The 72,089-nt window shown below is 42.9% G+C and overlaps 1 long non-coding RNA gene across 2 annotated transcripts; it reads right to left on the reverse strand.

Moving 5' to 3' along the window:
• Nucleotides 1–18,881: 18,881 nt before the first annotated feature.
• On the reverse strand, nucleotides 18,882–52,758 carry LOC110359245 (uncharacterized). 2 transcript variants are annotated; one of them, XR_010467369.1, is made up of 5 exons: nucleotides 52,565–52,758; nucleotides 35,889–35,939; nucleotides 32,156–32,257; nucleotides 30,617–30,735; nucleotides 18,882–21,009 (listed from the first exon to the last, which is right to left on the reverse strand). It is a non-coding gene; the product is annotated as an uncharacterized LOC110359245 (long non-coding RNA). The 2 variants fall into 2 exon arrangements; XR_010467368.1 differs by having other exon boundaries at nucleotides 32,156–32,250; nucleotides 52,565–52,757.
• Between the last annotated feature and the right edge of the window lie 19,331 nt (nucleotides 52,759–72,089).

The following is a 72,089-nucleotide window of genomic DNA, read 5'->3' on the forward strand; positions in this document are numbered from 1 at the left end:
TACACTGACAAAAGCCAAAGTTTAGAGGATAAAGGCTGTGTTTTGCCTCTCAATATGTTCTTCTTCCCCGCAAAGCCCACTGTATGCACAAGACAAGTTCTGTACTTATCTCTAATCAACTAAAACAAAAAAGGGACAAAACTTCGCTAGGATGATTTGTGATGATCCTCTTCCACTGAAGGACTTCTAAATTAATATTTTAAAGCTCAGAATAAAAGCTTTCCAATATATCCAAGTGCTTTGAACTTCTAAGTCCCAAACCTAAGCTGGAAAATAAGTGATTTTAAAAATTAGGTTCTTCCCATTAATGAGTCCAAAATTTCAGTCTCCTGGGCCTGGATTTTTTTGTTTTTCAGGAAAAGCAGTGCTTCATTACATCATTTTGGAAAGTGTAGCACAAAACATTAAAGGACTAAAAACTGCAGCATAGCAACAGCAAAACAACCTTGCCTATATCTTCATCTATCTCTGACAGGGTTCCCATATCCTGCAAGTCAATCCCAAGGAACCATCACATCTACCCAGGTGAGCAGGTCAGGGACACAAAGAGCCTGTGTCGGGGCAGGTCCCACCTGAGCTGCCTCATCAGAGCTGCCCAGGGCTCTGACAGCCCCAGAAACACCAGGGATGGTCTTTGTGAGACAGTCCCATGCCACGGAAAACTTATTTCTCCCATGGGAGAGGACACTCCTGCTGCACGCTCTTGTTTAGGAGTCCATTTCAGAGCTGCAGCTTACAGGATAAACCATTCAACCTACAAGGAATTGTCAAAAAATGCAGCTAAATGGCAAACACATGTACATCCCAGGCATTTCCCTGAGCCACACTTGTTCTTTTTTTAGCCTCAGGAGAAAAGCACATTCTTCTGCATAATTTATTTCTTCAACAGAATTATGCAGAAAACTGCAACTAAATTGCTTTTCCTGATTAAAACCAGAGTATTTTATATCCTTCCCTCCCCGCCCTTTCTGAATTACTTGCTTTTTATCCTAGAGCCTCTTCTCCCTAGATGTAACTCTTTTATATTGCCTGGAAATAAAGCAAAGCCCCATCTGTTCCTACCTTTCCGAGCACATCCCCAGGTGTCGGCAGGGAGATGATGTCCCTGCTGCTGTCCCAGCCCCACTGCTGTAAATAGGGGCCATGGAACCCCAGGGGCTGATGCTCCTGTGCGTCTCTGTGGTCTGGGGCTGGGTTTGCTCAGGTGAAGGAGGTTTGTGATGGAAAGATGGAGGCATTTCATCTCAGACAGTGAATCAGCTTGCTAAAAGGGTTTGTGCTGTTGGAATGGCATTGGGAGGTCTATGGGTAGGTGTTTACAGGGCTGAAAAACCCCCGTTCTGTAGCAGGAGCTGAGCAGCACAGGCACTTGTGCCGCAGCAGAGCCAGGTTCAGCTGCTCACAAATCACCAGGCCCAAAATCAGTGCAAGAACAACCTGCATTGGGATCAAGTTACTTGCTGTTGTTCAGGTTTACGGCCTGGGAGTGTGCGATACTAATTTTAGCAAACCTGGAGAAGGGGTTGGGGCTCAGTGGTTTTTGGGAGAGCAGGTTCACCTCCCTGTGAACTCATTCCCTTGTGCAGAAGTGATGTAGTGCATCTATTTGCATCTGGATGAACATACTGGCTCAGCTCTTCAAAACCCCTCCTTTAGAGACGAGTTCCAGTCCAGGGGCTGGTTGTAAACCTTTGTGTGCCCACTGCCATGCTCTTAGCAGAAATAAAAAATGCATGGATTTTCACTTTCATTTAATGTCTTTGCCTGGTACAAGGAGTCCTGTGTGATGAGTCAGTGCTGAGCCATGCTTTCTGGTGTCTGCCTGCATCGAAGAAATTTGGGCTATGGCAGTTAAACACCGGCATGCTCAGTGCTATTTGACAGGCTTTACTTTCAGAACGACAGGGCTGCAGTTTTCTGCTTGTCTGTGCTTCTTGCACTGTGGTGTTTAGAGCACCAGTGGAAATGAAAACACAATTGGTGCAGCTCTGTGGGGATCTCTGAGTTTTCATTATAGTAATAGGGCCGAATCCCTCCTCGTGCTTGTCTTTATTAATCATGAGCGTAGTAAGTGATAACACACTCTGGGTTGCACTCCCAGATGAAGAAGCCCAGAAGACATGGGATGGGGGGCATGTGCAGGCTGTTGCTCGGCCATTAAATCCTCCTTGTAAGCTGGTATAGGTTGTTTGGGGTTTTTTTAATTAGTGGGAAAAGATATCCCTACTGGTCTCCTCTGCATCTTCATCCAAGCCCATCCTCTCCCATAAACCAGGGAAAGCAGCCCGCATAGCCGCAGTGTCTGTATTGTTCACTGGTTTAATCCAGACTTACAGAGTATCATTCATTTTGGGGTTATGGAATTATAATACCAAACAAAATGTCTAAAAAAAGCACTCAAAGGGTGCTGTGAATCCCCTTCCTATAAGGCAACAAGGTGCTGGTAAATGCAAAACTAGACAGTGAGTTCAAGCAAGTAGCAAATCTTAAACAATCCTTGTGTAAATACAGAAATACACTCTGCAACCATTTAACACTCAGTCCAGCTTCTCCCAACAGGTCTGGGAGAAAAGACCTTCTTCTGGTGAAGGGAAAAAGTCCTACAGCCAGGAACCTATGGAAAACACAGGTCCAGGGGTCACTTTTGGATATACCCACTCCACTGGCACTGCAGAACAGAGCTGACCTCCCGTGTGTCTCCATCTCTCCTACAAATGGGCTCATACCCCTCTACAGCAACTTCGGCTTATGGATATGCTCCTGGGGCTTGTTCCTCTGCTTTGCGCTGACTGTGACCAAGTCCCTGGATAAATGTGCCAAGGAGCACAATCCATGCGGAATAGTTGGGTCTAACCATTGGAATTGTGTCTATTGCTGTCTGCACACAGGCAAGTACAACTTCTCAGATTTCTGTATATTCAGGTTGTGCTAATTTTATCAGTGCCGGCTGAACTATGCACTCGGTATCATTCTGTTTATCATTCATGTCTCTACTAATAGGATACATCAGCTATTACAGCCCCACCACTGCGGAGGCTATTGACACATCTAACGTGTCAGAAACATACATCTCTTTCTGAGTAACAGATCATTAGAGCACTGATGCTGTCTTTCATGCTTGAATCCATTAATCATTTATCTTCAGCTTAAAACTTCAAATGAACTCTAATTTGGCCTGGTTTTTGCTCACTATTAACTTGGGTCATGGTAACATAATGTGGTCTTCTAGAGTTGATGGAAGATCCCGGTAGCAGGGGAGTTCCTTTAACAGGAGAAAAGTATATTAATGGAGCAATTTTTGACTGATACATTGAATGAATTATACACGGAGCAAGAATTTTCAAATTTCTCCAAATAAGTGACATTTTTTTGTTAAGTTCCTAAGTAAATACATACGATAGTTCCCAAATAGCAACCAAAACAGTAACTACGGATAAACAGTACTTAGTGCTTTTATGTGCAAATTAGTCTGTACTATTAGGCCAGCTTTATTTCTGATGACAACTCGGCAAGATTTTCTCTGAAAACAGGGAACCAAAATCATCTAAGGAGCTTCTGCACTGTTCCCTTGTGAAATGGTGTTTTTGTTTCCCACTTCAGACTCGGCATTACATTATTGCAGGTAATAGCCTTTCGAGAGCGGTGATTAAATGCACAGGTTGAACAAGGCTGTACATATTGTGCTTTACATTCCAGCTGATTACATTAAATATTCCAGATTCACAGGGTCCTCTCAGTGTATGCAATGCTCCGCTAAGCAGACTCATCATCAATATTTAAACGTTCTTTCACATCAAGCTGCTAACAGCCCTATTTCATACGTAGCGATGGAAATGATGTATCAGATTGCAATAGGTTTTACCCTTTCACCAACATCTTCCCTAACTACAATCCCATCTTTTCTCTTCCTGAGACCACATCACTAAGGAACCTGGTGTCCCAGTCCACACACCTACCCTAATTCCAGAGACCTGCTGTCCTGCTGGAGAAGGCAAGCAAGCCTTTGTTGTGATATCAAAAAACTACCCATCCATTTGTCCCCTTGCCTTAGGGATTTTCTACTTTGATCACATCACATTCCAAAGCTCCTCCTGGGTGAAGTGCCTCCTGGAGAACTTCTCCTTCCTGCTGGAGGAGATGTGAAGCTTTGGGTCTCATGTCTTCTAAGCTCTACGCAGGCTGATGGGGAATAGGCAACCCAGACCCACTTTTCCAAGCATGTTTTCCAGAATCTTTTAAACGGAGAGGCTGCACAGCCTGTGCTGGATGGTACATTCCACAAGAGCCCATGGGCTCCAGTGCTGCAGCTTGAATGGAGTCAGAGAAGGACGCCTCTCCACAGATACTAATAACTGAATTTACAGCAATAATAAAACATGATATGCTCCATTAGATCTTTCATTTGAAATAAAATCCTGTGACACTGAGATATCATTATCATTTTTATCTCATCACAAGTAAATATCACATTTGTGGGTAAATATGATAGATCAAAATGGATGCTTCTTAGCAAAGGAGTCTGTATAAATACAAACGGTGGAGATTAAAGGGCTAACAACAATGGTCTTTGCTGCTGAGGCTCCAGCAGCACCCTGTGTGCATCGCCAGCAATACATTCACAAGGAAAATTTTAAAACTAAATTTATGATATTACTTCTTTTCCCCTGTCAATAATCTGGTAGCCCAAGGCACACATGCCAATGGAAAAGCAGGCTGGAGTTCAAAGATGTGGCACACGAGAAAGTAGCAGGGATAATTTTCACCTGATATCACATCATCAGAAACTGCTACACAAAATTATTGTGAATTATGGGGGCCTGCTGTGCATTTGATTTCCCACAGCTGCTACCACAGCAGTCACTTTCCTGAAAATTAAGTGCATGTTTCATCTGTTCACAGGAAGGGAAGAGGGGAAAAAGGTAAAGAAAGGAAAATTCGTGATGGAAAACCCACTGGAAGCTCCTGTGCCACACCGCGAAGCCGCAGCCCGTTTCACGGCTGTACTCTGCGACACGCAGAGCAGCGAGCAGGACGGGCTCAGTCTGAGCCAGCGCAGCCCCACCAGAGCTGTGTCCAGCAACTGCAGTATGTTCATTCAATTTACATTTCCTGCACCTCACTTCTGTCTCTTAGCTCCAACAAGAGACACTACACAAAGCAGATTATTCTGGTTTCTCCGCTCCAAAGCAGGCGGCAGCATTAAAAGCCCTTGCAATAGCCAGGAGTTGCGCAATAGTGTAATTAGAGCCGACAAGCCTGTTGGAAATGAGAGGCCATGGAGTGAGGGTGTTTCTTACATTCCAAATGTGAAACTGCACCACAAAGCTCCTTCCTAAGCACTTACTGTGTGACCAATGCACCTGATCTGAATGTCCCTGCTTGTGGGGTTGGTACCGATTCCCTGTTGTGAAGCAGACAGGGCTCAGCGCTGGACCATCAGCCCTGAGAATGAGCAGAAAGCAGATGGCACAAACGTGGCTCCCTCCTCCACCCATTACCATTCTGCTCCAACAAACGCTGACCAGCAAAGCCACGTGGTTATTTCATTCTCAGGCAGATCTTACCAGTGTGGAAACAAAAATACTTCAATCGCACTTTTGTGTCCCAAGATCGACAAGTGCTTCTTGGAGTGCTAATTACATCTCACAACCTCCTCAAACAGCAGGTCAATCCAATCCGACATTGCTGTAGCTTTGTTTCCTATGGAAATGAGGCAGAGATGCCCATGCTGCCTGGCTGGGTGCGCATCTGCATGCTCTCCCCCTAACATGTGTTGGGACTGCTGGCCTACTTTAAAACATCTGACAGAGGGCTAGAACTTCCACAGAAAATTAATCTCCCGAATTTTTGTGGCCCTGACCAACAATGCTTCAAGGTGCAGAAGGGAAAGGCTGTTCTGTGAGTTCATCGAGCAATGCAGGCTGAGAACGCCTCAGCCATAGAAACACTTCAACCAAAGCTCGTACTTCCTTGGGCAGTGAACTGAGAGCTATCCAGAGGAAACTGGACTTGGGACATTCTGGCTCACAAAACCAAGTGTTCATGGAGCGGAGGAAGGTGGACTATGTTAGCAAAGGGGCTTCCCCCTGCTTATGTGAACCAAGCCCCGATGCAGGAGCCCAGCCCAGAAGCCCTGCTGTGTCCTTGGGCAGAGTGATGCCTTGAACTTCACTCCTTGTGATGCTCACATAGATGATCACTACTTGAATTCTTGCTCCCAGCACCATAGGATTGACCACATGTAAAATCAGGAGCAATAAAAAGGTCTTCACTGGGCTTCTTTCTGTGTGGGGACATTTTCTTTTAGGAAGCTGATTTTAACCCTAGGCATTGAATTTTTAGCCTTTTTTGAAAAGGAGGTTGGTAAGGCCCTTAGAGTAAAAGTGATTGTGTAACAGTCAGAGTCAAAGAGGACTTTTTATGAGGCAGAATTAATATCGATCCTGAGGAAAAGTGAAGAAAAGTCACTGTGACTCTTGGGGCAACTTCATCCGCACAGGTGGCCTTCTCCAGATCTTCCCAGGAATTCCTCTGGGGTTTTGGGGTCTTTATCTACATACAGAAGGCCTCAGAGGACAGGGTTCATCTGATGTAAGACAGAAGACTTACAGCTGCCACCCGATTTCTACCAGCACTTGTTTCGCAAAGAGCCAGGTCCTCCTTCACTGGGATGCTCAGGCAAAGAAGAAATTACTGGAACTCATTTTAAAGGAAAATTTACTTTGGTATTTAAGACAGATACAAAGTCATTCTGTGGGAGTCAACTGAACAGTAATTGGATTCTTATAAAATATGGAAAAGGATTGAAATCTGGAGTTAACTACAAGTATTAAGTACAATTAGAGAAACATGGAAGAACAGAAAAGTGCAAACACATGGTAGTACCTCTTCAATATAGTGTGCAGTCAAGCGTGACATTTTTTGCCTATCTGAAAGAAAAAAACTAGTTGGAGAGGCAGTGGTGGGCATTTCTGTGACCTGGATTGTGACTGAGAGGAGAGATGGAGAAAGGAGAAAGGAGAAAGAAAAGGAGAAAGAAAAGGAGAAGGAGAAGGAGAAGGAGAAGGAGAAGGAGAAGGAGAAGGAGAAGGAGAAGGAGAAGGAGAAGGAGAAGGAGAAGGAGAAGGAGAAGGAGAAGGAGAAGGAGAAGGAGAAGGAGAAGGAGAAGGAAAAGGAGAAGGAAAAGGAAAAGGAAAAGGAAAAGGAAAAGGAAAAGGAAAAGGAAAAGGAAAAGGAAAAGGAAAAGGAAAAGGAAAAGGAAAAGGAAAAGGAAAAGGAAAAGGAAAAGGAAAAGGAAAAGGAAAAGGAAAAGGAAAAGGGGTTTGCTCTAATTCAAACCACCTTGAGCTGTTAGAATTTTGGCCCTGCCTAGATAATAATCATAATGGAAGAATAATGGTGATAAGTATTCTCTTTTCTTTAGAAACTTCCATTCCAAAAATCCATTTTCATCACTAATAAGTCTGACCACTAATAAAATAAAAATAAATACACCCCAACAGCTTTTGCTACTTGCTTTGTTCACTGTAACCTGCTGGTTAAGTTTCTGTCCCCAGAAGTGGTTGTCATTGCTCATTTGTGCATAGAGGAAGATCTCTGGGCAAGACACCACCTTCCATCAGCTGGAACCATCCAGTGGGAACAGCCATATCACTCCCAGCATTATTCAAAATGCAGCAGAAGCAAACACAGCAATAACACTGAGTAGAAAAGCACAGGATCATTGAGGGGTGGGGGGGGGGGGCTGCATTTTTCCAGCTTCTAAGACAGTATTGCCAACAACAGAGGAAAAGGGATTATCTTTTTTCTTCCAAGGCTGGGAGTCCTGTTTCAGGTTTCATATAATAAGATGGTACAGCACAGACAGCAATAATAACCTGCTCTGAAAGCTGCTCGCTGCACAATGGCAAATTGCTCATGGGCAGTGATGGCAAAATTTAATCCCTGCTCTGCTTAGAATGCAACCCACATAGCCACTCAAGACAACATAATAGCACTTTTGTAGCTCTCTGCTACAAACACCACTTTGAAAAGGATACAGCTGTGGAGGGGGGTCTCCACATGCGTCATTTTTGGCCAGTTCCCAAGCCAGCAGAGCTGCTCCCTCCAACAGCTCTGCCAGCTACTGCACAGTCACGCTTGGGAAGGGAGAGGAAACGGATGGAGCCGTGCGAGCAGGACATTCAAGATCAGAATTAACTTTCCAGGCCACACAAACAGGTTAGGAATTCATTTGCTGGAGAACTGGGGTGTGAGAAAACTGGTAGACAGCTGCGGTCCGGGATTTCATTTACAATCTATGAGGCTCTGTAAGGACTCACCTCAGGCTCTAGAGCTGCCGTTCCTTCACCAAACGCTGACCCCTGTGGTATCACCATGCACAGAGGAACCCTGACAAAACTACAGGCAGCACCAGCTATTTCTCTCCCCACCTTCCCTCCACCATTTTTTGGACCACAAGGAGCAAAAATCCCCACCAGAACTGACCACCAGAATCTCCACCAACCTGCCGTCAACTGTTTCCGAAAGTGCTGAGAAGCATCAGACAGAATTAGTTTACGTGTAACAAATCCAAGAAAACTCTAAGCTTCTTATGGATCACTTGAAGAGAGATAATGTGACAGTGTTTGTCATATGATACCACTCGAGCCTCTGCATCCAAATAATAGTAGAGAGAATTTCCTTAGCATGGTCGGTTTCTCGCTGCAAACCTTTGGGGTCTACTCTCCCTTCCTGGCATTAATAAAGATACAGGATTTTGAGTGAATTGCCTAGTAATTCTGTCATGAACTGAACTGCTTTCTCCTTCCTCCCCACCTCACCGTATTACTGATGATAACAAGGGAGTTATTATCAATCAAGGCAAGCTACACTGTGATCTGTGCCACTGAAACCCATTTCAGATCAGAGGATAAAACGTGATTATATTTACACTTCCTTGACACAATTCAGGCAGCAAAATAACAGCCTTCTACAGACATTTTTCTTCTTCATATTTAGATATGTCAGTATTGCGGAGTTGTGTGAGAAGGGAGGGAATTATTACAGCAGCTGGGATTCAGTGATATGTTCTAGTTGCCTTACGAATGAAGATGTTTGGTTTATTGTGTTGTCTTCCCATCTTTTTCATCTCCAAGTTCCTTGAATACTGTCCAGAACATCCTCCAGATTGATGAGATTGCATTTCAATCAATAAAGCTCTATGTAAATCTATTTTTGCTTTTGACACATCCCATAAATTATTTCTACTTATAACCTTAATTGGTCTGTATTCATCACAGGAGATGGAATTTCTAACTCATGCAGCTGTTTATAAATTAAATTTGCAATTAATGAAGAAAGTATGAGATTAAGCACTTCATACTTCCCTGATCTGAATTTGAAAAGGATATAATCATGTTTTACACGGTCAGACTGCACTTGGACATTTTTATGTTAAAGATGTAAGCTCAAAAAAAATCCTAGAAATGCAGAAACTGGCTTGACCAATGTGGTCTTAGCCTAAGGTTGGGCTTCACCTGCTGGTGAGAAAACATGCTATTCCTCATAACCGAAGTCTTGTTTCCAGTAGACAAGCAGATGTTCTCTTCTTCCCTTGCCAGGACTGAATTTGAGCCCATCCATCGTACCCAGGACCCTTCTCAATTTACAGTACTGCCTGCCACCGAGCGTTAACAGTCAGAAAACCCCCCAAAGCTTTGCTCTAGAGGGAAAACCAACCTACTCGCAGATTTTTACATCTTTCTCTTCTTTTTAGGAGTTCTATTACAACTTCTAATGTATTTCCTGGGTCTCTGCGATGTATTTCTGAGAAGTGTCATCTTTTGTCATCTCTTCAGATTCAGAGACAGTTTCCAAATCAGTGGCCAAGTCAAGAACAATTCATTATTCTCCTCACTGCCACACACCACATAGCAGGAGAGGTGTGACAAGGTGAGTTAAACAAAAGCATCAATAGCAATTTTTAAGGAACAATCATGTAGAATTACCGTTCAAACTTCATAATATACCATAATATACAGAGTTTGTGTGCAGGATAGAATGGAAGAAATGGAAAAATGGGAAAGAATGGAAGTTCCTTCCTTTTTTTCAGAACTGGACTACAAGACCTCTTCATTGGCCAATTTTCTAATACCTGTGATTTTTATTTTCTCTTATTCAAGTGTCTTGTTCTTTCCCCATCTTCAGCAGTTATTAGAGATGCTGTAAATTCCTCTATGTATCCCCCCAGTAATAGATGAGATATATTGCTGGAAGCTTCCTCAAGTAACGCAGCTAATACAATTCAAGCATGACTATGTGTGTTATCTTGCATTTCAAAAGGGCTCCCTGGCTGATAATAGACTGGAAAGTAGTTGAACAAGGGTCTTGGGAATCACACCAACAGCTCTAGAAATCTGTCCTTATACAAACAGAAACCTGCTCAACCGAGCAACTGCTCTTTGCTTTTGGGAAGGAAGGGGGTTCTGGCGCAGGAAGAAGAAAAGTTTAATAAAGAGCAGCGATTGCTGAAGGGAACACCGAGGACGAGAAGCCAGGAGTCGGTAAACAAGCAGATGGGTAAAGATGAAGGTTAAGTGGAGGTTAAATAAAACATTAGAAAGGAGGTGAACCGGAGGCTGAATCCTGAAGGAAACAGAAGTGTTGAACAGTAACAGTGTGTGGACGCAGGTGTGTGTCTAGAGGAAGCCTCTCCACCGTATTCTTTCCCCCTTTCTTCCTTTTACACCCACAAAAAGACCCTCCACGCTTCTTAATGCTACACATGTCCATGGAAAAGCACTGCAGGCTTTGGCAAATGCACGAGAGAGAAAATACCAGGGCAGGCCTATGGGAGAGGTGAAAAGAAGCTGAAAAAAAGCTGAGAAGCTTCTTGTCCTGGAGAGGTGAACTAAAAGGTTGGCTCTGTGATGACAAGCGCTCTCTTGCTGGATCAGCTCAAGCCAAGGGATGCTCCTGACAGCCCAGGGAAGGGAGATGAAGCTTTTTCAGCTTATCCGCTCCAACCAACGCTCCCTGCTCAGGGCAGCTCACCAGTGACCCCTTCTCTACCTTTGTCAAGCCATCTGATGGAACAACTATTTCCTCCCCGAGGTCAGTCCTGGAGCCGTGCTTTGGAAGAGCAGTAATGTTGGTGATGAGACACTTGGCAAGGCAGAGCATGCTCACTCCGTGCTTCACCACCATACGGTTAAATTTTCCCCTCCATCAGATTTAATAAATAGTGTTTACAAATTCTTAGGCATGTCTCCCTAGTAAAATCCACTAAACCCACAACAAATATACTTATCATGGCATTAATTTGGTTAGAGATTTTCGCAGAGTATTGACAGCCATATCTAATTTCTAAGGATTTAGTTTTATTTCAAAATATATTAGATATTTTTTCTTTACCCATTACAACGCCTTTGTAATCATGTTTCTTCTGAAGGCACAGGGCAGCTGCTTTACAACTATCCACTGTTATCCACTGTATCCACTATCCCCTCAAAAATATCCTTCAATAATTAATATTTTATATTTATTCACAAGTAAGAATGTAAACTTTCCAACACAGATCTGCAAAGCCCCAAGTTCATTCTTCCTACAGATGAACACTGACATTTCACGGTTCAAACACCACTCCCTGCTGGGAGACTATCTGATACCATGGTCTAGTTATTAATATCTGCAGTCTGTAAGGTAGGCTTTAATAATCTTAAATATAAATTTTAATATAAATTCTCTCACTCATACTTATTCCTTCTCAAAACTGAATGCAAGCAGATAACTAGAAAGCAGGGACTTCAATTTATATTCAGTACCAGTTCTTGATGCATCTCCTTTCTTGATCAATGAATTGGCCTCTGTTAAAAACAAACTTTCTGAACTAGTAGTGAACTGCTGGCAGATTCAGATGCCTACACTTGAAATACGGATGTTATCTACCATGTATATATGAGACCCTCTTCCACCACAAGAGTTTTTGCACACCAGTACAGACACACCATGGCAAATGAATGTTAACGTGGCAAGGACTGACCCACTGCAAGTACCAGCACCGCTTTGTGTTCCCTTAGAGCCATGGATTCATCTCTCTTTTTTTAACGGAGAAATACTGCAGTAAAAGCCTGCGATCAGTGAGCAGCTGCTCGGTTCCACAACAGAAACAACCGCATGGCAGGAACAAGCAAAAGATTCCTATCACATTTTTACTGTTACAGAGCTCCGAGAGCTCAGGGAAGTGTGAAGTGTTTATGATGACAAGCGAACTCAGGAATGGAGTTTCCTTCTGTTTGTGTTGCTCTAGAAGGGACTTATTTCCTCGGTTATGACAAACTCCATTCTGAAGATGTGTGAATTGCTACAATCGAGTTTAAAATGTGTGCAGCACCAAGGGGGAGAGATAACTAACCCAGAAACCAAGCACCCTCTGACATCTGGTCTTACCCAAGGTGCTCTCAGGCTGCACTGTGCTTCTCCATCAGATCCTGTCCTTGTCCCACAGACACATCATTAAACTTCAGAGGAGAGAGAATCTCATTCCCTGATTGCAATGGCATGCTCTATCAGATAAAACAAAACAGCACCTGAATTCATCCCCACATACCTTTGACCCTCCTCTAACAACATGACAGCAAACTGAGAAAAATAAATCTTCCACTAATAAACCTGACTATCTCCGTGGTAGGAATTTTCCTGAAAAGGATAACAGAGGTTTCATCTGAGCAAATGAAGAGCTCCTGGTCATCTGCTCAGCCCATTAGCAGCCAGACTGTGCCGCATTAGGGAGCTGACCCAGCTGCATGCCTGGAATATTATCAAAAATAGATGTCTATCCAAAGGTGACGTCAAATATTTCTAAGCACTGGGAGGAGTCTCAGCAGAAGAGTTTGAGCAGAGAGCCGCTAATTTTTCATACGCTCCTCATGATGAAAACTTTCCTTCACTTCCGATATTCAATCATTAAGTTTCCAAGGCCAAATACTCATGACCAAAAATTGCAGCTCACGTAAAAGATCATTGCTGTATTGGTTTAAACCACTTCAAAATTACAGCCTTAGGCTTGATTTTTCCAAAGTCATGATGACTTTCCAGTTGCTTTGGACAAGGTTCTCCCATAGAACCAGTGACAGGAAATGCCTTAGGCGTGGTTATAAAGCTTGGCACTCCAAATACATTATTAACCAACCTCAGAACAACCGGGATAACCTTTTCTGTGTTTGCACGACACCCAGCGCTGTGGACGCTGGTCTGTGCCACAGCCCACGCGACATTCCTGAAATAATAATTCACAACAGCTCAGCAAACAAGAAGAACTGTTCAACCAGTGGCACTTGGAATCTGGTGACAACATTCCTCTGAATGTCCCCAAACCACAGCACAGCTACTCCACAGGCTCTGCTCTATATCCTGCACTGTTTGGTCTCCAAGGGACCACTGATGTAACATATTCAATATTGTTCTATATTTTGCTAATGTAATAATCAGTAAATGTGACACATCCTTCACTAATGTGCTCAGTGCTTTCTTGGAAAAGGAGAAGTCAGTGAAATATCCTGGCTATAAACATGCTATCTTCCCAATCACGGAAATGTATTTATTTCTTCCCTTACATTCTCTGTGTGGCTTATCTATTCGCATTTGCTAAATACAACATACCCTTGATTCAGTCCACAGCCTCAAAGCTTTTATGTGGCTTCTGCTCCACTCCAGGAATTTTGCAAATAAATTGCTGTACTGAATTTGTTTTAAAGAAAGCATTTATTTGTTTTCAAACCATACACTTGGCCAAATGAAAAGAATCTAGCTCTATCTTCTCCCAGGCTGTTTGGTCTCCACTAACTGTTTGCTGCTGTATATTTGAAGGAGATGAGGGGGACAAGGGCCAGGGCAGAGCTGCTCCCAGTTCTGCGTGAGCTGTGTCTATGGCCAACGCTCAGTGCAGGGCAGACAGAGGCTCCCTCCTCCAACACGTCCACATCTCCCCCCGGTTCCAGCCCCAGCAGACGCACACACACTGCTCGGGCAGCTCGTCTGGGCTGCTCTTAGACACCCACTTCACAAGAGGAATCCAATTTTCTCTATGGGCTTCAATGGGAATCTGAACAGTTAGCTCACATGTAGTTATTTTGGACTGCTTAACTGTTTTCCTAGGATTTTCCTTTATTATTTTAGTCTGGATAAATAACGGGGATCTTATTTGTATCTGGTAGATAAATACCCATCCAGCCCAAAATCTCCAAGACCGGCAATTACTGAAGAGCCTATCAGAAAGGCACCCAGACCTTTCAGTTCTCTTTAAAAAGTATCTATGCCATAGGTGCCCATTAATATCTTAAGCAAGTTTTTTCTTTATATCTCAGTTTACTGAATACAAAATGGAGATAAAGATACTGAACCTGATGCCTGACTCAAAGACCTTGCACTCCACAAGAGCCAAGGGCTATTAGGAGCAGCAACATAATGGGCACAAGTAGCAGAAATCAATTATTTCAAGTGACTGATCAGAAGTTGTTGTTCAGCCAGTTGATGAGAAAGAATGAGAGCTTCTAAACTATGAAAGCTCAGACCTCAGGACCTTTGAGGACAAAGGTACTGGCTGATACAGGGAAGAAAGTCACATGAAGAATAACCTTATAAATAGCACTATCATAATCAAAGAGATGTTTGTGAAAAGACACAGAACAAATCTGCCGGAGTCAATGGATACGGGCCGCATTTGGTGACAGGGAAATTTGCTTCTGTAACCTGTCAAGGTCAGGGAATAAAGTTCACAGTCTGAGCACACTCTGGTTGTATCACGTCTCGGTCACACTCGGGGGAAGCTGCTCCAGAAAGGAAGCACAGTTTTGTTTTATGCTGTGATAACAGTAACCAGCACAACTCATCATTTCAGCAATGGAACTGTCTCCCTCCAGGTGAACAGCAGGGCAACAACTATTTTTAGTGGCTAAAAAATTCATCTGATGCTCTATGCTTGATGTTGTCCCATCTATCTCAGAGTTAGCCAGCATCAGGGCTACAACTTCTGCTTCCCTGGAATATCTCTAGAATAAGGCAGTTTCATTCTGACACAAAGACGCTCACCGGGAACATCCTTAAAATAGTATTTACTTTTATCATTAGGCTGACAAAATCAAGGTGACAGACAGCCCAAGCTCAGTAGAAAATGATGCTGGTACTTCATAACCTCAACTAACACTGCTACAATAGCAATAAGATGTGTACATTATGGATTATCAATCCTAGAACAGCAGAACTGGCATCTCTCTTAATCAGCTGCTAAATTATTCTTAGCTAGTCCCTAAATTAAACATTTAAACAGACAACCCTATGGAGAATGCTTCCGAAGTGGTTTTATGAGATCTTAAGAGCCTGATGTGCAGCACTCGGGAGAACTGAGGGTTTCTGCTCAGCTTTGGCTACGAGTGGGCAGCTCAGGGCTTCTGGAGGTTGATGCTGAGCAGACACCTCAAATGGTGCAGCTCCCCCTGTCCGAGACAAATGCTGTCTGTCCCAGGAGAGAAGGGAAGAAACACTGCTGATTGGCTGGATGTCACCAGGAAAAAAAACCTGACCCTTTTTGGCCATATGTGTTTAAGGCAGGGCTGAGAACTAATAAGGATGCCAGTCTGAAGATGTTCACTTAACCACTTAACTTCATGACCTTGTGCAAATTGCCTGACTAAGCACCACCTATAGCTATAGAAGTGGATGCACAACACAGCCTGCATGATATATTTGAAAGCATTATGCATGATGGGTGTCTGAAAGCTGCTCCTAAGCTATTTCAATCCAGAAGGAAGCCATACGGTATAAAAACCTGCTAGTGGCAGCCAGAGTAATTCTCAGAAGTTTGCAAAGGCACCTCATATCAACCTACAATACACTGTTCTCCAAAGAATAAACACACAGCCAAATAAGAAGAAAAATTCACAGATACTGAGGTATATAAATCTCTTTTGGAGGACTCCGTATAGTGACCTTTTACTGAACCACGCTCTGCTATATTACTCAGATGCCTTGAGTGAATCCCCTTCCGGAAGATCACTGCATATAAAATAAATAAAAGTGGAGATATTCAGCTGTTGGAACATTACTTCACCTGTCCCAGAATTATTCAGCAAACATCAAAATGTACCAGAGTGTATTGAAAAGATATGATCTCACCTTATCCCTTTTTTGCTGCTGTCAAGGTATTTTTAATTACTTGTCCAGCATTATTAGCCTCTGTATTTTCTCTTGTAAGCCCCATTCAAATATGAGGTTTCCCTGTGTATGAGCGGGCCAGTTTCCTCACTCTGCGCACGGCACAGGAAGATGGGAGGTGAACCCAGATATGAATCCTACCTGAGACACTTTGAAAATAAAAATATACACTTTCAAATAAAACTTAAACGAATTATTAATATATTGCCTGCATCTGTCCCTCCCACACACAGGAATTCCCTGTCTCACAGTGATCACTGCATCTAGTGTCACAGATAAATCAAGTATTGTCAGCAAATGCTTCGAAAGGACAATGTGACTTCATAAAATCTTTATACTATCAATAAAGAAAAAGCTTTCCTTAAAAAACCAAACCAAAACACAAACCTAACTCAATCCCTTAGTGCTCACGCACCTGTGGAGTGGAAAGTTTTCTGGCTTGCTCTCAACCGCCAGGAAGTTTTCTACCCACTTATGTTTTGGTGCCTTTCATCTCAACTTCTTTCTGAAGCTGATCATCCCTGTGGTGCCTAAATGAGAGATGACAGTGAACCCATGGGGAAAATAAGGCTGATGAAATGCAAAGTAGCATTACTTATGCTGAGTCTGCGTGCAAAGTGCATTTCAAACTTCCTTGATTTTTCATTAATAACCAATGTTGGGGGGGATGGGGCGAGCCAATATTTGCATTTGATATTTCTGAATATCTCATATTTTTCTTTCTCCCTTGGCTTGGTGAATAACTTTTTTTTGTAGCTTTACTTGAAGAACTGAGTGATGACTAAAGCTCTGTAGGAATCTATAGCATCTTTGGGGTACACAGATGAGAGAGGAAAACAGGCTGCAGAGGGTGTGTTTGGGCAACCTCTCCTTTCAGCCCACAGGAGAGGAACATCAGCTGCTCAGATTTTGAGGAATATTGCTGTGGTTGTTGCAGGAGCCTCACATTGATGCTGTAAGTGTCATACTCCTGTTCCCCATTGAAATTAATTACTTGACTTGCAAGTATTCTCGTGGTTGCTCCTCTTTAAATAAATATCGTGTCTTGCTGAACAGAAGCCATGAGCTGTAAAGTGCTGCTCCAGGGTTGGCCACCTCCACCAGCAAACCCCTCTGCTGTACGCTGAGTCCAGCATGCGCTTGGCCAGGATCCTGACAGCAAAGAGCCGAACAGTGATTTGTCTGGAGCACCTGCCGTCCCTGAGACTTCGCTGGACTGAATCAGCACTATGTAAAAAATTATCCAAAGGAGACACTATCAATAAAATCCACAGATATGTCATTCAATATTTCACCTTGGAAGGATGACTGGAGGACGCATCTACAAACCCAAACAGATCAAACCCTCTCAGATATAAATCTGTGACATCAGTGAAATGCATTGAGTCAGGCAGCAAAGCACAAGAAAACCCTCTCCTGTTGATAATCTGACATTCTGCCTTTGCTCCTCATCCTGCATAAATCAGGAGGGGCAGACTTCCTCCCACTGTTTGCGTGAAGGGAGTCTTGCTAATTTTTCACATCTAGCATTACAAACACAGCAGTAAGAGAGAGGGTGAGACAAGCCCCAGGCACATCCAGTAACAGATTTGCAGCTCTCAGGCTCAAGGTTTCCCCACAGCGGTGGCTCCACGCTCATGAATACTTTGAAGTGCATCTCTAATGCTCTCACCCAGCCGTAGCAGCCAGGCGGGGGTTTGCTGCTGGTTATCAGGCACCACGGTGGATTAGCTGCCCCGCTGTGAAGCTGAGAATTGCCAGAAACTTGTGAATGGAGCCTCTGTTTGGGATATTCATTGTCTTCACCATGATTACTAATACCTTTGTAATAAGCAGAAAGAAATCCAAAGGACAAGTCTGCAGCTTCTTTGGTCACAGGAGCAGAGAGAAATTAAATCCCATGTGTCCCAGTGCCCCCGCGGCTCTGTGTCTGCTCCCACTCAGGCTCCCCTGTCCTGTGTTTAACACCCTGCAGACAACAGGGTCCCCAAACAGGCAGAACTGGCAAAATGAAACAGGCAGTTCCAAATTTAGAAGGCAGCTCTGTCTCCTTGGAGTGTTTTTTTTCTGGTTCCTAGCGGCACAGCAAGACATTTCTTTTTCTTCCCAAGCTAGGCTAAGCAACCAGTCCTCACTGAGATCTGCTTCCATATTGATTCTGTTTGTGTCACAGCCAGGTGCTATAAGGATGTGTATATGAGCACAGTAGATCCAGGCTCCCTGGTGTCTTGATATCCCAAGGAAATGAGCCCAGCAATGTGAACAGGACTGAATTCAAGCCCAGTACTAGAAAAACTGACACAGCACCCCAGGCTGTGTAGTGCAGACAACTACACTCACATACAGCCAAGAAAAGTAGTATAGCCATAGCCTAATCATCATATTTGCACAAAGCTGAAAAAGTACACTACATTAATATCCTGGTGCACTTTGCTAGTTAAAGTCCCATCCAAAAATAAGGGCCCCATTTTGCTTCAAACCACACAGGCAATTATTTGCTTGCAATGCAAACTAAAGATTTTGCTTCAACTTTCCAAATTAACAACTCGTTAATCATCAACCACCACAAGAATATCAGCTCAAACTATAAATGCTTGTGAAATTTATGAGCACAGAACGGTACAAAGAAAACCTTCCCTTGAGGGTTCGTGTATCGCCAACTCCTCCAGCACAGACCTCTGCTCCCCGACCGAAAACACAACCCTGCTCGCTGGCCTAGGCTGTCTTATGCCACTGCAACAGGCACCGGAACACCACACTTCCTCAGTTTGTTGCACTGACTTTGAAATACATAACTGTAAAAACAAACTACGACTCTAAAATTTTGTGTGAATGACTGTAAATCATTACTTCAAGCATGGCAACAGCAAACCTGCTCATAAGATTTATTATTGTCAAGCTGGGCAATTACAGCATCAAGTGAAGTTTATGTTTTAATAAATGAAGAACCAAGGCTCTTGCCAAAAAAAGAGGAAAAAAAGAATAAAGTCAAACTTAATCTGATCCAGATGGGCTGCACCAGGTTTTACCCAGCATGGCACTGGTTTGATAAGGCAGCCGGGTCTTGCACCCCAAACCGGGACAGGCTGCCCCCCGGCCTAAGGAAATGACACACTTTAGAGTCCAACTGCAAGAAGATGCAATGTACTTTCAAACGACACAAATTAAAAATTAATTAGCTCTGAGTTTTTTGTCACGTGATTCATTTTGTGCTCAGGCGATTAACTGCCAGCAGGGTGGCAACCAGCAGAAATAAGCTCTGCTGCAGCCCCATGAAATGGCAGCGGTGGGTAACAATACAGAAACAGCTGGTGGCAAGAGGCTCCAGCACAGTTTAAAGAAAGGTGAGAATATCCTCCCTGAACAGCTTCCTTTGTAAAAGAAAACCAGTGAGACCTTCTGCCAAAGTAACCGAACTGTGAGAGAGAGATGTACAATGTTCTATACTCTTTCTCCCTTCCAAACAAGTGCACGAGCACCTTTATCTATCAAACACTGCCCACAGAGGAACACAGCTAAGTTTGCTTGATTTCACTGCTTCACCTGCACAGACATACACAGCCTGGCCCTGACAATAAAGTGCTGCTAAATGCTGTTCCAGTCCTTTGCCTGCTCCCACAGATCTGGTATCTCTGCAGCCTTCCCCAGATCAGGCAGATGCTGCTGTCTAACTGCTCACAAACAGACAGCCTGAGCCAAGGTCAGAGATCCAACATCTGGGTTATTCTGTTCCTGCATTTGCTTTGTGTTTTGTGGTACAAGGATGGTGTGGACTGAACCTGCCAGAAACACAGGTATGGTGCAGCTCTGTCCCAGATTAAATCACCATCTTGCACCTCAGTGTCTAATGAAGCTGCTCTTACTCTCTCCTTCTGCTCTTCTTTGTGAGAATCTTTTTCTTAGGGGCAGCGAGTTCATTTTCTCATTCTCACACCCTGATCTCACTGCCATAATACTGCTAAAAAGACCAACATGGGAGCTGGGACTTCCCCATGCTGCCAAGGCCACTCAGCTCTGTCACACTTTGTGCTGGGCCAGAGGATGGGGTTGAATAGTACCCAAAACCTGACAATTATTTGCCCATTATCACCACTGAAAATCTCTTTTCTAAGGATCTAATAAACAGGCAAATGATGTCTCTGACTTGGCAACTTTGAGTTCTACAACTGCCTTCATTTTTTTTCTCCAAGTGCCTCATATCTTACCATCATTTTCTTGCTTTGCTACTAGTCTCAGTGTTCAGGGTCACAACTAAATGAGACACATCTGTTTTCTATTTAAACCAGCAAGAAAATATTTATACTGCAGGAGAACCTGTGGTTTTGCTTGTGGTGTCAGAGGAGGCCATTCAACAGACAGCAGGAGGTTCCAGGGCACCTGCAGATAGCTAGCTGGGCTAGATCAACTTCTTTGTATTTATGTGGCTGGCAGCAAGCCACTAATTGTGTCTTGAGTTTTTGCCTTCAGTAGGTGGTTTGACTCCGCTGGAGCACAGCATCATGGGGGGGAAAGGGAAGGAAAACAGAAAAGCATCACCAGTGTATACCCAGTGTTCTGACATGCTAGTTAAGCTCTAAATTATGTTTTTAATTACTTGGCATGATTTATTGAGACAGTGTCTCAAGGTCATAAAGCACCACAAAGTGACATAACTTGCCTGCCAGCTTGAATCTCTGCCACTGAAGTGCTGCCTTCACTTCTGCTCTGTCATGTTCCATGTGCCTCCTCCCACAGTATCCAGTGTCGCTGTGGTTGGACAGGATCAGACTTAACACCGTAGGTACCTCCAGGGGTTAATTCAGTAGCTCCAAGCCCAGGCTGGAAAGGAAAAGGTTTAGGGATAGTAAAGCTGGACTAAAGGGGTGGTTTCCAAGTCATATGTAAAACAGGTCTGCCAAAGGAGTAGTTAAAAAAACAACAGTTCCATTGCTGACCCCGTGATAAATAAACAAGAAACCTAGAAAGCAAACCAATGAGTAAAAAGGGGAGAAAAATAATGCTGCTGTAATGCGTCTCATGCAGCCAGTTCACACAGCGTGACATAGTCTGGGCAGATGAGAGAACAGATCTGTAACCCACTGAACTTGTCCTGCACCTGCCTAAAACAAGAAAGAGGAAGGTCAAGGCCCTGCCCAGTGCTATTTGGCCCCAGAGAGCTGTAAAGCAAGACTCTCTCATCTTAAGTGTACAGCAGGAACTCCCTTGCTTTGCACCCAGTGCATAACGATGTGCTACTGCACCGCCAATTAAAGCTCTTCATGCCTTTGGGAAGGAATTTGTGCCCTTCCTGTGGCAAAACAGTGCGGTGTGGCAAGGAAGAGACTGTGGAATCCAACCCTGATGCATCTTAAGGCTTCTATAAATAATTAAAAAGCTCATTAATTAATAAAAAGCGAGCAAAATTGAAAAAGCAGGAGAAGAGGGGCAATGAATACCCACTGGGGGATAATAAGATTGTCCTACACTGCAGCTTACACAGACTGAAGTCTTTTAGGGAGAGTTAAAGTGGCTTTGTGGTTTGAGCTAGAGAAACAAGTCTTAGCTGGAAGAAAAACCTTCTGGGAATAACAGAACTACTTCCTAAATCCAAGTAACACTTGGGAAGATTTTTCAAGATTTACACACTCAAGTGAGAACAACACAGGATATATACAGATGTATCTGTGTATTTCTGAAATATATGAGAAAAAAAAGATCTAGCTGGTGCCTGAGGTTGACTTGCACCAACAAGTCTTTGGGGAAGAGATAAAATACAGCAATGCAGAGAAAAACATCTTTCATTAATTAGATCATTATTAGTCTCCTCTGGCTCAAACATAGGCAGCTTTGAAACCCTAGCTGCTTATCAAAGAAAAGATTTACAGAAGTTCCACAAAGGCAGAAAGAAACAAAGTCTGGTAATATCCCAGTGGGCTAAGAATTGGTAGAGTACACTGACTGCAAGTTACTAATTAAAGCAGCTTGGAAATCAGAAGCTTAAATCTGTGCTAAACAGCAACACTGTGCTTTGGGCCACGGTTTCAAGAACTGAGAAGAAATGCGCCAAACACACATGTCCAGGCACAGACACGTCATTCCAAAAAGAAACCAGGAAACTGCAGGTGCAGCTGGATGCCTGTGAGTGCACAATTACCTAGTGGGTGTTTGCAACTGCATATTTCATATGCACAATTACCTCTTTGCACCCGACTGCATATTTTTGTATGCGATTTAAGTGCCTGCCTTAAGAATATGACCTCGGTATCTGGAAACACAAAACTTGCCCAAAGTGCTGATCTGAATGTCTAGTAGGCATCAGGGTTTTAAAGAGGTGAAAGGGTCGTTTTATGTCCTATTACTGACACGCTGCCTGACATGAAATTGGTACTTTGCTGTTGATGACTTCTCATCTCCTGAATATTTCCCTGGGAAGTTTTGGCATGCAGCTGGTGAGCCGTGCGGCGCAAGCGAAGGGAGAGGAGATGTATGTCTACCCTACAGGAAGGAAATGCAGAGAAAAGGTATTAAAGGAGGTTGAAGCCTGTGATCTTGCCAAATAAAGAAAATGGAAAGTAATACAGTTGACTGTGCTAAAGGGCTATCTTTTGCTGTCAAGCAGCCTGACATTTGCTCTGGTTTCAAACACGTATAATCTGTTTTGAAATATCCTTTGGATTTTCCTGTCAGCGGCTCTGCGGAGATGCGGGATCGGTGGCTGGGTGGGCGGGAGGGGGATGGACCAGAACATTCATCCTCTGCTGCCCCCGCCTGCTGCCTGTCCCACAGCCCCAGGCTCTGGTGTGCAGCCTCCATGGGAAAGAAGCCCCATTTGTTTCAGATTCTGCTAGAAAAGCCTTCATCATGAAAGAAACGCGATGCACGTTTGAGGCAAAATGTATTTAAGTGAAGGAAAATGCAGACAAACAAGGCAGTATCCTAAGTAAAACTTTTACCTCCTACTTTAGAACCTGCATGGCTCTACATCACGATAGAAGTTTAGTAACACCCAACAAGCTACATACCAGTAGGAAACAAGTCTCTCCCAGTGCAGGGCCAGCACAACCCTTATTTCTCAATTTTCCTCCTCCAGCGTAACAAACTCAAAGCTAGGGTGATCTTCAAATTAGCTTTTAGTGCTCTAACTCCACTGTACTGCCATCCCGTGCTCCCAGAAAATGATACTAGCCCTAAAATACATGTCAGATGTAACTGTTGGGGCTTATTTGTATTACCTCACTTGTACGGCCAGCCGCCTGCCGTGCCCTTCTAAGAAAGAGTGAGAGAAGGGAGCAAAACTTGAAGAAATCGTGATAAAGAATGGATATTGGTTGCAGAAAAGTTACATAGTTATTTATTACTACTCCAGAGAGGTTTTAAAAGACTGCATAAATATAAAGATTGATGGATAAAATAATAATAATAAAAAGATATTGCCAACTGATAGGGGAAAAAAAACAACCTGTCCAAGGTGGCAATGATTTATTAATATAAGTAATCAATAGCGATAGGTCTGTATCAGTTTTATATCTAATTTAAACTTTCAGATCTCAATGTACTCATTAAATAATATAATAGATTTACATATTTTAATTGTATTTTATGGATTCTGAACATAATGTAATTAAAAGAGCTTTTCAGCAGAGATGATTAATGAGCAGAACAGTCAGACGTTCTGTACAGCCATCGTGTGTGAAGGACTTCAGTGTGGTGTGAGCTCAGCCCTGGTCTGAGCAGCAGTGGATTCACCTACATGTATAATCATGTGCAAACAACTTAATGCCTTGAAACGAGGCAACCAGAGCCCAGGGTGGAGGTGCAAACCCTTCTGGCTTTTCGCTCCTCCCTTAGCAACCAGTTACACCAGGAAAAGAACAAGACGTGCTTAGAAAAGCACGGCCCAGATCACACCACTGACCCTTCAAACCACAGAGCATTTGTCCCGCTGAGCACGACTGTGTAAAATACAGAAAAGATATTTCAGGTCTTGAGCCAAGGACCTATCAAGGTGATATTCCTTAGACCAAGCACCGCTCCCGCACACGGTCAGCTGTGTTATGTGTTTTACAAGTGGGAAACTGAACCCTGGAAGAGGCGGAAGGAATGTGACCCTGGACCCACAGCTGGCAGGGATGGAGCTCCCTACGTCCACCCTTCTCATCCAGCCATTAACGCTGAAAGAAGTGATCTGACAAAAGGCTGGTGTGTCCAGAACCGCTTCTCCAACTATGTCAGATCAACTAATAAAAGATAGTAAAGTTTCTTGCAAACCTCGCACCTCTCATATCCTTAAATAGTCACAACTATAATGCCATCACTCTCGTTTCTACATCCAAGTATTACCTATCAGTGAAACGCAGCTCCCTTGAACCAAGGTCAAAAACCTACTGAACTACATCCCCAAGAGCTTCAGCAACCAAAGCAACTGCTGAACACAGGAAGAAATAAAAACTGAAATGAAAACACAGAGGAAAGGAGGTCAGCATTGCCAGCTCTCCTGACTCCACTAAAGGTCTTTGATACTTCATGTTTCCTCTACAGCTTCAGCTATTTGGTCTTGTGAGCACAGAAATAAAGTTTCTAGTCCTCAAAAGTCAGGGCAGAGGAAGCTGAAAATGCACCTTCAGGGCAATCAAACAAGAAAACCTAGAAGGCAAAGATCCCCAAATTCATACTTAATACAGACCAAGAAGGTTCTAGCCTTAGCTGAAGCCTCCTGGTATCAAATACTACTACAGTGTGTAACAGTCACTTGTCTCATGATTTGTTGGCCCCTAGCATTAGAAAGCCTCTGTATGTTGATTTAGTAGTCAATCCTCAATTACTCTCCAGCTTTCTTTTCTCCTTGTATAAAACAATTCTCTAAGCATCTGTGCCAATAATACATCAATACTGCTCTATAGCAGCTGTAAAACCCATGATGTTTTGAGATCCCTTCCCTGATTTGAGGAAATAATTCAGTGTTCTCTTTTCCTTTCCACTTCATTTAAAACCACTGTGCCCTGCGTGCCCTTGGCTGCTGTGAACTGCCCCATCTTCCTGCCTCGGTTACGCTCTTCCCTTTGCAGCAGCTCACACGCAGGAGCTGGTTCACACACGACTGCAACATCTGGGGAGGGCAAAATCTGGGTTACAGGTCGAGTTTGACTTTTACATTGTGGGGGGGAGACAGATGGAGTAGCCAAAGCATTTCTCTGGCTGTCAGCAATATTTGGGAGACCTAGTAAGGAAAGAACATTCCCCCAGTTACATATTCAGGGGTTATCCAGAACACTCACTGTTTCTTGCAAGAAATTCCCCTCTTCAGGACAAATCTGCATTTCCTAATTTGCCCCACTTACAATGGCTTCCACATTTTTCTTCCCCATTGTATTTTTTCCTTGCTGTGAACTTTAGAGCCTTCTGACATACGAGTTGGGGACAATTTTGGCACAGGGGAAGAAAGACAGCAGCAGTAAAAACACCCCTGGTATTTCATCTGAGCCTGCTTCAGTGTTTGGAATTTGATTCAGTTTTGTGGTGCACGCGCGTCCAGGGAGACTCCCAATGTGTGTTATATCTTAACAATCCCCAGACCTTTCCAAGTTGAGGCTGAGTTTAAACAAATCTGAGCTGGGCTTTAGACAACCCAACTGGGACAACTGGGCGAGCTATAAACCATGAATCGCATCTGCTGCCTGCTTTGCACTGCTTCATAGCAAATGTTCACATACAGTGAGATGTTTTCCTACTATTACTCAAGTTGAATTAGATCTTATTCTGCAGAAAACATCCCTGTAATAAGCTGTACAACTTGAAGCTTGCAGATTTTGTAGATGTTTCCTTTGATTTTCATGTACTCTCAGATCCCTGTACAGTATGCTGGCCTTTTAGCCATGGAATGGTGTTTGGAGAGTAGCAAGTAATGATTTAATTCATCTCTCTTAACTTCTACCCTTATGAACTCTATCACATAACAAGTTTATTTTCATGTTTAATTAATTCCATGTTATTAGTCCTAATAACACTTCCCCCGAATATGCACACAGATGACATTTTAATTTCACTTATTTTCCTGAGAAAAAAAGGATTTTAAATGAAGTGAAAAATACAAATAATGACAAGGTTAGGAATTCCCTAAAGTATCAACCTTTAATGCAGAAACATATATCTGCTATGAGATATTCTGTAAGGGGCACTTCCTAAGAGAACAGCACAAAATCTGTACAGATTTACTTGGTGCTCGAGTTCCAGCTCTCTGCTTTAGCAACCTCAATTCTACACAGTTTCCACTACAAGAGAAAACATTAATGCCTTCTGTCACACATGTTAATTAATTAATCAACCCTGGTTGGTCCCAGGGTTAAGACTCTACCCACAAGCAGATCAGCCACACTTAAACACCCTATAGTTGAGACTGTACCAGCCTTGACCTCCAGACAAGGTCCTTCCTCTTCTTGCTCAGGTCTACCTTCAAATCCCAAACGAAGTTTCATTATATTCTCTGAAGAACCCGAATGCATCACTTTCTCATTATTACCCATGTTGTTACCATCAGAAACTTGTCCCCAAGGTCTCATCTCTGATGCCATCCCCGTTCCCTTCAGCCTTGGCTCCAGTTCCAGCTCTCGCTGATGGTTCTGCATTTGCTCAGTAAACACACCGTGTTCTGTATAATGTAAAACACGAGCATCTCATAGACTGATAAAATTACTTCTGTGCTTACACAGCTACTTAATTCCATTTTGCCATTGATTTGTCATTTTAAAGTTAAATAATAAACATGGATGGTAGCCAGGACACTGAGTGCTGCTTCCTCTCCCTCTAGTTTTTGATTTATGGGTTTATTTACTGATATATTTAACTACTCCCTATTGCATTTCACACATAATCTGGCAAATCCTGAGGATTTACTTTCACAATTGATTAGAAAAGTCAACGTTTTACAGACAGGATTAAAATGGAAAAGATCTAGAAGCTTTGACGGAATCTACTTATGACAACTATTATCTCCAATATGCTCTCTAGCCCTTAAAAATCTACATTGTCTATTGTGAAGTGTTGTGAAGATATAACTATTTCCTTTTACAGGTATTATGGCAATTAAAGAAACGCACGTGTTTGTTTGTCCACTGTGGGAGTGCCTTCTAGGTTTTTCATTTAATCAGCACATGGGGACAGATCAGAGAATCACAGAATGGTTGGGGTCAGAAGGGACCTCTAGAGATCATCCAGTCCAAGACCATTGTTTCCTACTTAGAGATAGTCATCTGCTCTTCAAAATTAAATCAGGCTAGTAGGCAATGCTGTGGCAAGCAATGTCACTTCAGTAATCTAAATTTTAAAATTCTAAAAATATCGACATGCGACTTTTTTCCTTTTTTTTTTTTTGTGCTCCAAACCATGTATGAATTCTTTAGTTTTACTTATTTTTAAAATCAGTATTTAGAATTTTTTTAATGCTTTATGACAGAGCAAACTGCTTTTCAGTTTTTTGACTCTCTGTCAAATGGGGAACCCGGTTTCCTTTTGCTCCACTCTCACAGTCAAAACCAAGTCAGTTGTTTGCACACAGCTCGCTCCACAGTGGAATCACTCTCCAGATCATGAAGTTTCACTGCAGAGTCCTAAAAAGATTAGGCTGATGGCAGAGACCAGATTACAGGGCAGCCTGGAGAAAAGAATTAGATCTTCACCTAATCCCATTCTTTTGAGGCTCGGGTCCTCTCCCTGGCCTTCACTGGTGCTACTAGATGGCGAGATTCAATTCTGTTGCCATCAGTGGTTTGAATTTGTAGACAGGCTCTGTTTTGCTGTTCTTAGTGAATTTTATGACAAAATGTGGGGGAAAAGGAAGGAGGTTGTTTGCTGGGGCTGCGAAATACCTAAAGAGAGTGGGGCATAGCTACATTATTAGCTGACCCCTGGAATTTACAGAAGAACAGTCAATATTGATTGACCTTGCCTGTTAGAGAAAGGTCAAGTAAGCAGACAGGATAAGGTGATAGGGAAGCACTGTTTGTGTGTCTTGGTGCTAAAAAGTCACATAAAGCCAGACTAGGCACAGAGACATAAGGCAAGTCTAGGGCACTGGAAAACACCCCAATTAAGTGAATATTACCAACCCCATTAAGTGGCAGCCATCATTGCTTAATTGCTACCCAGGGAGGTATCCTGATTAAGAGCAGATAAAGTTTAGCACATCTTGCACAGTGTTTTTTTGTTCAGATACGAAGGAAACAGAAGAAAAGGAAAATGAGAAAAGACTAAGGCACTTGGGTCTAAAGCTGAAAGTGGTCAGTTTTGCTGGATAAAAGCAGAGCTGGGCTGCGACCCACTGAACTGGGCTGTCTCTTCTTGTGCATTAGGTCAAGGTCTGCAGGAACTGGGGCTGACACATCCCTGTTTTTCCTCTCGTTTGCTCCCAATGGAGAAGGACCTGGAGGAGAGTCCACTTGCTCCAGCTGGACACTTAACCCAGCATGGGCTGGGCTGCCATCCTGTACCATCACGCTCTGGTTCTGCTTCCTCCGCAGAGCTGAGAGCAGCTCAGAAGCACCTTTTATTCAGCTAGAACCAGGCCCACAATTCTCACTCTCAATCCCCTGGCCTCGGTGCAGAGCATGCCTTTCACAAAATAATGTGACCACTGTTTTTTTTTTTTTCTCCTTTCTTTTTTTCTAACCCAGCAATTCCTCTTTCTTTGGAAGAGCTTTGACCTTTAAATGAAGGTGCACGCCAAGAAAAATCCAGAGCTTGTTATCAAGACAATCTGTGGCACAGGCTGTGTGGTAATGTCCTCCTGAGGTGATGAATCAGATCTATCAGTGTCTAGATACTAAGGCCTTTTTTATCCTTGCAAACTCAGGGCTTTCCAAATCTTTAAGCCTGATCAGAGATAGAGCACTACAAGAGCTTACTTAAATCCCAGCAAGCAGAAAAGAGGGCAAGGAGGAGAGAGCTCACATAAAATAAAGAACACCACTTTTTAAAGATAAAACATAACTCCAGGTACAATAAAAGCCTTTAGAGAACAGAAGAGATCTTTGTCAGGAATGTATCTCATTTAGTCCCATTGTTTCACTCCGTGCTTTTCAGAAAGCCAGCCATCTATCTTGCCTTTCCCCCCCCCCTTTTTTTTTTTTCTCCTTTCCTGATGCCAGTTTCCATTTCATTAGGAAATGAATCACTGATGAAGTGCTAGTCCTGTCTCCCTGCAAGCAGACCTCAAAACCAGGGTAGTCAGGAAAAAGAACATATACAGTCTTATGACCCGAAACCTGAATGTTTTTTACAAGCACAGTTTTATTTATGTTATGGACAGCTGTTTAGTGTTTATGGCATGCAGACTAATATTTCCAAGTCAGAGCACCTATGGTTAGACACTTATAACGTGTTGAGGATCCAAAGGAAGAAATTTTCAAAGAGAAAAGCAAAGGGCAGAAGAATACCTAGATTTCCACACCATTTCCCCTGTCAGTGCTGTGAGCCGAACCCGCCTGGTGCATAGCACATTGCTGGAACGCTGTACCCGTGTCCCTGGAAGCCGCAGCGGGATCTCTCATTTTCACAGTTGTTGTACTGCGCACACATTTGTTCATGGAGTTATACGCCCAGACAAGAAGACAATCACATTTCTGTAGCCTGAGTACCCCTGTGATGAGGCATAATGCTGGTGTGGTTTTTGCACAGAGAAGCAAACTCCCAGAAAAGCCATGTCAGCTTGAGTTTGACCTTCCATTCAACAACACTGCAGATCAGGATGTTTTCCATGTAACACGGCTGCACACCGAGCACGCACAAGTTGTCACATATGGTACAGCCCACACCCAAACATCCTTAATCTGATGGTCCCCAAAAAGCCAAGTCCTGACCCACACAGCAGTTCCCTGGGGCTACTTCAGGTGTGTCACAGTGAGAGGAGGGGAGGGCTCATTGCTTTCTTCTGCGGGAACTCAGCCCCCACTCCGACTGAATTGGTACAACACACAAACCAAACTGCTGCTAGAAAAGCCCATCTTGGATATTGAAAAATGGGCTTGTTCTTTCCAGCAACAGTCTAATAAAACACACTTCTCCCTACTATCTTAGTCTCTCTCATACCCTCTGACAATATTCCTACGTGACTATCATGATGCTGCGTGAGTCTTCACAGCTTCCAGCTCAATTTTTGTTAAATTTCAGTGAGATGGAAAACAAATGCACTTAGTACTTGCAGAACCTTGTCCCTCAGCTTCATAAGGTGAAGATAAGGCACACATTCATTTTATACAGTTTCTAAGTGACTAAGCTAATGTGTCTGCCATTTAGAGAGCATGTAGCATTTTTCAAGAATGCACTGGATTGACCCACCTGTAAGATGTGCATGAGTAGGACACACCGCTCTCAGGCATGTCATCAAAAAGCTTTGTGAACTGTTGTACTGGGAGGCTGATCAAACTCAATAACAACAATTCCCACAAGGACTTACTTTGAAAATCCAGATTTCTCCAAGCGCCTCCAAGCTCACCACCCCCAGGAGAAAGCCTTCTTTGTGTCACATAGGTAAAAAGCCCAAGGTCATGGTGCAATCTTGAATTTCCATATAGCCTATCAAAGAGCAAAAGAAAACCCACCAAGTCACCCTTAAAACTAAATGCTATCCCACCTTGTACTTCTCCTGAAAGTGCCTTAGCTTTTCAAATTGTTTTGCTTTCTTGCTTGTTCCACAGTGCATGGGTTTCTATCTCAAATCTACTTGTAACTAAGAAAACCCATTATACTGGTTTTAATGTTGCACTGTTTCTTTGCACTCCTATCTCTCTCCATCTTCCTGCTGTTTTCTGTTCTTATTAAAGCATTTTCAGGTCAGAGACTGTCCTTTTGGTATTCTTTGTGGTCTTGGTTTTTTGTTTTGTTTTTCCCCCTTTTTCCCCCTTTTCCCCCCTGTATTTTCTGTATTTCTGCATTTGTACAGCTCATAGTGCAAAGAACGCTCAGTAATTAGTTTGAATGTTTTTACTCATGGCCAGTTTTGTTTCCTCTGCTTCTGTTTTCTCTCCTCTATGCTGGAGCAAAGGAGGAAATCTCAAATGAGCTGTGCATCAGCCCATTGATTAAGTGGAGTACCTTTCCATGCAGTAATTACCATTGCCTAAGCTATACCCAGGCACAGCAAATCATTTTTATTTCTGTACGCTCTGCGACTCAGAGAAAGAAGCCATAGTCACAGATAGACAGCATATGAATTGCCAGAAAAATCCCAGGTTGTGTACAGATCATTTATAACCTCTGCAAACACTGGGCTGGCTAGGTTTTTGCCCACTAAACATCTCATAAATCACTGACTTCCTTTAAAAAGATAACAATAATTTCAAAGAGGTAACTGGGATTGGTCTGGATCATTATGTTCTCCCTCAAGGGCAGGGAGCTGAAAGTTTTAATTCTCTTTCATCAATCTAAGTCATCACCCAAGGCTGGACTGTGATGTTTGACTTCACTACTGGAAGCCTCAGGTAAGATGAGATCTGAACACTCTCCACAGAGGTCTCGAGTGATCCTACTGCACTTGTTCAGAAATTTGTATCTTAAGACAACTGCCTATGAGCAGAGTATTGTAATGCTGTGCCAAGCCCACTGTGGGATCAAGGCCTAAAGTCACCAGCAGCAAAACTCACTACCTGTCTTCGTGTCATGGGTTTACAAGTGAAGAGAAGGGGGCAGGGAGATGCCATGTTTGTGACCAGGACTTCCCGAACAGGCCTGTGTGGACAGGCATTATACAGCACAGCCACAACGAGTTCAGTGTGGGTTTGGTAGCATTTAATTCACTGCACATGTTCCACAGAGTTGATTTGTGTAGGGAACATATCTGGAGTTTCCATACATCTGGCAACCCAAGCTGTATCTCTAAATGAGCTCACTGACATTCAGGAGTCTGAATAATTGTTCTAAATCCTTACATCTAGGCAGAAAAAGAAAGTATGGCCCCATAAACTCAGATGTACAGTAGTCAAGGTGGGAGGATTACCTGAGTGTTTTAGAGGAAGGTCAGCACAGTCACACATGGGATGCTCCAAGCCTGAAGTACATCAGTGTTGACCTTTCTCACTGTATGCTTTGCATCTTAAACCTGGAAAAGAAGATGCCATATTAATATATCAACGAATGAAGCAACTCAGGGCAAATAACATTAGAAACCTATTTATAACTTATTTCTATTCTGGTAACAGCCTGTTGATGGCACATTGTGCCAGCTATGCAAAGAATCACTTCTGCAGGCAAGAGGAAAATCAGGGCACTGAGTTCATTGCTTTCTTAATCCATCTACTGACACTGCCAACAACACAGTCCTGCTTTTAGTACTAGATTTAGTGAGGTTTCCAGACAACATATTTCCTACGGGCCGCAGAACGCAGCTGGAGCGATGGACTACAGACAAGCGCACACCATGAGCAAATCAGGTCCAAATCACCTTTCCCAGCCTCAAAACAAGATCCACCTTTTCTGGATCCTTGCAGATCAGGTGGGAATGTGCCTGAGAATGCACATACAGATGGAACAAAAGGAGCTGAGCTGCAGAATCACAAGCACGCACTGATGCCTGCAGGGACACAGGGCTTAGAGAGGGAAACTAATCATCCCCAGCTCCTGCGTATTTAAAATTTTCAGCACCCTATGCAGGATTCAGAATTGAGTTACAGTTCAATAGGAGTATCACGCCGTATTTAAATAAAATTTATTTCAATAAAGGGAAAGTCCACCTAAATAAGAAATTTTTAAATGTATGCATGTGTTTCTCAGAACTATTGTTTCTACCCTTACAAACCAATGATGTGCTCTCTGAAATCTAATACCAACCTATAATGTTTTAAGAGGAGCATATTGTATTTAGCTGCTTACCTAGATTTCCTTGCAAATTAAACTGAGGCCCTCAGCGATACTTATCTCCCTTTTGTTCTTTCCTCTCTAATTATACTGTGGCACTAATTATCTCCTGGGCAGAAACAGTCTATAGATTGCTGCTGCTTTTAAAACTCAACCACTGTTCCTGCTACTGGCTCATACCTTATAAATATTTTCATTCAGTCAAAAAAACCCAAACAAACAAACCACAAAACCAAACGAAACTGCAACAAAACCAAAGCAAGACCCTGCCCCAAGTTTTATCTTTTTCTACAAGTTGTGTCTCCCTGGTTCTTACCCACTTGCTGTCACTACTGATTCCCAAAGTCTGATTCATGCTTATCCTTGATCTACAGCACTTCTCTAGACCATAAATGGCACCTGTGCTCTCAAAAGCATGACTGTTTCCTGAGTAACATGACTAAAATTGTTAAGATCTTTTCCTGTAGCATTTATGCGAATGAGTAGTCTACCTCTACCGTAATCCCATCTGGAGCAATTTAACAGCAGCTGTCAATAGTGTAACCATGAATTTTTTCATCTGAGAAAACGATTGCAAAATTGGATCATCATAGAGCACATTTCAGTGAAAACATCAGGTTTTTTTTAAAGTATAAGCTCAATAAATGATGTTTCTAATGTTAAATCATGCAATGTTAACTTATTACTAATGGCACGAACGTATGCTCACTTCACAAAACCTACCACATTAAGACCCTCTAAAGAGAGACAGAAAGGGATCTTAACAAGTATTTCAACTCATCAACTCACCATGGAGTCATATTAAAGCATTGATTAATAGGACCCTTGCTATCCCAGCTGAACCCGTAAGTAGCTTAATAAGACATAAAATATTCTACTCAGGGTTTTTAGTTTAATACTTTTTTATTGATTTTTTACAAGAAAATACAATAACATTGTGCATATAAAGCAGTCTGCACAAGGCCTTAATTTTGCACAGGCACATCAGAGGTAACACTCCTTCATTTTGCATGTGTCACCGAATCCACACGACCTTTAAACTGTTATTCAGCAACAAAATTAAATATCTAGCAGAAAGCTTTGAAAGAACAATTCATTAGAGAGTACCAAGCCTGCACTATGCATTGCATCTAGTCACACACACATCTAATGGCAAAGTGTTGACATATTTTATGCCAGTGATGGGTATGACAGACTTTTGCAGTGAGAGGGTTATCTTGCTGTACATACGTAAGATGTAACTGGGCATTTATGAGCCTCATGCAAAGCAAAGAAGTCAAGTGACTCCATCAAGGTCATCCACTCCTTTTAACCACCTATATGACATACAGCTGTGGCACCTCCATACTCTGTACAGATTTCATTCCTCATTGCACTGCAGCTGTGTCACCCTGCAAAGCCACCACAGCTGTCACCCTGCCCAGACCTCTTCGGAGCTCCATTTCCTCAACAGGCACAAGGAAATAGCTGTGTGTTTTCCCCAGCTCAAACCAAAGTGTTCAAGTGCTCCTGTTTGCTTGATTTTTGTGGGCAAGGACAAACCGCTCCATGCACCTCCAAGCCAACAGTCACCCCTGACTGTCCTCAAAGCAAGCAGCGAGGGGCGTTTCTACCTCCTTCGCTCATGGTGCCCATGCTAGTGGCTCTGAAGTCATTACAGAGGGCAAAAGAGGCAGCTGCCAAGAGCCCAGGGCTGCTTAATGGGCAACCAGGTTATTTTTGTTCTCTGTTTTATCTCACTTTATCTACAAATGTCTTGCCTAGAGCAAAAGGCCTAGAGTCACCACCACTGGGAAGCCCCACCATCACACAGGGATCTCCTCCATGACAGGTTTCAGACATGCTGACAACATCCTGAACAGAACTGTCTTCCCCCTGTCCAACAGTGACCCCTTTGTGACATTGCTCAATAACAAGCATAGACTTTAGGGGGAGGGGGATTGTAATCATTAAATTGTAAATCCCTTTAAATGCAAAGATCAAAGGGAAAGTTTCAATCCAATGACACATAATTAAAAATGCAGACACGAACGGCTTTGATTCATGAATGCTTATGCACTTTTAAATTGTTGCCAGGGAGATTAGGGCATGAGAAAATTAAAAACCATTACGCTTCAAAAGGATAAATGATTTTCACAGCTTTCTAACATTATTTCCTGTTGCGCAGATTTTTGTGTGTTTTAACGTTTCCCCCGCCCTGCCTTGGCAGATTAGTTCTGAAAAATGTTTTCCAGAAAATGTTGAGGACTCAATGAGATTAAAAGGAGAATAGTGAACTTATTGGATGGAGAGTTCCCATTGGTACTTAATGGTAAACGTTCAGGGCAGTTACAAGAGGAATCGCACCACACACATTTTACCCTTTTACCTGTGTTTTAATTTAAAGAGCTATGGCCTTTTAATTCATTATTCTTTTCCTAACTGAGCCAGTATAATACAATATGGTATAGGCTATAAACCAAATCTCCTTGAAGTTAAAGGAAATATTCCCATGACTGTAGTGGTTTCAATCTGTTTGTTTAGCATTTGTCACTCGCAAAAGTCAAAGCACTTAACTGAAAGGAAAAGGCTGTTTCCTATTTCACAAATAAAAAATTGAGACATACAAAGCGGGCAGGATTCTCAGCTGTCAGATCACAGATGCTAGTCCAAGTCTAGAGTGATCAAGCTACAGCAAATGGTTTCCCTTCTGACCCATGGTGTCTCTGATCTGCCCTGCTTCAACACGAGATTTCAACAATCCCAACTGCTACGTGAAACATCCTTTGAAGTGCTTTAAAATAATCCCAGTCTTACCAGAGTCAAACAGTGTGGCCTCATATTTGTAAGCGTCTAGAAGTTAATTTCTTAGATACAAATACATTGCTGAAATATACCTGTGAGTTGAGGGTTGCAATGAACTCAGGAGCAGCATTTTCATCAGTGGCCTGAAAGTACACATGAAAACAAGAAGAAAATCTTTAGTGCTAAACTCATATGGTTCTTAACCACAGGCAACACAGAGGGCAAGGATGATCAGATGAAATCCTGAAGTCTATACTGTACACAGCTAGATATTAGCTGGCCGCCCTCCTTTCCCTGTACAGCTGATTAAATACAAGACAACTCATCTCATCCACAAACACCTGCATACGTAACTTCAGATGTCTCTGTATCATGCAGATGTTTTTGGTTTATATGTCTGAAGTTACATGGGATGAATCCCACTATTCAAAAGGTTTTCCTTTGGGATAAAGGAATAAATACAGTCCCAGAGGCTCTAACTACAACAGAAATCCCATTCTGTTTCCATGCTTTGGAATTTCAGGACTCCACTTTTTTAACAAAGGTGCAGCTGAAATCCATCTGCACCAGGCTGACTTGACTTGCTCCTCACTCTACTGTGGCATTTTTCAGCTGCCAGTCAAGCCAACCTTCACTAAATTTTCCCTGAGGGGGAAAACCCAGAGACAAGCAGCAGCAGCCTAACAGCGCACTGAACAGTTCAGCAGGTGTTTGACGGTGAAAGGAAAATCCTTTCGTGTTTACATTTGAACATATGAATCAGACACTGTTTCTGTTTGAGAGTGGGCTGCTTCTGAAAAGCGCCTCCACATCGGCAGCAGCTGAGATCCAGCATAATTCACTTCATCCCAGAAATGCACTGACGCCTGCTTTTGTTATCTGCCGCATTCGCTCAGATAGCTCTGGGAATAAGACACCCACATTAAGATATCTAGCATATTACCACTTCATTATTTCTAATGTCTGAGTAGCAAATAAGACATGATGACTTTATCTTTCAGTTGGCCGTTGCTCAAGAACATGTTAATATTATTCTTTGTTTGCAGTTATTGGATCAATACTGTTGCTACACAATTCTTATTCTGCAGATTTTGGTCCAAAGGAGATTTTCTAGTCTCAGTTTCTTTGTGACACAAACCATAACACTTAATCCACTTACTTGAAGGCTTAGACCAGTAACTTGCATTAGACTAAAGCAAAAAGCATCTGGTGTTGACTTGAGGACTTCAAGAAGCGGAGAAGTGGTTTATTCTCATTTTTTTTTTTTTTTAACTGCCTAATTTTTCCTGTGTGAATTTGGGCCTTTTTCCACTAACATGGATGTCCCCATCAGCATTTTTCTATGTGGAAAAAAAAAAAAAAAAAAACAAAAAACAAACCACAAAACTTCTCAGGTTTAAGCACATGGATCCTTTTATAAACCCGGCTGTTGAACACCAGCTTCCACACACACCCCTGCTGCAGAATAACTGCCCTGTCTTAAGGGAACAAGAGACCAACCCCTCAGCAGGTTTAAATGAGCTCTGATTCATCACTGTCATCAATTTACATTACGGGTTTAGCCTAAAACCTGGCAGTATTGTAAGAACAGGCTGATAACTTCTGGATAGCTAAGACTCTGAACTGAGAGATGTCCCCTCCCATTCACATGAATACTGGGACTTCTTCAACCTCCCCAGGGGAAGGAGCTGATCATACTCCATACCAGGAGGGCTGACCAGCCCAGTTCAGGCCTCCTCTGAAATTCATAAACCCACATACACTCAAGTCTTTGGCCTAAAGGAATTCACTTCACCTAAGATAAGGTATCCCATTTCATCACTCTTTCCTCAAGGTTTTTGGCAAGTATCTGCACTGCTCTGCTCCATACTTCTTGCCTTCAAAAGCAAGAAGCTCCTTGTTTTACAAGGGACCCCAGAGGTTCCTCAGGCAACCCAAGAATCTCCTCTGCAGACTTGTACTGTGTTTCTGCAGCTGCACACCAAGCGTAAGGTCTGCTTTCTTGTAGTCAACCACCACAGCATACCTGGCCCACCACTTCAGGGATTTCCTGCAAGGATGTCCAATCTCATGGCTAGTTGGGATACTGCCTAAGTATCAAGACTTCCACTCTTTCTGCTGCAAAACCTGTGATTTTTCTCTGGGTATATTTGTCAGCTTCTCTATTACAAGACCAGATTTGGGATCAGAGTTCTGTTATTCACTGCATTTCTTTATCCCACTTGTCAAAACAGAATCAGACATCCAGTATCATGATGACATCTTAATACACTGTAGATCAGGTTATGACTGACCTACAGACACAAAGAGATGGAGTAAGAAGCTTTAGTTTGCAACAGTAGAGCACTGTACTGAACTGAGCAGATGCCATTTGACTCCCCTTCCTCTCAGACACAATGTACACGAAAGAGAAGGTGAACAGCAATTAATGACTTTGTCCCCCAGTATATTTCCCAGCTGAGGCTGGGAAAAGCATGAAAGGAGAAAGAGGAGTCACAGCAATCCTAATTCTCTCCAGCATGGTACTCTTGCAACTCCAGGTTCTGTTGCTACCAGGTCCGAGCATTAACATGCCAAAAGCACGTGTTCATAATGGCTTGCAAAGATAGGCAAGACAGATTCTGATAAAACAGATGAAAGGTGGTTTCTGCCATCACAAATCTCTGCTTGGCCAATAGTGAACTATTCTCTTTCATCCCCACAGTCACGATTGACTCTTACCAGGACTAACGGCAGAAGCAAGGCAAGAACAGCCGTTCTGATTTCCAGCATGCTTGAAAGCAAGGGCAAGAGGAAATCCCGCAGCTAAACAAAATCCTTCACTGTTTGTTTTATGTTCATTCCTTTCAGTCACAAAACAGTGAACTGCCATTAAAACATTTTGGCCTGTTTCAGGGACTGTGGTGTGACTTTCTTGCTTAATTCACATGCATTCTAGTCCCAGTAATGATTACCTTTGTCCCAGGCTCATCACAAGTCCAAGCTCACTGCAAGTGCAGGAAAGAGAATAAAACAAAACTAATTAATCCAAATGGTGTTTATTGGTAATAAATTTTATAAACTCCTTGGTTGTTTGCAGCAGCTCCAATTTACCATGCTCAGTTTGCTTTGCAGGACAAAGACCACCATCATTTCTGACAGTGATTTATCAGCATACTGTGGAAGAGACTATTTTAAGATGGAGAGTTAGCCAGATGGCTGACATTCTCTTTAAGAGAACTGCCTATTTGAAGCAATTCTCTCCCTTAACACACTCAGCCTCACCAGGGCTAGGAACATTATGAAGGGGAAGACAAAGAGGAAATCCTCAACCAGAGACAAAAGAGCTGCCAACTGCCTTTCCAGCCCTAGTGGAAATTAAATATTAAGAGTCAAGAATATCTCTTCTCACCCACTAGAGTGGCTGGCAACTGTGCACTGTCTACGTCACAAAAGACTCCTGATCCACTCCTCCGTGCACTTTTCAAAAGAAGCCAATGTTCTCCACGTTCTGCAGGTCTCCTTTACTGAACAGCTACTTAACAATATGCATCCTCTGCTCAGCTTGTCCTTCAGTTGGAGTGGTTGTTTTGTACTAGGATAGAGAATACATTACAGACAGGTTTTTCAAAAAGGCTGAGTTTCTACAAGTACAATATCGCTGTACTGGGACTCAAGAGGTTTGTATTAGTCTTCTGACTCCATTGCTGGCTGACTGGATGACCTGAGCTTCACCATCCATAAGGTATGGATGGCAATCTTCAAACAGCTACTTGTGTGTCAAGCACACAAAAGCTGGGGGTGAGCAGTGCTGAGGAACAGCGAGGCATGATTACTAATAGCTTGCATGATTATTCCCAAACACGGGCAATCTCATAATATTGCCTTCATTTGGCATAACGCTGCCTGAAAACACCAAGAGGAAAACACTGTTTTGCTCTAGTGTTTTACTGATAACTGGAAGGGGAGATAGAAGCAGAATATCTGCATTGCCCCAGCAGACAAACAAAATCCCCACATCCCGCAGGTAATTACCATCTCCTAATTGGGTTTGAAAACAGGAGATTTGAGCCTGAATGCATGGAGTTTGCACCAAAATGAACAATTACTTGTCCAAGGGATTCGGTGGTTTCAAAACACAACCAGAGGAGACTGAAACTGAGGCTGAATGGAGGCTCTACCTGTGAGTTTGCAGATAACCCTTACAGACCTCCACTAACAAGCAGGCTGCTTTTACTAGCTGGAATCAGAATCATACTCACCCCCACTGTCATTTTTATCTGCCACTCTAGGCTCATTACATCAGTTTAACTAATGGCAATTAATATGAAAATTAAAATTGATAGCAAAATTAAGTACTTGGAAGGCAGTCACTGTTCCTGCTTAACTCTGGCATGTCTAATTACTGTTGTAACAAAACCCCAGTAACAACCTGCGCTCTCCAGGCCAGCCCAGACCCAGCCCCAGGTGCCTCTTTCCTGCTGCAGTCCCCAACCTGGCCCTTATGTCTGTAGATGATGCTCCTCATCAGGTTCACACATCACACCCAAACTGGAAACCTTTCACAGTGCTGTGACAGGCTAGTCCCCTATCTTGCCGTTGATGCATGCAAAGATTCTATAGCATGGCTTAAAATGCCGAGATCGAAAATAGACATAATCTTGCCCAATACCAGTACAGACCTCTTCAAAGAGTCAGGTTTTCTGCCAACAGACTATAGAAGTCCTACATCTGATACGGGAAGAAAGGAAAACCGCCAGACCTGTCCATGAACTTGGGGTTTCATTTCTCTGTGGCTTGGTTCACAAAATATCTGCTTTGCCAATCCCAATGCTTAATTATTCAGAGTTTGTATAATACTTTGAAGGCACAAGCTGTATCTCAGAGTTAAAATATTATTACAAACATCGTTCTGATATCTTCCAGCCTTCACTGAGCGGCACTGTAAGTGTTATTAGCACCAACACTACCATGACAATAGCCTCTCACACTAGATCATCAGCCGTGTCCAAACTTTCCACCCATGACACGCAGCTTAAAAGTCATGTTCTTGAAATGAGCTCACAGAATTAGAATTACCCTCTGTATTTTCCATTATCTGGGCACCAGATACACGTTTTATAAACATCCTTTCAGCAAGGGACTATGTCAGTTTACTGATACAATAATCAACATAAATCTGCAAAACACTTTTGCTGACATTGTTGATAGGGAACAAAACAGTGTTAAACACACTCAACCCTCATTCCCCCAGTGCAGCTTATCTGCAGTTGCTTTGTAGAGAGGATGTTGTGATTTTATGCTGGTGTATCCAATTTTATATTGATACCTGCTGTGTATGCGTGGAGCTATAACTGTGTTGTGCCCACAAGCTATCCTTGCTATGCACTGACTACGCTGTAACTACCTCCATCGTATACTTATAAATGGTTCCAAGCAGCGAAATAACATCTGTATTGATCTAAAGAACATTTTATTGATTAAAGACTGCAGAAGAAACTGTATAAAATGCAGGCCCGTCATTTAACAATGTCTTTCCAGTACCTGTGTTGGAAACATAGGAACATGAGGCTGTTCAATTTTTTATCAAATGGCTCCCCCTGAGATTGCTGCCATGATGCCAAATCAAATCGCTAAGCGTTGGGTTTCCCCGCCTTGTCTTCTGTAGTGGGAAGCAAAAGATCTACAGATGAAAAATACTTCTGCATATTGACATTAAAACTGTAAGACAGGGTTAAAATGCCTCTCCGTACTTTCTACAGCAAGATGGTGCACAGGGCTAGAAGAGGAGACCTTTTGGGAAGGACAGCTGGCACAAATCTCCGCTGGCCTGCACTTTAACAGCTTTCACTGTCCTTAATGTCAAATTAGAAAGACACCATGTCATGTTGAATGGCCATCCATCTTCAAGGCTTTATACTTACTCTTGCAGATAGAGGAGAGGGATTTGGGAGAGCCCTAGGAATGGCACACAAGAGGCAATTATCCAGTTTAAAGAAACCCCACTGGCAAGCGTAGTTGAGCATTTCCAGGTACAGCGCAGAGCAGGAAAGACTTGGTGTACAGGCACAGGGGTTCAGCACAAGCTGTCTCCCAGCAGCAGCAGACAGTTTACCGTACCTTTTAGTTAACACCTTACATTTCTGTTTTGTTCCCGGAGCAAAATTCAGAAAACACCAACTGACATCTCTGCCAGGAAATAGGAAATGTAAATAAAACCCAACAGCCTCTTGAGAAATCCAAATTCAAAGGCTTTCAGACTCAATCTTCACACAGCTCTGAACTCCCCAAGATTGGGGAAGTCTGTTCTTGTATAAGAAATCCAGTATCAATTGTTTTACCATTGATGTTGTGTTGTAAGGGGAAAGATACCATAAGAAGGTGATGAAAATCTAAGTCAGGAAATAAGATGAAATCAATGCTTGGGAGACAAAAAGGAAAGACTGTTATATGATCCAGGATTCTGACACTGTTTAGTTAAGGTTTGGCAAGCTATTATGTTATGGGCACATTTTGAATATATCTAGTTATATTTATTGTAAGCAGATAAAAAACTAGTGGCTTTGATATCACAGGAATGCCAATATAGATTTTTACGTGTATCAGCTGGGAGAAAAACTCAGCCATTGTATAGGAATCTGACAAATGAAAACCTTGGTAAAGCTGGTAAAGTCAGCTCCATGAAGATAACTTCCCTTTTTGGGTGTTTGTTCGTTTCTTTTCCTCTCTCATTTCTGTAGTCTTTAAAACTTTTCTCTATTGAAGAAATTAAGATTAATTATACTAGACAGAGTGAACCCAAGCTAGACTGTCAACTGGAAAAACTATTTTCTGTGCTGGCATTTTTGTATACAAGAAATCAATACCACCTGCCAAATAATATCTCCTAAAATACCTCTGGCCAGGTCGAGACAGCAAAAGCCAGTGCCAGAGCACACAGCAGGTAAATTGAAAATACTTGAACTTCAGCACCTCTACCTCCAAAGGCTCACTGTGGTCTTTGGTAAGCCTCTTCACATCTCTTTCCATCTCAGCATTTCAGATTTAATTCAGAACGGGAGACACTGGGTGAATCAAACCATAGAACCTGTAGATTGAAATACTTTGGTAACACGCAGCCACTAAGGGAACGGTTGAGTCTGGTAGTGAAAACACAATAAAACTACAGAGACTCACTTAAGTAAAACAGAGCAGAGGTAGGAGGTCTTCCCTTTGTGGTTCTCCTTGTAGTGCTTCAAGGACCTGGAAATCAAGGTCACAGTCAAGGACGGTGCTGAAGCACACTGGCTGCGCGGCCTGGCAAATATGCAGGCAAGGCTCTTGGGATGTTTAGACAATTCAATGGTGGCGGGCAATGCATGTGGTGTGTTCAGCGCATTTACAAAAATTGATTCTCTTACTGTTTTGCTACTGGAAGAAGAATTTTTCAGTTAGTTACAGTTCATTAACTGCTACCAGCAAACGCCTCTTATTTTGATTTCTTTGATCTAATTCAGACAGGCCTTTTCTTTTTCAGTATTCAGCCAGAGTAAGTTTTGACTCGGGTAATGAAACATATAGCTAATTTACATTAATGTCTATTACAGGACACCTAGAAATATCCAGACAGTCCAATCGTTCAACAGGCTGAATATATTAATCTCATCTCTTAGAAGAGAAATGTTGCCTCAAACAGTGGGAAAGCTAATGACTCACTTCTTTGGAAAGAGCTTTGAAATGCCCGAGTCAAAACACACAAGTGTTTGATTTTGGAAAAGGAACTATGGAACACTTAATGAACATGCAGTGGCTCAGCAGAGCCAAGTAAAGGGCGACCCTTTGGTGGTCTGAGATAGGAAAGGCCATTTCCAGCCTGGCCTCAGGTCCTGTGAAAGCTTCCAGCAGTCAGCACCCAAAGGCTGATGCTTGGAAATCTCAATGAAGGGACTCAAGTGCTTCCAACTCTGAGATCTGTGGTACTCAAATGTAACAGACTAAAGGGAAGACAACTTTAGAAAGAGACCACACAACATACCAAGTACGGCCCTACACAGAGCTGAAAGATGGATGGAAGTCCTCTGACTGACAACAATTACTGTATAAGATAGATGCAGGAATCACAGCTATGCCCACATTTTTCTTTTCCACTTGAATGGTCAAAATCCCTGAACCAAACCTAGACCAGTGGTGCCACGAGTCCAATGCAATCAATTCAGAGCTTCTATTAACCAAAGTTAGCTTGCACATGGAGAATGTAGTACTCCTAGTTCTCCTGATTCAGGAGAACTCCCCAGGAAACCCAAGGAAAACTTGTTGTTTTCCCATTGTTCATCACAGGAGAGTCACAGCTACACAACAGAAAAAAAAGCCAAAACAAGCAAAACTGACCAGGAAACAAAACTGCCATTGTGAAGCCTGGAAACTCAAACATTCCTATTCAAGTTTTATGGTACAAGCCTGACACTGCTTTGGTCCAATTTTCTATAGTAGAGGCAGATGGTCTCTGGAAGGGCAACAGTAATAAATATTGACAGACCATTTCTGTCCATTGAAACTTTTTCCTAACAAGATCTCAGCACCAGGCACAATTCCAAGGTGGGGGACCGTGCTGCAGGGTAGAGCATTATACCGCACGCTGATATGGCCACAATAAAGAAAAATATCAAGAGCGTGGAAAGTCTTTGGAGTCCAGATTTTTAGGGGTATAGTTTATTTATAAAGCCACAAATGCTTCCAGTCAAACTCTTGTTGGTTTATATATGAATGGGGGAAGTGAAATAATTGTGGGAAATGTGGAGTCTAAGGCAGAACAATTGTTGTGATTATTTCAACTGCAGCCACCCCAAACTAGTTTCCAGCTAATTTCATTGCAACTAAGCATCTGGGATTTTATTGTCATCATTTTTAGTAGTCAAAAACTCTTCTATCCCACTGAGGCTTCTCTGCCACTTGATCTCTCTGAGCATTGTAAATGTGGGACAATGGAAAATAAGCCTCAAAACAGGCTATTACTTAAACAAATGGATGGGGTCATTTTGTCATTTTCATTTATTTCATGGAAGCCTCCACCCTTTGCTTTCCTTTGAGGTTGTTTTTTGATTGTCTTGTTTTGAAGCCAGGCAATTTGTCCCACACTCACTGCTGTTCATGGGCTAATTAGAATTTTAAAAGTAATTTAAACACCCTTTGCAGTGTGCTGTTAATTCCCTCCAGATTGCTGGAAACATTAGCATCAGTGTTTGTTTATTTTAACTGACTCTAAAATATCAAACACATTAGAGGTTGTAGCAGATTCAGGATAATTCACCTTTAACAATAAATTCATTATGAAAGTAAGCATCCTACTTAATTAGCATTGGTTTGTGCTGGCAAAAAGCTCCACACCCCAAGAAGACTGTGCGGCTGAGTCGCATGGTGGCAGATTGCGGTGTAGCAAGAGGCCAAGCTGGGGCAGCACAGCCTCAGAATCCCAGAATGTCAGGGGTTGGAAGGGCCCTGGAAAGCTCATGCAGTGCAATCCCCCCATGGAGCAGGAACACCCAGATGAGGTTACACAGGAATGTGTCCAGGCGGGTTGGAATGTCTGCAGAGAAGGAGACTCCACAACCTCCCTGGGCAGCCTGGGCCAGGCTCTGCCACCCTCACCAGGAACAAGTTTCTTCTCAAATTTAAGTGGAACCTCCTGTGTTCCAGTTTGTACCCATTGCCCCTTGTCCTGTCACTGGTTGTCACCGAGAAGAGCCTGGCTCCATCCTCCTGACACTCCCCCTTTCCATATTGATCCCTATGAATGAGTCCCCCCTCAGTCTCCTCCAGCTCCAGAGCCCCAGCTCCCTCAGCCTTTCCTCACACGGGAGATGCTCCACTCCCTTCAGCATCTTTGTTGCCCTGCACTGGACTCTCTCCAGCAGTTCCCTGTCCTGCTGGAACTGAGGGGCCACAACTGGACACAATATTGCAGGTTTGGTCTCATCAGGGCAGAGGGAGCACCCTGCAGTTCATCCCTCCATCACCAGCACAGGTTGGAGACAGAGCTCCTGGGACACCCCTGCTGCTGCCATCTGTACAGGCTGGACCATGACCAGTGTGTGTGGGCCATCTCAGACCTCAGGCACACATTGGTCCTTCTTAATGCTTTAGGGCCAAGCAGTTGGAACTATGTGCTGATTTTGTATGAGAACCTTCCCTGACAGAAGTCAAACCCTGACCTGAGCTCACAGACAAGTCCACAAGAACCACAGCCCCCAGCACATCAAGACGAAGCTCCATCTGTTCTGCTGTGCTGTGACCTGGGACACAGCGGTGGCAGTGGCATGTGGAGCTCCGAGCACTGCTCCACGGAGGCTGCACTGAGCATCACACAGCGACAGGGTGACACCATACAGGAAACCCTGAACCAGATCAAATATGGAAGTGTTCTAACCACCTCGGAACTGAAAATTACTGTGTGCAAATTGTGTAAACAGAATTAATTGTATAAGAAGTAATTGTGATATAGCAGGAACCAGCACCAGGAGCTTGGGAAAGAATTAAGCGGAAAAAATTAGCAGCAGTTTACAGAAAATAGTTAATACTATAGCACATTCATGCAGAGTCATTTCATTTTTCTTCTACATCTCTCTCTGAAAAGAGAAACAATTTTATGAAAAAAAAATCACTACTACACAGTCCTGTACTTTGCAAACACCCCATTATTTGTGCAAACAAAAAGTGTCTAATTCTCAGTAAAGGTTTGACACCACTTTCCATAACGAGCATTATTGTAAGCAATTAGAACTATGCTTGTCAGAGAAGTGCCTACAGTACACATCAGTGAGCACTTCCAGCCACTTCTATCTGGCATGTTTGCTCACGCATTAATACTCTGATTAAGCCAGCTAAGGACATAAGAAGCAGCTGTACCTGGGTTCAGCTGGCCAAGCAGCCTCCCTTCAACAAGAGCCACCAGTCAGTACCTAGAGAAGAGTAAGAAGAGTGCAAAAGTACATGGCACTTCCCAAGCACTTCCAAAGCACCCTCACAGCCTCTGAGCATTTTCAACTCAATGAATTCCTTGAATCTAACATTATCTGTCTATATAGTAACACTCAATAGATGCCTCCTCTAAATGCTGTGCAGGCTGCGTCCCATGTACTCTTTCTGCAAATACAACAATCTTTGTTAACAAGTTTCACAGACACACTAACACTTCTGTTTGTCTTGAACAGTCTTACTTATTAATTTATAATGACATAATTTTATTTTCCATCTATTCTTTTCCTAAAAACTTTTTTTTAATTATCTGCTTTCTGGTAGCTATACAGTACTGAGCTGATGTTTTCATGGAACCCAGGTATGCTCTAAATTGTGGTACAAATTTTTCGTACATCTGAATCACTTCAGAAATGAACAGGTTTACTTCCTAATGTGGTTAACCAGTACAACATCGTAGCTTTAAAGTGGGATCATATCTGTACTTGAGGCTGCTATAACTGAATCACATTAGTATACCAATTGTGATCTAAAATACTCAGCAAGGCACAAGCCAGTACAGAGACCAGCCAAATAAAAAGAATCAAACTATCATTTCACCATCTAAGAAACACATGCTTTACCTTGGTCAGCCCTGAACTGGTCAGGCAGTTGGACTAGATGATCATTGCAGCTCTTTTCCAACTGAAATAGCCTATTCTATTCTGTATTTCCTGATGGCTTATATACATCTGGCGTTTTCCAAGAGAAAGCACAAAGCAGTGGACAGCACTGCAGGTCCACGCCGGTGACCTCCCGGGGCTGTATTCGACATGCTCCAAGGCCTTCAGGGCATCATCATACTTCTGCAAATACAACACTAAATCTCTGAAGAGCCTGGCAGACTAAAGCAAAGAGAACCTACTTAAAAAGCAGCATAAAACAACATGAGAAACACACAGCGGCTTGTAAAATGCACGTTTGTCAGTGTAGCTGGCAGATAACAGAATAACCACTGAAGACAATAATAACTATATATGAAAAAGTCCTTAAAACAGCTCAGATTACAGGTTTAACATATTCTCCTACTACTCAGTCGCACAGACAAACATGCAGTAATAGAAATCACCAAGCGACAATTCAGACCCACAAGATAGGAGCCTGCGTAGCAGGCATGCAGAAGGCAGTGCATTACAGACTAGAGCTTATAGGAACCAGTTAATTTAAATAATGTGCAAGCAGCAGGTTCAACATGGTTCAACATGCATGACACACTCAGGGCTCAATCATGAGATGGAAAGCAAGACCTTCAGCAGATCAGTCTACAAGAAACAGACCTAAATACTGATGCTCAAGAACATGAAAACTCTTATTATGTACTCAGAGCTACAGTCTGCCAGCCTAATCCTCCCAGAAGAGGGTGTCCTGCCCCAGGAACAGCAGAGCACTATCCAAAGCAGATCATCTCCTAACAAAGAACAATCATGCGCAATTAAGCCAAGCATTTCTTAAGTGAGACATCATTTCAAGTTTCCTAGACTGAGGTATCTTGAAAGGCCAATTGTTGAGCTGCTGTCAGCTGAAAACAAGCCCTGCTCAAGAATCTGAAAGTCTTTATTCATTGTTAAGGGTCACGGCTTCAGGAATTAATTCTGACTGAAGGAACCTACATGGCCAATGAATACAGAGAGGTGAAAACCATCATGATTAATAAACACAGAAAATACTGCGGAATTTACTTCTTCCAAGCACTTTACTACACTCAGTTTAAAAGGTTTTAATTTCTGAACAGTCTAGATATATTTATCTACAAACATAAAATGTCATTATATGTCCCTTCTGGTGGATAAAATGGCAAATACTTAACAGAATGCAAAAAGAATCAGGGTAGCAAGCGGGAAAAAAAGCTCTTTTCTACTAGAATTTACACATGGAACCTAGAAAGAGAGACTAATTGCTCCCTGGGACCCTCTGATTAGCTAAATCTGACTTGTAAACAGCTGCAAGATCATGATATCAAGGAGTGGGTACCTCTGCTTTCTGTCTCACTAGCTGCTCATGACACATTTTTCCCCTGATTTGAGCTGATTGTGCCTCTCATTTACCAATTAGAGGATGAGACTGAACAGGGAGGAAGAGGAGGATGATTAAAAATCTGCTCTTTGTTATTTCTGCAACAACTGTGGGCCATTCTCTTCCAAATTAAATCAGGCTTCTGGCTGGTGAGCTGACTGGCAAATGCAATCTCATTCCCTGAGTGCCTGAGCTGTACATGTGCCATTTGTGGTCCATCTGCAGGAAACACGACGTGCCAATTGCTTTCGGGTGGGCCAGGAGGGGAGATGAGCATGGTCAAGAAGCACATCACTGAGCCTTTCTCCTCCTCCCACCCAAGAGAATAAGGCTGGAAATCTTGTGAGACTGTGTGTTAACTTTGGCAATTCACACTGTCGCCAAATAGCTGCTTTTGTCAACAGGTCTGGTTAGCAAAGTATCATTCTTTAAATGGGAAGACAGCAGCAATGAAACCTTGTCACTGTTTAAAAATAATTATAATGCAATATAGGAGTTCTAGCAGGTGATGTTGTGGGAAATGTGTTTGTTTTCTGGTTTTCCACTCTACCTCTTGAAGTAGGGTGCAAATGAACTGAACCCACACTCAGGAAAAAAGGTCAAACACAGAAATTTAACATTCCCTCTGAGCCATAAGTAAAACACACATCCATAGGAAACTCATTCTCCACAGGATAATCCTTGGGCAAAGGCTCCCACAGGAAGGCTTTGAACCAGTTTCATAACTTCCCTCTCAAAACAGCATTTATAAAGGTTGTGCTCTGAGGAGAGGAAATTTCTCTTCAGAACAACACTGAGTCACATTTCTTTGGTGTTTTTAAAACTAATTTTCCAGAAAGAGAAATGTCATATATTTTATGAAGTCACTGATTTTTTTTTTTAAGCATGAGAGAATACTTTATACAAGTATCAGCACAGAGGTTGCGATGCCAACCGGAATTACAGCTCCCTTCTCCAGCTTTGATTCAGTAGATGAGTAAACTGAGCTGAAGAGCCATACTGCAGTAACTGATGCCCATTTGTTCCTCTCCAATTTGTCCTATTTCGTCCCAATAATTGTCATAACCTGCAAATTCAGTTATGGAGAGATTCAGAATGAGACTGTTCATAGTTAGCAGTGCAGATTACCATGAACTAGCAGAGTTGCAAGGGGAAGCTCACAAGGCACCTGACTGTAGTAAGCTGGAGCTGTCAGTCTTTCAGTCTTGAGTGCTCTCATTTGAGAAAAGCACCAGATCTTGAGTGCCTCTTGTCCTCTGTGATTGCATCTGCACTCTCGTGCTTCCATCCCCTTGGAGTCTGACTAAACCCCATGATCACAAACAGCTTGTTTGTGGTTTTCTCAGCGTACACGGGGTCAGTCAGTTTTGGTTTTTTTTAGCCCTTGTTTGCCTTGCCACTCCTGAAAGCAGATGCACACAGATGCTGGCAGTCAATAGAGAAATCATGTCAAACATTCATAGCCTTAATGTCAACTGCAGCCTAAGCCAAAAACTCCAGCAAGCGGCCTGACTGCACAGCACTGAATTAAAATGTTGCGCTTATTCATAAGCTTCTTTGACATTAATATGAATAAAATGGCAATAAGCCCATATTTTATATTCTGTCATTTCACTCCGCGTGACTAGTACTGTAACTTTGTATGCTCCCACTACACTCACACAGATTACACTTACAAATTGCCCCTCTGAATAAAGAGCACTGCGCAGGGATGACAAGTATTGATTTTCAATCTCCTTCCAAAATGACTCTATCATTGCAAGTAAGTCGGGCAATTTGCCTCACTTTACACTTCAGGCTATAGACCTCAGATCACATTGACAGGCCTGATCCTTCAGGAGATGTTTAATTAGAAAAGAAATGAAAGGAATTACTGTAAATCAGCACTTAGTCAGCAGTGCTACAGAATTTGTAAAGCTCCTTCATCCCCACCCTCCCTCTCATGTACAAACTGCCTAATTTAGTCTCTTATCCCTACCAAGAAGCTTGAGATGGTTGTTTCATGTAATTAGAATTGCTGTCCCACCTCAAATCCTGGCATCAGTTTTGGGCCCTTCACACCAAGAAAGCTCTTTAGGTGCTGGAGCGAGTGGAGAGAAGGGAACGGAGCTGGTGAGGGGCTGGAGCACAAGTGTGATGGAGCGGCTGAGGGAGCTGGGGGTTCAGCTGGAGAACAGGAGCTGAGGGGAGACCTTCTGATCTCTGAACTGCCTGAAAGGAGCTTGGAGCCAGGGGGGTCGGGCTCTGCTCCCCAGGAACAAGCGCCAGGAGCAGAGGAAACGGCCTCAAGTTGCGCCAGGGGAGGGTGAGGTTGGATGTGGGGAACAATTTCTTCCCCAAAGGGCTGTGGGGCATTGGAACAGGCTGCCCAGGGCAGTGCTGGAGTCACCATCCCTGGAGGGCTGGACAGACGGACATGAGGTTCTCAGGGACATGGGGCAGTGCTGGATATAGGTTAAGGTTGGACTCTATTAACCTAAGGGTCTCTTCCAACCCAAATGATTCTCTAGAAAAATCCCTTGGCATGGTCTCACCTGCCATTTGCTCTTTGTTGGCAGCTCCTCCTGCCTGGAGCTGCAATAAGGGGCCACACCTGGGTGACAGACTCACCTTCCCTACCAGAGAGCAACCGAATGATACACAGTTGCCCAGCATTTTTGCTTTCAGAACTATGCCTGAACCTAATTATGACTAACATGTAGTAAAAATACATCTTACTGGAGAGGAATTATAATGCAGTTAAGTGCTGTGCACACTGAGGAAGCCACCACACACTCCTCTTGAGACAAAGGCTCCCTCCAGCCCTGGGGCCCGGATGAAGCCATTGAACAAACTTCTTCCACAAACCACTGGAGTTTTTGATGCTTTGCATCACGGTGCTTTTGAGGTTTGGTGAGGTAGGGGTTTCTCTTTTTTTATACACACCTTGTGTTTACAGGCTTCCTTCCTCCAGCACACACAGACCTGCAGGTTCGCCCTACAAATTGAATATATTAATCTCATCTCTTAGAAGAGAAATGCTGCCTCATACAGTGGGAAAGCTAATGACCCACTTCTTTGGAAAGAGCTTTCAAACGCCCAAGTCAAAACACACAAATGTGTGATTTTGGAAGAGGAATTATGGAACACTTAATGAACATGCAGTGGCTCAGCAGAGCCAAGTAAAGGGTGACCCTTTGGTGGTCTGAGATAGGAAAGGCCATTTCCAGCCTGGCCTCAGGTCCTGTGAAAGCTTCCAGCAGTCAGCACGCAAAGGCTGATGCTTGGAAATCTCAATGAAGGGACTCAAATACTTCCAACTCTGAGATGTGTGGTACTCAAATGTAACAGACTAAATGGAAGGCAACTTTAGAAAGAGACTAAGTCCTTCCCCCATTTAAACTTAATTAAATGCTTTATCACAAAGGTATCAGCTATGCAATATGTTCTCACAGAATCCAGAGAGATCTTGTGTTACTTTTTTTGTCTTTGAACAGGCAGCAAAAAAGACCAGCTGTACCCCACCGAAAGCTCCCCCGCACTTCGCCTCACGCCGCCGGGTCCGAGAGTCCGGCCCTTCCCGCCGCCGCCGCACACGACGCCCCGAAGATGGCGGGCACGCCGCGTGCTCCTTCAGCGATGGGTCTCCGGCGAGGAGCCCGCGCCAGCAAGAAGCTCTCAGCCAGCACCGCGGAGAGAAAGAGGGCGATAACAGCCCCGAATAGCTCCAGCGGGGGAAAGGGAGAGGAGCGGGGGCGCTGCGCCCGCCGCTGAGGGGAAAGCCCGGCCATGGAAGAAACGCGCTCACCTCCTGCCCCAGCCTTGCCGAGGCCCGGCGGCTCTCGATGCCTTTTCCGGCGGGCGGAGCGCTGCTGCCCGGCCCTGAGGAGACCCCCGCGCAGATGAGGGGCGGTCAGGGAGGCTTGGTGAGGCCACTGCCCTCCAGCGACAGGAGGTCTGATAGACACAGTCCCGCAGGGATTACGACACAGGTGTGTGGCTATGAGGTAACCGCCACCACGCCCTTAAAGACCAGTCGGGCCCACCCCCGGGGCGGCAGCAGGCGAGGAACTGGGAGCCTTCTGCTTGGACCACATGTTCGCTATTGGGGTAGTTTAATAACATTACCTGAGTTGTGCACTTGTTGTTGGGGTACTTCACACTTCCTAATGCGGCACTAATACAGGTGAATGCAACGTCTATATTGACTTCAGCTGTGGCTAACACTGCTGCACATCCATCACAGGCAGCTCAAGCACACGTGCACTGTGCCCTGGTTGTGTGTCCACAAGCGAGCAGGTACCCCCTGGAAACCATAATCCTCCCACACAGTTGTGCACAAGCATGTGCTCTGTCCTGGGGTCACAGGTCTTGTGTCCAACACTGCATGCCAGGCTCTCACAAAAATACTGCTAACCAGGCAGCCACAAGTCCAAAAATGCCCCAAAGCACACTGTAAGTTCTTGAAATGTGCCCATGCAGGTGTCTGCGGGGCAACAGGTGGCATGGTATGGGAAAGCTGGGATGTGCGGTAGGTTTGCTGTAGTGTTTTTCATAGCAAGTCAGTTCGTAGTTGTGTGAATAACATATCAACCTTACCATCTGAAAGGGCTACAAGAATAACCTCTGTGCCTTTTAAATACTTGTTAAAAATAATCATCTCTAAGTTAAAGAGAAGGATATAATGTGTGTCTCTGAAAGAGGTTATAAAAAATTACCTGCTGTTGGAATGTGGTAGGGAGGAAAAATCCTCCTACAATTTTATTAAAACTTGTTACAAATGGTGAGTGCAATCATCCATCACCTTGTATAGATTACTTTTTCTTCTCTTTAGTGTGAGAAATGAAACCACTTGTTTACTGTAGCACTAATACACAGAGAACTACTTTCAAAGCTCCCAGCTGTGCCCTGTCTACCACTCCCTATGGAAGTGAAAAAAAAATCACCAAAAAAAAGCCAGCCAGCTTGCTCAGGTGCCAGCGGTCTGATAGTAGGGTGCACGTGACTGGTATTGCTTGTACAGCACAGAAGTATGTGGAGGAGGGCAGTTTTGTCCGAGTAGTTTTCAGCATCACTGATGCAGGTTTCTTGGCTGTCTTGGGGTGGATGGGGCAGTAGAGGAGCACTGGGCTCCTCCATGAGTGGTGTTGGAGACTGTTCTGCAACATGAAGGGAAAACATGCTTCTCTTGGAGTTAAGGACAGCAAAACCCTACAAAACGCTTCTGATTAATTTCTATTTTTGCTGTAAAAAGTCAGGAAAAGGTCATTTTATTTTTATGGATGCATAGGAGATTTGAAACATCTGGAATCTGCAGTATTTCTTTGAACATAGTGTTGTTAGGGTAAGCTCAGTCAAGCCTATGAACTTTAACTAGTCCTTTGCTGTTAATTGGGGTCACCAAGGTCAGCCAGATGACTTGGACTTCTTCCTTTGGTGGGGTGAGGAATCCTGGCTGCAGAACAGCCTACTTACCATTGACCGACATGGTTTGCCAGCTGACTATGTACAAAGGCTTTTAATAAATAGATTGAGTCTCATTCTAAAGCATATGCTGCTTCAGCCCTGGGTGGATTTTTTTTGCCTGAACGATTCAGGACTTCAGAGAAGAGGAATCATTGTACTAAATAACAATAAAAATATAACACTATGAACTACTTAAAAATACTTTATGATTAAAATATACTTTTCAACTCAGAATTCATGAGAACAAGAACCAAACACACAGAGTGAACCTTTTGTGCTTTATTACTACCACCATTAAAATTTTCAGAAATTTCCAACCGCTTCAACCATTTGTTCTGGTGCTAAAAAGGAAAGCTTTGATTTCTAGTGGTCTCAGCTAAAAAACACCAAGTTGTTCTGGGAACAACAGAGCTAATGTAGTCGAGCTTCCTATGAAGCTGAGCTTTTTGTTCCTTTTTTCCTTTCTCTTTCCACACAGAGTAACTGCAGCCTCCTTATGTGTCCTTTGTGAGAGCCACATTGAGCAAGACAGGCCAGTGACCCCCAAGCAGAATATGTAACAACTGAGATCCACTTGCCTTTTCCCTGGCAGAGGTGCTCATTTGGGTGTCTAATCTATCTAGATATTAATTACCATACAATTTGTAAGAATTTAATTGTCTTTGAATTTTCTATTCCTATGTACAATATTGTTAAAATAGTTTCTGGGCGCTTGTTTTGGTTTGGTTGTTTTGGAAATAGATTTAGAATGTGGTCACAAAAGGCCTGTTTCCTTCAGGAGATCAGGTCACTGTATTTAAACAGCTGAAGTTTCTAGTCATTCTCCTGGGAACTTCAAATATAATTTCAGGACATTCAGGAATGAATAACGCTTCCTCACTATCAAACGGCGACCTTACACATGGGATTTTAAAAAGTGGAATGCACTGAAGGGAGCCCATAGTGTAGCATAACTGAATGATCAGGCATACACAAGAACTTTAAAGCCTGGGGAAGAGGACAATGTACTTGATCTAAGTCTCTTTCCAGAGCTGTGGAGGGCTGCTGAGGTAGCCAGTACTCACTGCCTACTTCTAAAGGGATCTGAAGTCCCCAGGACTGCAGCGTCTGCCCACAGGCAGTCGCAGCTTTGTGCTGGGTTGGGAGCTCCTGCACTCAGCATCATCCTCAGCCCCAGCTTGCTGGGGATCATTATTACTGCAGAAGCATTAAACTTGCAGCTGATGGAGGGGATGTTTGTTGCTGCAGCTTCTACTGATGTTTTAGCTCTTTTGGAAAAGCAACAGCAGCCTAAAAGTTCCTTCTTAAGTCCCTATAACCAAATCAGACTTTCTCTGTGAGTCTCTTTCACAGTATGTCAGCAGTTTGCCATCTGACAGTGGCCACACTAGCCAGATAACATAAGCTTAGTTCTTCTGTCTAGACGTTCCTAAGCACCGATGCAAATACTGTTTTAAAGTTGCAGAGAATACATAATTTTAATAAAAATATCACAGCTTCTTTCATGTAGATGAGACCTGAGTGGTCCAGTGCCCTTCCTCAATTGCACTCCCTCCCCTGCAGGGCTGCTGCCCTAGGACTGTTCTCCCTGTTCCCTGGCAAGAACCAGCAAAGAGCTTCCCTTCTGCTCCCTGTTCTCAGGGCTTTGGCTTTCCAACATTACAAGAACATGCAAGGAATAAAATAATAAAATCTTGGCACCTCCTTAGGATTGTTTTTCAGCAGATCTCTATTGCATTATGTGCAGCTTGTGATTGTAAAGTCACTTTGCACTTACAAATATTTTCTGCTAGAAAATAGAATGGTTTAGCCCGTCACTTATTTTCAAGTGTTCAGTAATTCTTTGTGCTTTTTTCCTTAAAAAAAGAAATCTCTTGATCTAAATATGTCAGAATACAGGGTTGAATTTTCAGCACAGAAGTTATTTATATATGCTGCAAAAGAGATTATAATCACGCTTAATATAAATCCCATTTTCCTTTTAAAGCTCTTATGATGTAGGTACAAGCTGTACTATACAAATGGGGAAATGAGGACACGGGGAAAGTAAATTACTGAAGACCACGCGAAATTAGCAATGGTACCGATTATCACCAAGTATTCTGTTGCTGTTATCTCAGGAAGGAGGAGGAAATAGAAAGAATATATTCATTTCAAAAGCTTCAGATCACTGAAGAAGGAAAATGCTTTCTGATTGCCTGGCAGGAATGACTGTTGGAGGGCATCGCTGCGAGTCCTTTGTTGTGCGACAGTTCTTAAATTCCATTACTCATGCTGCTATTTTGGTCCTTTCTTGCCTAAATGCAGGCCCTAGCCCTTGATTCACTTTGCAGCTTCCCTTTACACTTCTTCCCCGTTTTGAGCACTTTTAACTGATAGTCTCAAAGCACACCAGCCCTCTCCCACCACTCCAATATGTTTCCAAAGAGGAGGTGGAAAATTTTTCTTGAGGGGGCTCTTCAGTCACAAGTTGTACTGGAAATCCCTTTTCCCTTCAGTAGCGTATTGCTCTGTTGCTTTGTCCCACACTCCTGCTCACCTTAAGCCTGTATATTTGGGATTTTCCCTCCTGTCTGGAGGAAAGGCTTGCTATCATTCCAGCTGCACTTGAGCCTGTGTGGTCTGAAGCGATCATTTTATTTAAGCTGCAATTTAAAACTAAAATCCTCTCCACAATAATTATAGTGTTGCATTAGAAAATACTGGATGTCTACATATTGCATACATAGACGGTACTCTCTGCACTGAGATAGCTGCACCATCTGCTCTCCTGCTCCCTGTACTTACTCCTGCAGACATTAGATAAACATGTTGAGAAAGCAGCAGGCTGTTTTCAATCATGACATATCTGAGCTGTGTTTAAAGTCAAAAGCCTTTATTTACAGCTCAGTGAGGAGAGAGGACTCATAATCAAGGGCAATAAACTAGATCCACAGCAGTTTAACGGTTCAAAGGGATGGGAGCCATGTATGTCAAACCTGCCATTTCTTTAAAATGGAGAAGGCTCCCAAAAGAGAAGAGGGGATGCAATGCTCCCTGGTTAGCATGAGATAGCCTGCAGTGCTGTGGGTTCTGTTTGGAGGCACAGCAGTGGGGCAAGTATGCACTGTGTGTAACTATGGACGTCATAGGGTGGCCTGAAAAGAAATTCACTGGCTTTTACCCAACATGTAGTGCTGAAGCAGCATGAGATGCTGGCAGGAATACTTGAAGGAGGAAACACTCTCTGGGATAAGTTGCCACAGCTGCTGTTAGTAGAAGAATGGATGTTAGGTCTTCCTCCATGCTTGGAGAGCAATGAAAAGGAAGGAATATTGGCAGGATGGTCCTGTAATGGCCTAGAAGTCAATCAGTCTGTCTCATGCCTCACTTCAGAAACACACAAAATTCAGTGTCCACCTGTGAACATGAAGAGAGTCTCTATCAGTTGACTTAGTTCAATACCAGCTCAGAGTACTTGAAACAACACTGAGTAGCTTACACATCTAAGCTAATAATCTAAATCCTATCTGAACCTGGGCACTGAGTGGGCCTCTGCAACGTGAAGACAGAATGGTGTTCTGTTAACAATTTAGTGCTGTGAATGCAGGAATGGAGTTAACATGAAGTTTTACATGTGTTGGATTGGTTGATTCATCTTTACAGGAGTTGTAATGGCTCTGGGATTCAGTCTCCTGGTTTAGAGCTAGTGCTTACACCAAGGTAATTAAGTGGCCAAACTGATTTAGGAAAAGACTCCTATAGCACAAGCAAGCAAAAAATCCCAAAGCCAGGTTTTTCAAGCTGAGCTTCTCTAGCAACGCATGTGCATTTTGCCCTGCTCATTCCATCAACCATTCTAATCTTACTTGTTTTCTCTCTGATCCTTGGAATTCAATTGTACTGATTTTCTGAGCATTAAACATACATGAATGTTCCCCTAGTCTGCTTAATGGCCCTAGCAAAAATGTTTCAACTCATTGGCAATGCAATTGGAGCAATCACTGAACACAATCCACTCTTTCAGGATTGGATGTTGGAAACAGCTATTTTTTTTTTTATAGTGAGTGAACATGCAAAGCTATGATATTAGAAATGGTTCCTGAGAAGTGACAAATGGGCTTCAAAATGCAGCATAATGATCATTACAAGATGGGGCTGTATTTTGTTCTTGAACTGCTCTGCATGATTTATTGAGATGGGAATAAAGATCCTAGAGAGTGAGGCTTTGGTAGCCAACCCAAACCCAGTTTGGGCTTCGGTAATGAGGCATTCGTGAACTTTAAGTCTCATATTTCTAGGATGGTGCTAAGAAATGGTGTGGCTGAGGTGGATTGGTAAAAAGTGTTTTAGAAAAGCTGAAGATGCAGAAATCTCCAAGCCTGAAGAATGTCACAGCTACAGCCTTGCAGTCCTGGTGGTCTAGTGCCTGTCATGTTACAAAATCTCAGGAGTCTGAATCCAAGTTAATGCTGGACTGACAGTCAGTTTCTAAATTCTCTCCCAGTTTCTGCTGACCAATGCTGTTGTTGCACCAAACACTATGTAACATTTACAAATTTCTGCCAGAGATTCACAAAACAGCTTTAGTAACTGAGCCACAATCTAAAGTGCCCAAGACACTGGTACTTGGGTCTATTATTCAGTCAAGTTCAGCAGAATTTCTTCGTTGCACTTCAGCATCATATCTGAAGCTGTTCCAGCTGATTTCTGCTCTCTGCAACTCCACCAGTGCCTCCGTCTGTACAAGTTTTCTACTCTCTTGAGCTTCATCCAAGGATTCTGTCTGACACTAGTAGGTTCTCTGCAATCTGACCATCAATGCAGGCAGGGGGGAGGCCACAAAAAGCCTCTCGTTGCAGTTTCAGCATGGCACTGATATTCTTCTTCCTAAGATCTGTGTGCTATCTCTGTTATTATGTGGTGCTTCTTTGCCTGCCCAGGCCAGGCAGTGTCAGCATCTACCAGGACGTCTGGCATTGCAGCACCGCATGGATACAAACTCCTGCTCTGCGCTCATTTGTAGCCAAGGTGCAGAAAGGAATAAAGGGAAACTTTCCCCTTCATCCCTTGGTACACTGATGATTCCTGTCCCTGGTGTGATAGCTGAGAAGGCAGGACCCTCCCAAAGTCACACTCATCAAATGCAGTCTGAGCTCTGAAGTGGAGTGAGCATGGGTTAGGTGGCACGTTGGTGACATGCACCAAGCCCTTTAGACTTAAAGCCTTGATTGTCCAATTCATCCTCTGAGACAGGAAAAATCTTCTTCGCCTGCGGAGGAAGAAGTGTAATGCCCTGTGTCCAATTTTCTTTTCATTGCTGTTTTTATTATGGAAACAAAATGTTCACTGATTCTAAAATGAAAATGAGGAAAGCTAATTTTTGTAGTTCTTGCTAATAAAATTCTTAATGTGCTCTTCTCCCATTATCATAAAGATTGTTATGGTTTACTTTATCTCTGGAATCTTATTATTTTCCCCAGAATTCATGGGTACCCTAATCTTCAAAACTATTTCATCTATTGAGGTATTCCTCCTTTATCTTATCTTTATCCTAAGTTAGTATGAATATATCTTTATTATCCTACTTCTGTTTTCATAAACAATAAGTGGCTATTGATCATAAAAGCTTTAGGGTCTTTAAGAAGATGAGGCCACAAAACTACTGGAAGCACTGGGTAAGAGTCTAAAGAAGAAATTCTGGGTTTACAAGTAACCAAAAACCTGATAGATAGCAAGGTAGGATTGAAAAGGGCCAGCTTCATTTGTTACATTCTAAATGCCGCAGATAATACGCTGAGCTGAGGCCCTGTCCATACTGGTAAAATGCAGGTCAAGCGTGTACATCAAATGATATGTGGTTTGGGGGCAGGTGAAGTATGACCAGCCTGACTCTACTGCCTCATGCCTGAACATACTTCAAAATGGGTTTCAGTGGGGGTTAATGGGCTGCTCCCCATTCATAAGCTGCTTTTCCCTCTGGAAATATTTTGTACCTTGTAAGGACCTAAGCAAAAACGGAAATGATGCAGTTGCAAAGATTTGTTGGGAAAGCACACCTGAACTGGTTTCCACTAATATCTGTGATTTACGAGCACAAGAAGTGTTCTGAGACCAGGAAAGGTGTGATCTACAGCTCAGCTCCTCGTAAAGGGCACTGCCGCACAGATGTGGGGCACAAATCCACCAGTATTGTGAAAACTGACAATGGGAGAGCAGAGCCTCTTTACGGTGATTGTTTTCATCCCCAGAAAAACAAGAACGAATGAACAGGAATCCAGAAGGATTTTTACCTCACATGGCACTTGCAGAGTACAAGAAGACTGCAGTGTGTGGCCCAACCCTTGCACATGTGCAGAGGTCCCAGTGACCACCTGCAGAGCCAAGGTGGACACACAAACTGTCACACCTGTCACGAGGTGTACGTACCACCGCACAGTCACCCTTGCATTCATGGGCGTCTGCCACTGCCCTTCTTTGACCCAGTGACTGCAGGAGACAGTCTGGTTAATCTTAGGGCACTGAAGCCTGTTTTACTGTGTTAGGTAACACTTTAACAAAAAGAGAGAACTGGAATTGTCAAGGAATTCTGTGAATTCGACTTCTGAAATTCTGAAATCTGTCCTTTCCTGGCATGGCAGCAGGAGTCTAGTAGTAAGCATGTCATGAAAAAAGACCGAAACGCCTCTAAGCTGCGCACCTCTGCACCGGAATTCACCTTATGTTTCCTTTTGACATCTGGCCAAATGAGTTGCCTTCTCCTGGAACAACCTGAAAGCTGGCAGCTAGGCGGGAGCCAGCGCGGTGATGGATTGCCCAGGCAGCCACAGCGACTCCAGTGTCAGCGGGTAACGAGGCAGCTGGAACCCTTCATTTTCAAAATGTCCCCTCCTTCTCCTTTGAGCCATCAGAACATGCAAAGCACATCAAGTACAGCATGAATCAGGCCAGCTGACAGCAGACTCATGCTGACAGCAGACTCTCGTTCAGACCCTCAATCCTGCTGTTAATCTTTCCTGCACTGAGCCAAATGCTCACAATGACTTTTCCTCACCCTCTCTCTGTTGAAAGCAAACTGTTACAACTGCTGCTGAGGTGAGAAGGAGAGGACAGGGCAGCCTGGGTGTCAGAGGACTGAATCACCACCAGAAGGGAGAACGCGCAGCCCTTGTCCTGCTTAAGCAAGGTGGTCTCTGTGCACATTGCTATAGCAACCTCAAGCTCTCGGGCGACTGGATGCCACTGATGAAACCTGTAGGTTGCACTGGCTGTGACAAAAGAGTTTTGAGGCCCTTTTCCCCACACCACTGAACTCAGACCACCAATGAACTTGCCAGCTGCTGCGGAGCACAGGCTGCAAGATTCCTGGAGACATAAGCTTTTCTGTTGTGTTGTTGTTGTTGTGGGGTTTTTTCCCTATGGCAGTTTGTGCTATAATGTCCACACATTGGTACTGCAAAAAAGACAACAGAAGGATAAAAGCTAATTATAGCTGTTGGCAAAAATGGTGGAGGCTCTCTCTGTGCTGGCAGTAGTTCACTTGACATGTGATTCATGTTGGTTAGTTTGGGCACAGCCAAAGCTCGTACAACCCTAGACAAATAATAAAGAAGTAGAAAGAGATATATGCTCCTTGAGTTAATAATTTTAACAGGCTGTGAGAAATGTTGCTGTTCTCATGGTAACAGGAAAGCTGTAATTTCATCTCTAATTTGAGGGTGTGCGTATAATGTGTGCAGATAGCTTTCTGATGGGAACTTTTTTCTCTCTTTAATCGAAGCCTTTTTAATGAAGTGATATTATTGTGTAGTTTGGGCAAACAATTCAAAATAGACTAATTAGCAGTAAATACCCCACTGAAAAGTGTAGTCAGAATTATTTGGAACTGGTACTGCTGCTTACAACCCCTGGTTTCTATATCAATAGGTGCCTGAAACTGATGTAACATGGGCATCTCTAAGGGCTCCTCAGGAGATTCTGAATACATTTGAGTCTGACTGGAGGTGCATTTGTAGTTATATTCATTAGATAAGGAAGAAGTGTATCCACTCGTTCTCTTGTGCTACAAACGTGTGATCACTATTTGAATAAATACCTCAATAACAAAGATTCTGAGAGGTCAAAACAGCCCAAGGATTTGGGCAATCACTTTTTCCTACCATGGCTTTGACCCAGATATCTAGATAGACAAAGATATCTAGAGTCTCATCCTTTCCATAGTAATTCTGAAGAAATAAGAATAAGACACCTACATATGTGCTGCAGGTGCAAGACTGAGAACAAGACTTTCTCAGAAAACCGGCAAGAATTAGGTTTGCGATTCTTTAGCACTTTTGAAAGTATTATCCGTGGTCCTTTTCAGTTTATTACAATGGCTTAGTCATGAAAGCCAAATGACAGTGTACATAATGAAAGCATTCCTGCTACTTGTACAAAAGCATCTCCATTGACTACTAATCTTAAACCATCTCTACTGCTCATTTTTCCTATTAAAGCTCTATGTTCAGGTTTGTTATTCTGTATCTGTTCAAGAATATTTAAGTGCCTGGTACTGGGACAGTTCCAAAGCAGTTTTAGAGTGCTTAAGAAATATGAATTAGTGCTTTGCCTGTAGGAAAACAAAATGCAGCCTTGCCCCTGAATGGATATGTACAGGGATTGAACCGGGATCTGAGGTACCCAAGGCCAGGACTTGATGGCTTGATGAGCTGATGGTTTGATGAGCCGCACTCACCAGAAGGAGCTGGAGCCCAGCGCTGAGGAGGAGGAAATTGCCATTTTCAGCTTGTTTTTATCTTTCAACACAGAGAGATTGACATGTGATGAAACTTACGCATTTCACAGTTAGCTTTTCAAAGGCTGCCTATTACTTCAGAATCATTAACCTGGTTGAGATCTCTGCATTCTTATCTGCTTTGTTGAATATTTGCATAGAAGCAATTGGTGGTGGCTTGCATATCCTTAAAGCTGCAAAGCTAGCATTTTAATTTATCCTAATTCAGAACCTAATTGTCTTGCACTGTTGGCTAATTAAATGTTCAAAGAAGTGATAAATTAAGCAGGTTGATCATTACAACACAAGTAATTAGTCAGTCGAACTGAATCTGAGCCTTTAAATCCACATTCTCTGAAATGACAGGAATTTTGGGGATGCGCAAGAAAGCAAAGCGTGTGTCAAAGTTCAGAAGGAAAAATCTTCCTTGAATATGTCGTGTGAAGTTTCCACATCTCACATCAGTTTGGGGATTTTCAGGCTGTTTATTTTGTGCATAAGGAATTACTTTTCTGGTGGCTACTAAGAGAAATAGAAGTTCCAAGAGAACACCTAGAGATGCTGAGATTTGCAGCTGGTTTCCTACAGGATTTGACATCTTCCTGCATTAGACACAGAGAGTGTGCTTTGTGACAACAGGTATAATGGTTTAAAAAAAACAAAAAACAAAAAACCCCACAAAAACTTCAACCCTCTCAACATCAGTTAAATACCTAAACAGGCAGTTATAAATGTAATATTCTCTGGCAGGCAGCTTTCATTTGCAGAGGTTTTCATACAGATTTTTACTAAAAATTCTCCCTGGGGTCAAATTAGTTAAGATCTAAAGACCAAAATGTATGTTCCTAAAATCTCAGTCTATCTGTGCGTCTGCTTGAATCCTCAAGACAACTTTCTGCCAGAAAATAACACCTGTACAATGCATCATCATAGCAGCTTAATATTCTTCCTGTTCTTTAGTCCTCCCATGCAGCCCACCCTGTACGGAGGTGTGTGTCTGGGGAAGGGACACGGTGACACTGTCCAGCACCACATCACTGGGACTGGCTGGAAGAACCAGGGGGTGGTTTGCCTGGGACAGGACACCCCATCTCGCAGCTGAAAACAGGGCTGGAAAATAGTCAGCAGAGGTACTGAGATTGTTTAATTAAAGCACATGAGGGCCTTATCTGGGAGTTCACCTCGGCTCCTGGCGGCAGGAGAGAAGGTCCCTCAGGATCAGGCCGTGGTGTGACCCTGTGGAGCGCTGCACCCTTCCCAGCCCCTCCCTGCTCTGTGCAGCATCTGCCTGTTAATGTCAAACTCCTCCACCCTGTCTTGCTTCTACACTGCGGATCCTCTCTGTTGGTTCAAGTCTTGCTGTGTTTTTTTACCAAAACCAAACTTTATTTGGTTTATTTGCTTTATTTGCAATCATATCACTCACTGTTCAGTTCATTAGCAGAGTTTTCTTCTCTCTTCCTTTGCATTTAGGACAGTGAGATTTGAGGTTTCCAGTCTTCTGCAGTAGAAATAACAAATAATAATTGCTGACAGTGTTTCTCAAGGGTAAATTTCAAACACAGGCTTCCCACAGGCAGTTTTTCTCACCTATCTACAGTGGCTGTGGTGTGGGACCAGCATTTAGATCACTCTCTCAGTGCTGCTGCAACAGCTAGACGACTCTGTCTTCTTCTGCCTTCCTCTTCTAGAGGTGATAATGAGTTTTAAAGGTTTTTTGCTTGTCTTCTCACTGCCACGAAGAAAATGTCTTGTCGTGGATTTTCAGTTTATCTACTGTTTCCTTGTGTAGTCAGTTAGAACTTGTTTCCTAAACTCAGAACTCCTATTTACTTTGCTGAATCAGCCCGTATTTTATATTGCAAATTATAGTCTTAAAATTAAAGCTCCTAAAAAGTTCTATTTTTTTTTTTTTCTGAGTTCTAATTGGTCTAGCTGGATTATGTTACATATTTCTGATCAAAACTGCCTAATTAGCATGTCAGGTCAATTAGTGAGGGCCTTTGGGGTTTAAGATACTTACTTTTATTTTCGGTTATAGTATAGGTAATCCGTGGTTATACATTTGTTTCTAAGACTATCCCTGAATTAATGAAAACTTAACAGACTGGAATAAAAGAAAATGCTTCATAAGCATCCACCAATATCTTGCACTGGGGATCACTGCTAACTGAAATGCTTCTTTAATGCTTCATCATTGAAATCAGCCTTGAAAGCAGAGTTCGTGGCCCCGCAGCTGGCCCACGAGGGGACAAGCCCCAGGAGAGCTGTGCACTACCCTGAGCCTGAGGGACGAGGGTTAGAACACGGAAAGCTGCAACCACAAGTGTTCTCCCTGCCTGTCCATAAAATGCAGGGATAACAGTAATTTCCCATCTGTGAGATCTACTTGAAGAACTCTTTCTAATATACTGAAAGGCTGCTAAATGTTGTTATGTTTATTTCTTGTAGATAACTTCATGTAATACCCACTCATAATCAGAGAAGCCTTTAGATTACATCAGCAGAGAGGGTGTCAAAGAAAAGCTGTCCACAGATTTAAGTCTCCTTTTTTTTTTGAATATTCTAAATAACTTGATTTATTTCTGTGAGTGTAGGTTTTCATCAAACCATCTTTCTCCTTAATTGAGCTAATAACTTTACTTCTGTCCTCCTCTTTGTTCAGGCTGGCAAGCAATTTCCCAGCCTCATCTCCCATCTCATATATCCACTTTTGATCTGTTTATTAGCATTTAATCTTCTACACCATTCAGTGTATGATACTCGAACCCAGCCTTATTTAAGGAAGTAATACCTTTTGGTGCGCTGGGTGTCACATGTTTCCTTTGTAAGGTAACAATTTTATCTTATGCTATTGCAAGTTGTTTGCTCTCCATTTTCATTTCCCCCTTCCCTTTTTTAACTGGCATATAACTCCTCATAAGATATACATGTAAATGCAAGCACAGAATGAAAACTGAAGTAGGCATAGATTTATATATGAAAAATGCCCAATGAGCAAGCACTGGAAGATTTAACTCAGAAATACCCAATTTACCTATTTCTGAACAAGCTTTTACTTCCAGGTAGCTGATGGATCCTTCTAGAGAGACTGGATACCTACCCATCCTCTACTCCTTCCTTACTCCATACATCATTCACCAAAATGACTCCCAGAAGCCAACTGTTCAAACAGATCTGGATGGAAATGGTGTGATGCCATTGCCGTGTGTCTGGATCCATCTGTCAGACAGCCCAGTCTTCACGCTAATCACTCCAGATCACCCTGTGTGCCTGATCGGTGCGTTAGGGACTGTTCAGGTGGGTGATCACCCAACAACAACAATCAGCAGTTCACCAACAAGGCTTTACACATCAGATGAGCTGGTGGCATTATTGAGAAAATTTTAGCAACAAGCATTGTCACTCTACTTACGCATTCACTCTGGATGAGTTGGAGATGGTGGTGTGGGGTGTTTTTGTTGGTTTTCTGGTACATAGCATTTTTAGTCTTGCTTCTAATGGATGAGATGTTGCAGGGCGGGGCAGGGGGGGTCCTATTTAATTTCAGAACTCATTAGGATTGTGAAGTTAGTAATTTTGGGACTTGATTGCTAACAGCTGAGACATTACGGGACATTCTGCACTGAAGATTTGAAATGGCTGAGGAAAAATTGCTCCTAGTGATTAATAACACCTTTGCTGTAAACTTCCTCCAGGCAACATACTCTGAAAATAGCGTGCGGGAGGTTTGGGCTACGCACCCGGGCTCAGCTAAGAGCAAAAGGTTTGTGTGTTCTTCAAGCATCTACAGAATGCAAAGGAAAGTCTTTGCCAAAGATACAGGAGAGACATGTTTCTTTTCTGACCTTGAAGGCCCGTATCAATGACTGTCTAGGTTCTGGTTTATTTTAGTAACTGGAACACAAATGCTTCCTATTCTGGCTGTCTAATCACACTGTAACCTCCTCAAGGCATAGCTTCATACACCAGAAATAAGCAATTAACATAGTAAGGCCATGGATTTACATCTTGCATACCACTGCAGTGGTTCTCCTTGTACTCACGTATTCCAGTCACTGACTGCAAGTGGCCTCCCTTGGGTGACCAGTTCCACAGCAGAACTCAGAAATAACTGTGTATATGCAATTGATTTATTTATTCAAATGCAAGGAGCTAAACTAGATCTTTTTCAACCACTGCTCCAGCATTTACTCCTTCAGTTCTTCTGAGGGAAACACAGAATGCATTCAGAAAGCCAGATGCATTCTGTTCCTATGCCTGGTAATGGGGGTGTGGTGTCTGGGCCTTTTCTTATTTAACATGCTGATGCATCACAGTGTCACAGTGTGTGTTTCAGTGTGATTCCAGCAACCCACAGATGCTGATGAAAGCAAGGTGCCTCCCTTCTTTCCTCAAGTAAATCTTGGTGCAATATTTCCCCACCACATATCACAGTATCACAGTATGTTTGGGATTGGAAGGGACCTCAAAAGATCATCTAGTCCAATCCCCCTGCTGGAGCAGGAACGCCTAAGTGAGGTCGCACAGGAACATGTCCAGGCGGGTTTTGAATGTCTCCAGAGTAGGAGACTCCACAACCTCCCTGGGCAGCCTGGGCCAGGCTCTGCCACCCTCACTGAGAAGAAGTTTTTTCTCAAATTTAAGCGGAACCTCTTGTGTTCCAGCTTGATCCCATTACCCCTTGTCCTATCATTGTTGGCCACCGAGAAGAGCCTGGCTCCATCCTCATGGCACTCACCCTTTATATATTTATAAACATTAATGAGGTCCCCCCTTAGTCTCCTCTTCTCCCAACTAAAGAGACCCAGCTCCCTCAGCCTTTCTTCATAAGGGAGATGCTCCACTCCCTTAATCATCTTCGTTGCCCTACGCTGGACCCTCTCCAGCAGTTCCCTGTCCTTCTTGAACTGAGGGGCCCAGAACTGGACACAATATTCCAGATGTGGTCTCACCAGGGCAGAGTAGAGGGGAAGGAGAACCTCTCTCGATCTACTAGCCACCCCCCTTCTAATACACCCCAGGATGCCATTGGCCTTCCTGGCCACAAGGGCACAGTGCTGGCTCATATCAACACAACCCAGCTGGCTGTTTAACTTATCATCCATCTACCCACTTACATATGCACAAGAACGTCCTGAAAATGCTTCTAAAGTTTCTCTCTAATGGTTCTAGCACTCTAGTCCCACTACAAGCCAGTATTCAGTAGTTACCATGCAAATATCCTGCCAATGTGCTGGTCTCCTTGTGATCCCTCGCTGCTCATGTGCACTGGGGACGGTCTCTTTGCATGTGGGGGGAATCCAGACCTGCCTGAGGGATGAGAGCGCTTTATTGCCATGCACAGCTTAGTGTTGTCCTATACTTGTTTGTGTTAATTGCAAAGTACTGGTGAAACACAAGTGATCATGAGTGATGGCAAACGGTGAGGAAATCACCAATCGATCCTACAAAGGCTAGTTTTGTCCTTAGTTAAAACCACTGAGAGCAAAGCTCAGCTCTTATTGCTAGCTAGGAAGAATTTTCTATAGTCAAAAACTTAAAGAGAAGCAGTACCAACATATACCTGGAGAAGCGGCTTGACAAAAGTCAAGGAGATCCTTAGGAAATGGGATTCTTTCTAATTACAGAGCTCTGTGTAACCATCTGCCTAGTACAGCAGGGAGGGAATAGTTCAAAAAGGCAAAAGTATTAAGCTCCAAAAACTGAACAATCTAACAGGCAGAAGATGGCTCACCACAGCTGGGATTTTTTACACTAACAAAGCTGTATTCAAGCATAATGAAAATGTCTTTTTTTTTTTCTCCTTTTTGAAAAAAAACATAATGATAATGCAGCATTGTGGATTTTTGTTTGGGGTTTTATTGTGTTTTTGGTGTTTTTTCCCCCTAAGTGTGTTTGTATAAAGTTTCAGGCACAGATTCTTCAAGTTTTTACTGAAGGCTTCACAAGTACTCTCTCTTCAACAATGTATCTAAAGACATTTGATGTGTAAAAGCTCATGAAGAGTGGTTAATGTGATAAAAGCAGAAGCTTGAAGCAATGACATCTAAAGAGAGTCTGTCTGAAGATCTTGAAATCAGATAGAATAAAGAGAAGGCTAAAATGACAAACATGTTTGATCTTATGTACTTAAACAGAAAATAATTTCTGAGCCCTGTCTTATCCTATAAAAGAGCTGATGAATGTCTTGGATTTAGATACATGTAGCTATATTTGCTACTGAGAAAATTACATACTTGCCCCTTTGCACTAGAGCTGTATTTTGGGAGTTTGAGGTTATTGATTTAAAAACCGAAATCACTCGCTTCATTCCTCCTCCCTTCTCTGCCTAAAAAAGTATTCAAATGGAAAACAGAAGTCAGCTTTCTTGTACAAGCAAGGAATTAACTTCCTTAAGGAAAAGCAATGAAATGCCTCCAAAAATGAAGTACTGACATGATTTTTGGGTCAAGCAGCAATGACAGAAGATAGCTACTGAGTCAAGGGCAGTCACTGCAACACAACTACAGCATTTGCAGGGGGCAGGGCAGGTAATCAGGGTGAGAGAAGACAATTTCTATGGCTTTAAACCTGTAAATGAAGGGAGAATATGGAGGAATAATATGGAGTGACTCCTAAATGTGTCATTTCTGTATTTAAGTCTGGAGTTCACAGGTCAATACAAGTGGAGAGCTTGGTACCAAGGAGGTAGTGATGACCATTCAAATGACCTTAAATTTACCAAGAGATTTGTACAGGCACAGATAAGCTTAGACCTGGAGCCTTTCCTTTAAAAACACAGGCTCCATGCTTGCACAATTAAAGGAACCTTGCTTAACATTCGCTCATATTTTGAAATGCTTCTTCCTCCAAGCCCATACAGCATGTAATGCCTTTAAAAATGCTTGGGTTTTGGGGCTTTTTTACACAATAAAACTAGTTTTTCTTGTCTGCATTCAAGAGGTTCCTAGTTCAGCCCTTCTAACCACAGAAAGCCTCTAGTATATCATGGCTCTGAATCAGTAAACCATTTAAGTAGTTGCTTTATTGTAAGTGTAGCATTACATATACAACCCTGAGCTCTGTGTTCAGGTGCAAGGAGGCCCTGGACCTAAATAATGATGCATTAGAAAAATTAATCTCTATTAACTTCTGCCTCATTCTTTCATCTTGCAATGAGCTGCCAGGAGAAGCACAGAAGGCTGAGACTGCAGCTACTGATCCACCTGACCAACAAAGCAGCCAGCCCAGCTTGTGCTTACTAGCACGCTCCCTTTCTCACAAGTCTGCTTTTCTTCCCCCCACCGTTCTCTAAAGGAACTATATGTTATCTCTGATTAGTTACTGCTGCCTCTGTGCAAAGCCAAGATGTGTCAATCCACATGTTCTTGTGAGTTCCTGGTGGAGCTCAGCTATGAAGTGGAGCTCTGCACCACATCCTGAGACACCCAGACATGGACCGAGGGTGCCTCCTGGCTTGATGTCCCAAATACAAAGTAACTGCATAAACAAACTCTCTTATTTCATGCAATAAAAACTGCCAAAGAAGAGTAAGGAAAAAGCACCAGCTCAATGGGGCCACCTAAGCCACTGTGCACGAGCTCCAGTCAGCAGAGAGCAGCAGTTTTAATATTACTTTAGAGACTCTCTTAATTCCTTATGCACCCACATCTCTGGTATTATGCTGAAGTTACACTTGAATGTACAATATTTGCATTCCACTTGCTAATTCATGTTGCTTGTTCTCTCTAATCTCGACATCACAGCGCAAATCCTTTTCATGCTCTATTTCCTATGCAGCGCAGCTTCCTGGTTTTGTAAGCAACGCTATTCTTCCCATTGAAATTAATTTCTATAGCAGACTATGGACTGACTCTACTTTCTCTCACCTTCCCCACTTTTCAGGAGGAGCCAAACAAACAAAAGTCAAAGGAATTTTTTCTATTACCTTTTTAATCAACTTACAGGCTACTAAAAAGGTGCTAGTAACTTCTGTTCTGTCTGTTCTAAGGCCTGTTTCAAAGCCACTAGGAGCTGCTACATTCACAGGGTTGTGGACAAAACTACTTACGACCAGTAGACAATCTAAGTAGAGATATGGCATCACTGTGAACATATCAAAGAGTCACTAGAGGAAGATGAAACACAGTCTGCTGAAGGCAGCCTTCATGGACAGAATCAATGCAGAGGAGGTAAACAGGAATCCTGAAGGTGGGAGGGAAACAAAAGAAAGGTCCGTAAGGAAAATAGAACGAGTCTGTGGAAGGCCATGAATGGTGGCACTGATTTTACAAGGTACTTTTCAACATATGTCGTGTCCCAAAAAAAGCCTTTTGACTCTTTTGGTTTTGCTGGTTCGGTAACACTTTCTGCAGCTGCCACACAGGCCTCCTTTTACCAAAACAAACCCACATCTACACGTATTAATATCTAACCTAAATTAGCACATCTGTCTATGCAAAAAGTTGTCAGCTGCCCCTGACGAACACTAAACAAAACATCCACTCATTCAGTTTTGTGTGTTTTCTGCGATGTCACATCAGAGCTGGCAGATCTTAGCCTGTCCTGGTTTAAGGTCTGGTTTGGCACCCAGAGAAAGTCATGTTGAGTCAACGCTCATTCTTTAGTTTTATATCTGCTGACTTTACACTAAGAAATGATTTCAGGATCCATTTCCTAGTTTTGTAACAGGGAATATAGAATTTCTTATATAGAGAACCTGCAAAATGCTGTAGGAGAAAACAGTCTGTGCTCTACAGTATAATTTAGACCATCTGTATTGACAAATCTTACCAAGTTATATTTTTGCTGGAGCTCTCTGACATTTCTCTATGCTGGAGTATGAAATATATAATAACAATTCACAACAGACATCGACAAAAAGCGTCCCCAGCTTCAGCAATACTGTAGCTCTTAAAATTATGCCTTGTCCGTGTGCATGAACACATGCAATGGAAGTTCTGACTTGAAACATACAGGGGCAAGGAAGTATCCAATGTTACTGTTCAAGTCCACTTCATATTATATGCTTAATAGTAGATACAGGCATGAAATGGATTTCACAGAATCACAGAATGTCAGGGATTGGAAGGGACCTCGGAAAGATCATCCAGCCCAATCCCCCTGCTGGAGC

Source organism: Columba livia, chromosome 20, assembly GCF_036013475.1.
Source record: "Columba livia isolate bColLiv1 breed racing homer chromosome 20, bColLiv1.pat.W.v2, whole genome shotgun sequence".
Classification (NCBI taxonomy): Eukaryota; Metazoa; Chordata; class Aves; order Columbiformes; family Columbidae; genus Columba; species Columba livia.